Source organism: Rhineura floridana, chromosome 8 (genome assembly GCF_030035675.1).
Source record: "Rhineura floridana isolate rRhiFlo1 chromosome 8, rRhiFlo1.hap2, whole genome shotgun sequence".
NCBI lineage: Eukaryota > Metazoa > Chordata > Lepidosauria > Squamata > Rhineuridae > Rhineura > Rhineura floridana.
The window spans coordinates 80,019,199-80,091,287 of record NC_084487.1 but is presented as its reverse complement, the minus strand read 5'-3'; the positions used below and the strand labels follow the sequence as shown (position 1 = coordinate 80,091,287).

At 40.3% G+C, this 72,089-nt stretch overlaps 1 protein-coding gene across 2 annotated transcripts; it reads right to left on the bottom strand.

Moving 5' to 3' along the window:
- Positions 1-28,736: 28,736 nt before the first annotated feature.
- SLC38A4 (solute carrier family 38 member 4) lies at positions 28,737-59,848 on the bottom strand. Of its 2 annotated transcripts, none has more exons than XM_061639880.1 (16): positions 59,763-59,848; positions 51,283-51,522; positions 49,481-49,571; positions 49,273-49,388; positions 46,666-46,739; positions 46,196-46,288; positions 45,013-45,094; positions 44,827-44,909; positions 44,656-44,714; positions 42,862-43,140; positions 41,876-41,955; positions 39,976-40,076; positions 39,313-39,437; positions 35,733-35,877; positions 30,632-30,729; positions 28,737-30,540 (listed from the first exon to the last, which is right to left on the bottom strand). In XM_061639880.1, the coding sequence occupies exons 2-16, from the start codon at positions 51,399-51,401 to the stop codon at positions 30,439-30,441; spliced, it is 1,647 nt and encodes a 548-aa protein (XP_061495864.1). In that variant the 5' UTR covers positions 51,402-51,522; positions 59,763-59,848; the 3' UTR covers positions 28,737-30,438. The 2 variants fall into 2 exon arrangements, with proteins under 2 accessions (XP_061495864.1, XP_061495865.1); XM_061639881.1 differs by lacking the exon at positions 59,763-59,848 and adding an exon at positions 57,570-57,925.
- Positions 59,849-72,089: the final 12,241 nt, after the last annotated feature.

The window sequence follows — 72,089 nt, the reverse complement described above, 5'->3', positions numbered from 1 at the left end:
GGGCTCCTTCTGGGAGGAAGGGTGGGATGTAAATTTAAGCAACATCATGGTGTGAGACTTGCATGCTAACCCTTGAATTTATTCCTACTGTATTTTTAAAACCAGGAACAGGAAAAGGTGCTTATGGGATTTTCTGGCTGAGGTGTCAAAATAATTTGATCAGCCTTAAGTACTAAGCATGCTGACTGGAGTCTGCCATTTACTGCTTTGCTTCAGGAATCTCGGGGTGGCCCAGGTCAAAATTTTGGATAACCACCATATAAAATTTCCAGGGGCAGTCTGAGTAGGATCTATTAGGAATTTAGAATTCCACTGGAGGATATGTTACTCTCAGAAATGTTGTCTAAATAAGCAGTAGGGGACCTCTGCCCTATGGGCTACTGGGGCCCACCAGCCCTCTCCATGTTAACTGTGAGGTGTTTTATGGACAAGTTACCCGCTCTATATATTGACATCATACATAACGTCAGGTGTGGGGCAGGTAAAGATGTGGCTTGGCCAGCAGTGCTTGCAAAGTCCCATGAACAGTGCTTGGCAAATGCTACTCATGAGCTGACTGTCAGAGCCAGCAAAGTTTGTGTGGGCAAAAACAGTTTACCTCATGTCACCCCCAGCCACCTGTCAAACTTGGCCTGTGGGGGGCAGGGAAGTGAAGGATCCAGCCTGTTGACTGGATCCAGTTTCCCACCCCTGGTTTATATAATCCATCCCAATGTCATTTCTCCATGCTTCTGCCCTCCCAGGATCACTTTAAAAACATTCCATGTGAGCACCAAATATGATTCTTGGCTTTCAATCCTTTACACATTTTCGGCAACCAGTCTCTTGGAAGGAAGAACTGTAAAGTTTACCTTTCTTTTCTGCACTTTGTGAATCTCATAGGTTTCAGCACAACATGTAGATATTGCACTTCCTCAAGCATTTGAAGCATTATCACTACAATTCTCTTGAGCTAGAAAAGTTACACCTTGAATCCAAAACATTTTATTGTCTTACTACATGTGCTCATTGATGAAAGGGCTATATTGTAAGTGCCAGCATTTGATTTTCCCAATTTCTTGGCCTGAGAAATAAGAGGTTAATGTCTCCCCAGGGGGAACAAACAACTCCCCAGGTAGTATTAGTGATATTGAGGCCAGCTTCACAACACTTTTGTGTGTACATGCACAGAATTTTATATGTGCCTATAAAATTGTAATGTGTACACACAGAGAACTCATGTTTCCAACTGCATGTATCTCACAGCTGCGCATGCCACAGAACTGAGACTGGGAGTCAGTATTGAGGTCCTCCTGCAAAGCTTATTTTATCTTGGCCTCAGTGATGATTAGCAAACATGAAGTTCCTTCCACCAGTGGTTCAGCTGCTACCAAGCAAGTTCATGTACAACAGCACTGGGAACAAAGCGTGAAGTACAGCAGCTAAGGATACCACACATTGTTTCTGTCCTTGAGCTCATGTCTCTGATTACACCTCCATTTGTAGCCAGTATTGGTTATACAATGTGGAAATATATGCATTTAATCTTACAACATTTGCTGCTTTCATCCAAGATCTTAAATTCTCAATAGTAGCATGAAAAACAGCATGGAAGATGATGGAAGGTGGAAATAACATTACTTATAAAATCTTGTGTGGTGTGAAGAAAATGAATAAAAAAGAAGCTTATTTATTACCTCCTAAGTGATGATAGCCCAGGGTGCTAGAAGCTGGCTTAAGACAAACAGAATAAGTATTTATCCACAGCTTCCCCCACCTTCCAAATGTTTTGGATTACAGTTCTCATCAGTCCCAGCCAGCATGGGCAATGGTCATGGATGAAGGGAATAGTAGACCAAACTTCTGGAGGGCACCAGGTTGCGGAAGGCTGACATAGGGAATGCACTGCTCCAGACAATGGTAAAGTGTACCACCACAGAATGTTTCAAGGACATTGGGCTGGATGCAGGGGACAGAATCTCCTTCTGTGAACAGAAGGTCTCCTTCCATTCATGGGCTAGACTCCAATCCAGTGGAAGCTCCTGCTCCATTAACCAGAGAGGGGAGGTGATTTATGTCAATCCCCACTTCACCCTGAGCCTCACATCACCTCATGCTCTGTCCCAAAGCATCTCCCAATCCTCCAAGGCAGATTTTCCAGGGTCAAAGAGGTCTTCAGGAGGAAGGAGGAATCACTGACAAGTGCCTTCCCCCTCTTCTGCCTGTGGGAGCCTCCACTTGGCAGTGTTCTGCTGTAGCCGTCTAGCCACATACTGCCTCTCCTCTCTGTTAATGCTTAGTAATACAAAATGCCTGGCATAACATTATTACACCTTGGTGTCCTCAGTGAAGATGAATGGCAAGGAGTGAAGATGAATGGCAAGGGAGTGAAGTACTGGGTCAGGAAACTTAGGAGTGCAATGGCATCTTAGAAACCTAGGGGTACAATGGAATCTTGTCATACATTGACTAGATCCAGAACTTGGAAGATTACTTTTAAAAAGTAATAAATTACAGTTACAATTACATGGCCCCCAAAGTAGTAATTACCATTACAATTGCAATTGCTCTGAAAGTAACTGATTACTTTACTTTTTTCTCAAAAGTAATCACTACAATTACATTTCAGTTACTTTTTAAAAAATATGCTACAAGGTGCTGGCCTTGGCTGCTGCACACCTAAGTAGCCTAAAACAACATTAAAAATAAACACACACATACAGAGGTAGTAGAATAATTCTTTTTATCCATAAGATAGCAATGGTGGTCCCTCCGCTGCTAAGGGAGGTGGGGGAGAGGCAGAGGCCACTGCTCAGATCTTTGCACATCAATCCCCCCGTCAGCCAGCAAGCAATCTCACTTAACCACCTCCCAGACCCTGCCCTGCCACCAACTAAGGGACACACCCAAGCAAACATTTTCCCCTGATATGCAAAAAAGTTAAAATACTGCAAATTCAGCACAGTAGTCAGAGAAGGTGATGGAGGCCACTTTGTGTGCCAAGTGCAAACATAGTATTCACACACACACACGTTGTCATCTTTCACTTCCACAGTTCATCTCCATTCTGCTGCTTCCTCCTTCTCCTCCCTTATCCATGTTCTTGCCCTCTGGCTCCTTTTTCCCTCCACTCCATTCTTCACCATCACCATCCATTTTTTTAAACAATTTTTTTCTCCACTTCTCACTTTCTGCTTCCTCCCTTGTCGCCTCCTACCCACCCACAGAGCATGAGGGAAGAGTGACTCTGCACAGAAGCCCAGTTTGAGGCACATGATTTTCATCCACAAATCAGAGGAGCAGAAGATTTCCCCTGCTTCCTCCCCCTCCCAAGTAATGCCCAAAGGTAATGTTGGAAACATTACAATTACTCCACAAAAGTAATAAAATTACTCCTAGTTCTATTACGATCAAAATATAAAGGAATTACCCACTTGTTCCTCAAAAAAGTAATGAATTACTTCCAAGCTCTGACTACATTTTAAGGGGAGACAGGAGGAGGAGGAGATTCGGATTCTTGTTTTCAGCAGCAGCCCATATTTGCTGTAACATCTACTTCTGACCTTGTGGGGGGAAATCACATGAGGAAATGTGACTACCAGTGGCCATTAACCAAGATAGCTTGATGTCTAAATTCCATGCTGAGAGGCAGCAAAACTTTAGTCCAGTTTCTCTGGACAAACAACCGGGAAGGAATATCTATCTTGTCAACTTCCTAAAGGGCATCTAACAGGCCCTGCCAGGGACAGGGTGCTAATTTCCACAGACTATTGATTTTGACCCAGCACTGACAGTTCTTGCATTCTTATCTTAGAGACTGTCCTGCTCAGAGCAGGGCCCTGAGGGTGGTTGTGTTCTTCCAGAACTCCCATTTGATTTTTAAATTTGCAAAGCAGAAGTTCGTAGTAGATTGTGACTTCTCCCACCCCCCTCTGCCAAAGACCAATAAAAAGGCACCACTTGCTGTACTTCCTTCATGGAAGAATCTGCAAAATACTTCTATTAGTGCAGTGCTGTGGACACCAGTCCATACGGTGTATGGAATCTGTGAACACGGTGACAAGATGCAAAAGAGAAAAGGGCTTCTGACTATTAAATAGTTTTGCAGAAGAAGATATTTTAGTAGGTAGACATTTTGTACTCTTATGTGACAAGCTGTACCTGCCAAAATCCCACTTCTGGATAGTTGTAAAGGGTAGAGCATGACTGCATATAAGAATCATACCCTAAAATAATGATCTATGTCTATATAATTTTTCATCCCAGTGCTTCTTGATCAACTTTTTAGGTCACCAATCAATTGCTAAAAACAAAGTTGTGGCCATGGGGACAGGAAAGGAAAGAACGTGACTATCTCAATTTGCATTTTATCTGAATATTGCTTTCATTGTGCCAGGCATGAGAATTAAGCCCTGCGTTGTTTACTTCAGATATGATAGGAAATGAAAAGATCAGAGCAGCCTATAAATGCCATTTAACTATATTGCACCATAATTACTAATTTTCAACAGGATGAAGCCTTTTTATTGCATTTAGCCACAGGCTCAAATATAAATTTGATCATATAATAGAGGAAGCCATTGTGTGATGCAACTCTCCACAAATTATGCAGCACACTTACATCTAAGACAGCTAAATGGAAGTATTTGGATTGCATCTTTTTAAAAATTAAATGAGTGTTTTGAAGAATGCATATGAGTCTTACAGTGCAAATCATACGGACATAGGAAGCTGTTTAATACAGGGTCAGACCTTTGGTCTATCTAGCGCAGAACTGTCTACACTGACTGGCAGCAATTCTTCAGGGTTTCAGGCAGGAATCTCTCCCTGCTCTGTGTGGAAATGCCAGAGATTGGACCTGGGACCTTCTGCATGCAAAGCAGGAGCTCTGCCATGGAGCGATGACCTTCCCCCATGTCAAAACGCAGAGCTATGACCCTTCCCCAAGTCAAACCGGGATCTGAGAAAACAACAACAAAAAGTGGCACCTTAAAAAAATCTAGCATATGCTTGGAGGAGGGGAGGTTGTAAACAGTGAGATCCGAGGGAAACGAAATGCAGGATGTACAGATGATGATAGCTGCATGATTCACAGTAGCAATTTCACAAAGCAAGTTGTTGATTTGATGTTTCTAACAGTGTAAAAACAAAGTAGAGGAATGGACTGCTTCCATCCCTGATTTTTGCCTCTGAAGCCTAGCCTTGCCCCTGAACCACATTAAAGGTAAAATAAGATTGTGTGCATGTGCGTGTGGGGGGGAGGGGGGAATGGGAATTTTGAAACTAAAATAATGCCACATGCCAAGTACAATTTCATGTTATCTTTCAAATACTGTCAAATACTCGATATGATTTGTTATCAACTATCCTGTCCTTCCAGATGTTTCTAACAGTGTAAAAACAAAGTAGAGGAATGGACTGCTTCCATCCCTGATTTTTGCCAGATATCAAATGCTAGAGCATGTCAACTATCAAATATAGCCAAAATATGAAATATTATTGCATGCTAGCTCGCAGATACTATAAAAGTTTAAATGGTGTTGTGTGGCATTGCAAAAAAAAGAGAGATGTCAAATACCATTGTTGTATATCAACTGTTTCAAGAAGAGAGTATTTGGAGAATATTTTACATCAAAATGCACAGAGGAGAATTCTAAGGAAAATTTTGACTCAATTCAGATCTGTCAATAATAAGAAAAGTAGCACAGACTATGGTCTCTCAATTTCATGTGAGATCATAGTTTCCAGACCCCAGCCTTGCCTTAGCAATGTGCTATCATATATAGGTTAAGATATGTATTCTTATTGGCAAAGAGGGAGGAGAATTCTCTCAAAAGCTGAGTCCAATATAAGCCAAAGTGCCTGCCTCAGTCCCGAGGGGGGTGGAGTAGAATTATGGTCAATGTGTGAAGAGTGAAAAACTATATAGCTGCTTTTGAACAGCACTGTATTGTGCTATTCCAACAATTTCTTATCAGATAATTTGTGCATTTTATTTGATCTTTCACATGATGTAGAAGTTAGTTCTGGAAATCAAGTTTTGAATATAGTGGAAGTTTAATTCTTATATTCATGATAAATGATTCCAGAAATAATCCATTTGCGAGCTTGGGAACCAGAAGATCACGGTAGTTTTTTGCTAGCTGTAGCTGCTCACGTGACAGGCATCCCAGCATGTAATGTGTTCCCTCCCTTTAGGTGCACACTATTTGTTTTTTTGTGTGTTTTTGCCTAACCAAAATTGGACTGGTATTCCAGCATAGGCACGGGTGGTAGCATTCCCTTCCTCCTTTTCCCACACACATACCCCAGTGTCCAGACATTTATTTGGCGAGTAGTGGATTTAATTAATTAATTAATTAATTAATTAATTAGTATCCTGTCCTTCCTCCCAGAAGGAGCCCAGGGCGGCAAACAAAAACACTAAAAACACTCTAAAACATCTGTAAAACAGACTTTAAAATATAGTAAAACAAAACATCTTTGGAACATATTAAAACAAACATCTTTAAAAACTGTCTTTTTAAAAACCAAAAGTTTTAAAAACATCTTAAAAAGCAATTCCAGCACAGACACAGACTGGGATAAGGTCTCTATTTAAAAGGTTTGAAAGAAGGTCTTCAGTAGGCACTGAAAAGATAACAGAGAAGGCTCCTGTTTAATATTATAGGGAAGGGAATTCCAAAGGGTAGGTGCCACTACACTAAAGGTCCACTTCCTATGTTGTGCAAAACAGACCTCTTGATAAGATGGTGTCTGCAGGAGGCCCTCACCTGCAGAGCACAGTGATGGACTGGATATATAAGGGGCAAGATAATTTTAATTTATTATGGGGGAACCACAGTGAGGAACAAAAACCGTTTCAGCAGCATGAGAGACATTTGCGCAAAATGCCGGTATATTGGCCAAAAATGCTGTGGTTTCTTAATGCAACAGACAATGAAGTATGAAAGGAATTTTAGGAATCAGGACAGAAGCGCTACCATTTTAATATATTAAACTAACATAGTAAGCCCCATGTCTGAAAGCAGCCACCCTCAGAATATTGTGCTCTTAACACTAGAATGAGGTCTGGAGCTGGTTTTGGGACTGCAATATGTATTTGGTCTATGACAGCCTTTTTCAAGGTGGTGCCATCCAGATGTTTTTGGACTACAACTCCCATCATCCCTGATCATTGGCCATGCTGGCTGGGCTGATGGAAGTTGTAGTCCACAACATCTGGAGGACATCAGGTTGGGAAAGGCTGGTGTATGACGTCTTCCATAAGCAATCTTAGCTTTTTACTAGTGCCCATGACAGCTACTAGTGCTGTTCCAGGAAAGTTGCTGTTAGACAAATACAGTGAAACGAATAGTACAATGTTATCACACTGCACCATATGGCAGTTGGGAGTCAGGATAATGAAAATCAGTGGTAGTAGTTAATCTCTTTGTTGGCAGTTCTGGTCAGTTGTGATATCCCCACCTCCCGCAAAGTCTTACAGCTTACGACAGCAGTCGAGCTGTTGAAAAGGTAAGGTTCCATAGCTGGAACACCCACAAAAGAGCAAAATATGGTTAACATTAAAGCTTAGTTATCATTGGGGAAGTCACTTACACATGCCCAAAAGAAAAGGAAATACATGAACACGTGTGTGCATGCACACACACACACAGACAAAAGAAGACATAGATTTACATACAGTTTTGTGTATGCTAATTTTTGTTTTGATGCAAATTTAAAACTAATTATTATAATTCAGATAGATACACAGTACAACTTACTTCAGTGGGAAGGCTGTGACCAGATGACCTGTGTGCCTGCTCAGTCTTCAAGTGGGCAACTTCAAGGTCCCTGGCTCTCCCCTCTTATGGCTCTTAATTTCTAAATCAGACTTGGGCCAGACACCCACCTCATATACAGGACACATTCAGATAGATGACTGCCTCTGACAGCCCCTCAAAGAAAGGACTGTCCTCTGCAAAGCAGGACGTCTGGCCACCTTCATCATCACGGTTTGAAAAACAGATCACCATTGCATGTTATGTGTGACATAGAGTGCATCTATATTACTCGTATCTACATATGCTTGATACCCATTACACACAACAAAGTGCAAGGATTGTACAGATCAGGGAATATTACAAACAGTTGTATGCATGGACATCCCAGATTCCATTGTAGAACATCTGCTTTGCATGCAGAAGGTTCTGGGTTCACTCCCTGGCATCTATAGTTAGGGCTGGGAGAGGTCCTTGCCTGAAACCCTGAAGAGCCACTGCCAGTCAGTGTAGACAATACTGAGCTAGGTGGACCAATGGTCTGAGTGTAAGCCAGCTTCTTATGTTCCTAGCATACAATCAGTGTTACTGTGGCAGAGGTCACGAACCTTTTTAGGCCAGTGGGAACAACTGAAATTTTAAGAAAGTTCTCTGGGTGCCAGTCACAAACTGGCTGTTGTTGGGATGTGGCAGATCTAAAAGAGCAGCAGAAGAAACAAGACCCCCAAATGCAAGCCCATCAATGAGGAAAGGCACTTAAATTACTCACCACCATGCTCACTCACAGAGAGGAGTGCTTTGCACCTCTTCTATGTTCAGAACAGATGGCTGGGTGGGTGTCTAAACCTGGCATTCAGTGAAATGTAGACATGTTTAAGGGAGCATGTTCACTGTAGGAGAGGTAGAGCCAGTGCAAACAGAACTGAACAGTAAGATCAAACAGTCTAATGGATTATGGATTTTAGAGGGGATATTAAGTGAGACCTTTCACAGGTACCATAGGATATCCTGGGAAGCACACTGGTGCCCAGGGGCACCATGTTGGCAACTCCTAGCTATGGGCTGCATATAGCACATACTCATCCTGCAGCCAAATCTGAGTGCTGTTACTGGATCTCTGTCTGTATATTATTCAGATTTTTTGAGATTATAAAACTTCTGAACTGAGACCTTTTAAAATCTCATAAAAGCTCATGTTTTTACTGAAGTTTTATTACTAAATTACTACTTCCCCCCTCCAAGAAATCCTATTATCATAAGCCAACAAGTCATGCAGTCGCATTTAACAGCAATCTTGTGAAATTACTCATTCTAACTTTGCTTTGAAAAACTGGCACATTATCAAGAATGAAACTGACGAATAATGATAGATGGGGTGTTCTCTGTGTTAATCTGAGTTTTAAAATAAAAGCCAATACTTTCCCTCATAAATAAAATTATACTGTTGAAAAGTTTATTGTGGTTAAATTTGTCATTTTACAGTCTCTTTCCAGTGTAATATAAAATATTCAGCACAATCACATGGAAACTTTTCCTTTGAACATCCCATTGAAATTGATTGTGCAAGGGATCTTGTGAAGCTCCCCTTCATTTCAATGGAGCTTCCATTGTAGAACTTCTCATTGCATTGTGTCTAATGCTTTTACCTTTGAGTAATATTTTCCTCTGTCTTTCTTTCCTTTTTCCCCTTTGGCCAAAGCAGCTAGATTGATTTTAAAGCAACAACTTCAAATGTATGGACAAAGTAATTTGGGCCTAAAGCATGCAAGAATCCTTTACATATAATGCATACTGCACAACTGCTGGCACTCTCTTGGCCAAGGATAACAAGGTCTTAATAGTTAGCTTAACTGGAATGAGACTTGCTGGAGCCAAGTATTTCCTAAGAGTGAATGGCAAGTGGATAAAGCCTAAATATAGAGCTTTAAGGAATTTCAAAGTTAAACAAACATGGAATATCATTGTTGAAGATGATTGGATGAGATGAAGAGGTATGTGAGTTACTCTGCCTACAACTTCCTTAGTCACCAGAAGTTGAATATCTTAGAGAAAACATTGGTTTGGATGGATGTAGCTAATCTAAATACATATAAATAGGTAAGAATCGATGTTATTGTTGTTGTTATTTAAATTTCTATCTCACTCTTCCTCCGACAAGGAGCCCAGCATGGCAAATGAGGGGCAAAAACATCTTAAAATATCTCAAAAACAATATATCTTTAAAACATTTAAAAAGAAAATATCTTTTAAAGAACTTTAAAAAATAAAAATAAAAATAAAAAAGCAATTCCAGAACAGAAGCAGACTGGGATAAGATCTCTACTTAAAAGGCTTGTTGAAAGAGGAAGGTTTTCAGTAGGTGCTGAAAAGATAACAGAAAGAGGGGGATGTAGCATAACCTGGGGAGAATTATTATTATTATATAAATAATACATTTAAATCCCATCCTTCCTCCCAAAGGACCCCAGAATGGAATTACATAAGGTGAATATGAGGATGTGTGATGTACATTCTGTTAAGATATGCTACTGTGGCATCCTGTTTGCAAAATGGACCTCTGCTTGTTCATACAGGGCTTTCCTTTCCTCTCATCCCTTCTGAAACTCTCCCACATGCCCCCCCCATCTGCTCTGGAGACTAGGGACACCCTTTGGATTAGATTATTGGAAAGGTGGTAACTGCAAGGGGGAGGAGAGGAAGAGAAAGTAACTGTGACTCCAGGCAGGACATTGGATCTCATCCTATATGCACAACATTTTTTGTTATATTTTTGTGAGGTAGTGGCACATCAATATTCTTAATTCCTGTTTCATCTATCACTAAAGTACTTACTAGCTGTGGTAATTATTGTGGATGTAGGCCATTTGTGTCTATGAAGAAAACCCACTAGTGGTAAGATTGTTTCTATGACCAAAATGTTGCTGTTGATTACTCCGCTTACAAATTTATGTTTGTAATTTAGATCTGTAGTCACACTCTCAGTACAAACAGGAAAACAGCCACTGAAAAGACAAGCATATCACTTATACTACTTCCTTGCTATTTCAGTAATGTGTCTCTGAAAGAACATATTGGGTACATTAACCAAGGAAGGTTTGTGCACAAATTTCCCTTCTCCTTCTCTTTCTTCTTTGGTTTATTCTTTGAAGACCCCCCCCCTCTCTCTCTCTGTGAACTACATAAATGTAAGAACATCATCATGTTGCAATTTGCTTTCCCACAGACAGGTGGTGTTGCAAACTACAGCATGATGAGAAGTGATGGATGGGCAGCCTAGGCAAGCCATGGAGGGACAGCCAGGACAGACTGCAGCAGTTGCCCAACTCTGCTGGCTCTTCATCCTGCCAGGCCTTGGGCTTCTGCTTCCAGGATCCAGATTCCTAGATTAGTCTGCACTGCTACTTGTCACCATCCTCCTCTCCAGATAGCTTGGGGATCCACTGCTTCTGGTATTGCTGCCAGGCCAATTAGGATGAAGAGATGGTCTGGCAGGAGGAGCGGCATGGGAGAGCAGAAGGTGGCTAGAAGCAGTGGCTGGCCAGCCGGATAATCCACTGGAGCAGTTGCCACTGATCCTCAGGTCCTTTCAAAAACATTCATATAAAGGACATGAAATCCAACAGAAGAGCCAGACAAAGATAGCTGTCTCCTCTGTCACCATCATGGATCTCACCTGGTGATGGAGCACCAAGAAGAGGCCCCCAATGATCTTAAGCCACAGGCATCAGGCTGATACAAGAGATGTTCCTTCAAGGATTTAGGTCCCAAGTTGTATCTGGCTTTATAAGTCATCACTAGAGTTCGCTAGGGCAGATGGGAGCTTTGGTTCAAAACATCTGGAGGGCACCAAGTGGGCAAAGGCTGATCTAGGAGATAAAATCCTCTACTAAGGCAGGAGGAAATTAAGGTAGCAGGAGGTGCAAGCAAAGAATATTTCATTACTTGGGAAAGCTCAACGCCTCAAATTGGATATCTTCTAAAACATTCCAGCTTTATGTTTTCGTGGCTTGCTCTGCCTCTCTCTTGATGTAATTTTAAACATTCATGAGATGAAACATCAAATGAAATATCCATTGGATATACCAAAAGGAAAGCAATGTCTTCATATATCTGGACTATAAACATTAATTTAAAAGATGTTTCAACAAAACTCTGTTGTTTTAAACTGGGCTGGCATATAGCAAGCATGTCGATTTCTGTAATCCAAAGTAAAGAAGCCTAAGAGGCTCTGAGAAAAATGATATTAAAGCTTTGCTAACTGTTTTTTCCATTCAAGCCAAATGGTTTTTTTTTTACAGCATGCTTCTCTTGTGGTAATGACTAGCAGAACTTGTAATAGCACTGTTTCAAAAAAGTCTTTAATAATCATACTCCTTAAGGAAACAATGCAGACACATGGGGAGAGGTGAAGCCTCAAGGTTATGAAACTGAAAGGAGTGAGACTTTACAATACTTTCACATGTCATGAAACTAGCGCTGGTTCAGTCCATTTGCCAGATGACAGAGCCTGACCATGCTGTTTGGATTTATGCCAGTTTTACCATCAAAGGAAGCTTCAGTGATAGCAGTAAGTAGGTGGGATATCTTGGTATGTGAAAGCATCTCCAGATTTATACACTAGACAGGGCTGCATCAATAACCCTCTTTGATGTCAAGTAAAATGAGCATTTATCTTTTATGAAAACCTTCAGCCTTGGTCTAATGAAATGGATACATTCCTTTGCTGGCTCTTCTAAGGGAAGCATTCCCTGTGCAGTTCAAGTGCCTTTCGGTTTGGAAGTAAAATGAGGCCACAAAAAATAAGGCAACAGTTTTGACATACTTGAGAGACTCCTTAGTATATAAGTTGTTAACTAAAAAAACCAATATGGGTTGTATTCAGCTAAGTGCTCATCTACATGGTGGTTTACTGTGTGTTTGGTGCAGAGCTTGGAAAAGTTACTTTTTTGAACTACAACTCCCATCAGCCCAATCCAGTGGCCATGCTGGCTGGGGCTGATGGGAGTTGTAGTTCAAAAAAGTAACTTTTCCAAGCTCTGGTTTGGTGCTATTCACATCTGCTTTTAATTCACATGGTTCACATGATGTTAACGGCAAACAGAAGCTATCATGCAGTTTCCTCCTTATAAACCCAGACTAACCAAATCCACTGATAATACAAAAGGGAAGAAAAAAAGTCACCCTAGTACTTGTAGACACTTTGCTCCTATGCTTGTAGGTGGGTGTGTCAGTTGCTCCCCTCTCCACACCCACTATCTCCTCCTTCCTTCTTTCATTTCATTTCCTGTGGGCTAACAAGCAACTTCTGGCTGCTCTCCCCCATTCTGCTAGCCTTTTAAATTTTGCTGCAAATGGTGCCATCATTTTTATTTCCCCCCTAACTTGTATGCAAAAGTGTAATGCTGCTCAAACAAAGATTTGTATTTCACCTGTGTTGTACCAGTGAAAACACAAATAATCACACTTCTGGGTTTTTAAAATGGAACCTACTGCAGCTGGTAGAACAAACTGAGCATGCTCAATTGCCAAACAACCAGAGGGAGTGGAAATGTTAAATTAGATGGCATGTAATTAGGAAACTGCATGATTGATCCTTCCCTTCAGTGTGAATAGAAAACACCGTGTTTGCAGCTGGCATTGAGCCCTTCCTGTAGATGGTGTAAATAGAAAATGTAGATAAAAATAATGTCTTTAATATGAAGTAATGCTCCTGTGTGGATAATTCCAAAGTCCTACTCAGAGTAGACCCGCTGAAATTAATGAACTTAAGTTAGTAATGTCCATTAATTTCAGTGGGACTATTCTGCGTAGGGCTAGTGTTGAATATCACCCTATATTTTTTAGAAATCCAAAACAGCTTGACTGGGACTTGTAAGCTTCCAGACTTATGGAATGTTGGTGGCAATTGAGTTGTGAGACAGATAGACAGACAGATGAGGAAAAAGTATTTAAGGTAGGGTTAGCCAACATGGTGCCTTTCAAATGTTGTGGAATGCAACTCTCATCATCCCTAAACGTTGGTCATACTGGTTGGGACTGATGGGAGTTGAAGTCCAACATCATCTGAAGGGCATCATGTTGTGTTTTTCTCATCTAAAGGAACCAGAAGTCAACTATATATAGACAAGTTCAGGCATTCACTTGAACATGTGAGGGCATGCATGCAGGCTCCACTTCCAATGTATTTGCACTGTTGTGCCTCTTCTTCAGTCCCTGCTCTTCCATGTGTTGTGTGGGGAACAGAGCTTGGAAAAGTTACTTTTTTTAAACTACAACTCCCATCAGTCCCAGCCAGCATGGTCACTGCATTGGGCTGATGGGAGTTGTAGTTCAAAAAAGTAACTTTTCCAAGCTCTGGTGGGGAAAGTCTGCAGGGAGATTCTACTTGGATTTGCTTGAATGTAAGTAGAGCTCTCTCTGTGTTTGGGGATATTGATAAGCAGGCTTCCTGGTCATGTGATCAAGCAAATGTGAGTAGAAGCCTACTGCAATGAGGTGTGTATGTGGGGGTATTCACTCTGTACCCAGGTAGAATCCCCCTGTACCTGGGTACAGCTGCTCTTGAGAAAGTCTACATGTGGTGATTTGAAAAATAACCATGTGTACTGGTACCCTGAAAAAAGACGTCTTTTGTTCACATGTTGATTCTCCCTGCATGCTGTCCACATGGAGCTGATTGTGAGCAGTTAGTTTTTCTCCCCAGGGACAGCCTGAGCCTTCGTTCTAGCAGCAGCAGTAGCTGCAGCTGCCAGTCAGAAATGAACTTAAGGAAACGTCAGTTGCTGGAGCCATGGAGCGGGAAAGAGGAATAAAGCTAAAATGGAGGCAAGGGCAAGAAAGAGGGAAGGGAGACCAGCCTGAAGCAATGAATGAGCTTGAGGGAAGGAAAGAGGCAAAAATGGGGGGGGGGAGAGCTTTGAAGGACTCACTGCAATTTTTAAAAAGTCTACTTGGAAGTAAGTCCCATTGAGTTCAGTGCTTCTATGTGCTGGCAGTGATTGAGTCTGAGGGAAGGAAGGAGAAAAAAATGGGGGAGAGAAGAAAGCTTTGAAGTCACATTTGAATTTTGAAAATGTCTACTCAGAAGTAAATCCCACTGAGTTCAGTGGGGCTTACTCCCAGGTAAGTGGAGCGTAGCTTCTGTATGCTAGCAATGAGCCTGAGGGAAGGAAGGAGGAAAAATGGCTACTCAGAAGTAAATCCCACTGAGTTCAGTGGGGCTTACTCCAAGATAAATGGAGTGACTACAAATGTGAGAGAGACTTGTCAGGAAGCTAGAGCTATGTTTAAAAATAAGTTTGTTTTACAAACTTAAATGGAGTTTAAGCCTTTTGTGGGCTCAGACAAGTGAAAACCTATCTTGAGAGAAGGGCAGAAGGAAGCAGTAATCAGAAAGGTAGTGAAGAGAGAGAAGGGGCAGAGATTCTGAGGGCTCGCAATGTAATTCTAAAAATGTCTACTCAGAAGTAAGTCTCTTAGTACAATGGAGCTTACTCACAGGTAAGTGGAGTTAGGATTGCCTAAAAAAAGCAAGTGTTCTGTCAGAGAAGCTAGAGCTAGGCAAGGACTGTTTAAATTGTTAATTTTTACAAAATTAAATTTGATTACATTCCTAGTACAATCCTAACCCCATGCCTACTCTGAAGTAAATTCCATAGTTTGGTGGGACTTACTCCCAGGTAAGAAGGATTAGGATTCCAGCCCCTTAAAAGAAACAGTTGGGGGGGCAGAGAAAGGGAGGAGAGTTTGCCTATGTGTCTGCTCACAGTACCATCCAGTCCTAGCCATGTTTACTCAGAAGTGAGTCCCACCGAGCTCAGTGGAACTTACTCCTAGGTAAGTGGGGTTGGGATAGGATTGCAGCATCACTTTGAGGGGAACGTAGGAAGAGGTGAAAGAACAACTGAGAGGTAATGAAGAGAGAAAAGCCGGGGGGGGGGGCTAAGACTCTGAAGCAGAACTTGTGTGATCCCTGTGGGCTCAGACAAGTGAAAATTGCTATCTTTAAAAATATTGGGAGGATGTACCAGTAATCTAGTAAAGGGGATGGGGAGAAAGACTTAGGAATCTGAAGTTACAGTGCAGTCCCAGCCATGTTTATTCAGAAGTAAGTTCCACTGAGTTTAATGGGGCTTACTCCTGAAGTGAAAGTGAATATAGAATTACAGCCTTTAACTTCTAAATTCAATCCTTTCCTTTAAATACTAGGTGATTTATCAATAAATATTATAAAATTTATAATGTCTGTTAAATGTTCAATGTGTCATCATGTGACTCTTATTGTTGCTTGTTACGAGTAGTACACCTACTTTTCAGGATAGTGCCACAAACAGATCATTCCAAAACTTGCTCCAACCCCCTTGTGCAGGTAATGAATAATAGCTGCTATCACAACTGCAATAATAAAATAACTTAATGGCTAGGTAACACATTGCTCAGAAATGACATATATATATATAATCGTAAAATTATTGTTAATGGCTAGGTAACACATTGCTCAGAAGTGATAGTCATCAATAAATAATAGAAATTTGGGGTAATAGTTATCTTTTGCATCTTAACAACATAATCCCAAGCAGGTTTATCAAAAGAAACTTTCACGGTTCAATGGAGGTGGTTGTTGTTCTTATGTGCCTTCAAGTCGATTACGACTTATGGCAACCCTATGAATCGGCGACCTCCAAGAGCATCTGTCATGAACCACCCTGCTCAGATCTTGTAAGTCAATGGAGCTTACTCTCAAGTAATTGTGCAAAGGATTGTAGCCTTAACCTTATTTAATGCCTTATTTCCTTTATGTCTCAACTTTCTTGCAAAGAGCTCAGTGTAGCATACGTAGTCCTGCACCTCCCAAATATATCCTCAGAATAGCCCTATGAGGTAGTTTAGGCTGAGAAGGTGACTAGCCCAAAAGTCACCCAGTGAGTTTCATGACTGAATGGGGGTTTGAATCCCAGTCTCCCAGGCCCTAGCCCAGTACTCTTATCACTACACCACACTGGCTTTTGCAGAACTTATACACTACAATATAGGGTTGCCAGGTTCCTGGCCTGAGACTGATCCTGTATCTTTAGGAGAAGAGAAAGTCAGCCAAGTGCAGGTGTTCTTGCAACCCTGTAATGGGAAAAACCATAAGGTGGAATTCTCCCTCCCCCCTCCACAACATTTAAAGATACAGAACCTCTTGGTTCCCCCTCCTCAAAAGTCTGGATATAAATTTATTAAATAACAAACCAAGAATATCTGAAGAAAGCCATACAAGTGTAAAGGAGAGTTCACCTTCTGCCCACCCATTTGCAATAACTGCAGTGAAGAGGAAAATACCAAGCCCAAACCTTAAACACACACACAATCAGCCCTTTTCTTTTCATTTTTTCTTTTAAATCTGTTTATTTTCAAAAACATAAAATATGAACATCAGCAGTGATAAACTTAAATACGATAGGAAGTAAGATGCAAAGCCAAATATGATTGTACTGCTTACATTAGCACGTCATCATCCAATTACACTCTTGTTAACAACAATCAATTTCATTTTATTTTCCAGCTCTCTTGTCATTTAAAAAAAGTTTAACCCAGCACATAGGTCCATAAAAGATCATGTGTGTTCAGGGTTTTCCAGTCATGTTCCTTGCAGGCTAGATGTTCATGGAAGCAGTTAAGAGGCTGTTATGGGAAATCTGGCAAAATAGAATATTGTGTTGCCTTGCTCATGTTCCTTCCATGACTTCCATTCATGTAGAGTGCAATTTAAGTTATTTTTAAATTGTGTTTTTAAAATTTTTTGTGTGTTTTAAAATTTGTATATTTGTTTTTAATTGCTGTAAACCGCCCAGAGAGCTTCAGCTATGGGGCGGTACATAAATGTAATAAATAAATAAATAAATAAAATGTATTTATTATTACATTTATACCCAGACCTTCCTTCCAAATGATCCCATGGTGGCAAACAACAAGCTAGCATTCTTCTTAGGGGTGGGGATACACTGCAACATTGTGTTGCATTCCTTCCAATTTTATATTTCTATTCTAGTGTGCAACTCTCTTAGAGGGAATCTCTTATTTTACACAGACCTCAGGAATAGCATGCCTTTCCTTTTCATGAATTTATCAGCAATGTGTTGTTGCGCCGCGCCAGCAGACCAGAGCTACCAATAGTCCAGTAGCTTGTTAACTTGTCTTGTTTTTGTCAGCTGCTAAATGAAATAAACAGACCGACAGCCCAGGCTTCTGGAAGAGGAAACTTTACTGTTCCAATAAAGTAGATTATTACACCGTGCTCCGTCTCTCTCCAACAACACCATATTCTAATTACCCCCCACACCCTTGTGTGCTTACCCAAGCTTGTTATAGCTGAGCCTCTGATCTGCTGCAGCTGCACACTGACCTTGGGCGTTCCCTTCAATTAAACACTTTAACTCTTGCACTGTCTGTTCTGGAACTGGCTGTGTTGTTTACCGAAGCCTGACAGCCCCCACCTTCCAGTCAGACATGCAATTCACATGTTTTTACATTTTTGCTTTTGCTTTTACAGTTGTTCTTATACAGTTCGTTCAGTTCAGTTACATGACTTATACATTTTTGTTACATTCCTGATACATTCCAAGTATTCTAAGTCTTTGCACAGTCAAGGAATATGGTATCGCATTCGTTTATCTCTGTCCACTGTTTGTCTTTCCTTTTTATATCCTCATCCCTTATCGTTGTCACTTGGAAACGTTCTGGCGGTTGTCCAATATTGGACCGTTTGGACCTTCTCAAAGTTACTGTTTCTTGTTCTGTATCTGTGTCAGACTCTCTACTACTGTAATCTGATCCACTATCCTTTACCTCAAGTTGTGTTTCTTGCACGCCCTGATCTACACTTTCCTGTTTGATTTGTTTCTTAGGCTCTTTTGCTACTGTGCCATTGGTGTCAATGCAATCTAGGTTTACATAGGTTTTCTCATTTTCCCATTCCTGTTCTTGGGTTCTTACACTTCTGCTAAGTGTTACTGTTCCATCTTGTGGAACCCATACACGGTAACTAGCATGTTGAAAACCTAACACATACCCCTTTTTCGCTCTGGGAGCTAATTTCCCACATCTCTTTCCTTTTGGAATATGCACCCAGCATGGGGAACCAAATCTCAGTATGTGTTTTAACCTGGGCTTTCTCATGTACAACATTTCATATGGTGTTTTTCCTATTGCACTGTGCATTACTCTGTTCTGTATGTAAGTGGCATACATTATGCATTCACTCCAGAATGTTTGTGCAAGTCCTGAATCTTTTAACATTGCCCTCACAGCGTCCTGCAATGTTTTATTTTTTCTTTCAGCTGTTCCGTTCTGGAACGGTGAAAATGGGGCTGTTACAGCATGAGTAACACCTTTCTTTTCCAAATATTGTTCAAGGGATTTCCCAGTGAATTCCCACCCTGATCCGATCTGATTTGCTGCACCTGTGTGTCATGCTGTACTTCTATTCTGGTCAAGAAATGTTTTATTTTCTCTGCAGCCTCATCCTTTGCTTTTAATAAATACACATGACTATATCTTGAATAATCATCAACAATCACAAGATAATATTTTGCACCACCTTGTGTTCTAGGAAATGGACCTGCTAGGTCAACATGTATTGTTTGATAAGGCTTCTCAGTATGCCTTTCGGCTTCTCTGTTAATAGGAGCTACAGTAGCCTTTGTCTGCTGACACACTTCACATTGAACATATTGCTTGCAGTCATGCAGCTTTACATCTGCACTAAATTGAGGTGTCTTTTTCACAGTTTCATAATTTACATGCCCCAATCTCCTGTGTCACTCATGTATACATTTGTCATGGGTTTTCTTATGTGCTACCATCGCAGCCTGTGAAGACGAATTAATGTTTACACAGAACATGGAATCCTTACAATATCCCCTCAGGCACTCCTTCCCTTCTTTCATCACTTCACATCTCTTGTAACTGAAAATTACACTATAACCCATTTCATTTAATTTAGAAACTGACAGTATATTACTTGTCAAAGTTGGCACGTATAGAACATTTGTCATGATAGTATTTAAGGCACATATCTGTACAGTACCTTTCCCCAATACCCTTTGTTTTGTTCCATCCGCTAATATGACGTCTTCATTAGCTGGCAACATTGTTCTAAACAAGTCTTTATCCATTACTAGTGAGTGGGTTGAACCTGAATCCAAGACCCACATACTGTTGTCTCTATTTGCAATGTCTTTCTCTTTCTTTGCCTTTGCACTCACCAACTGCACATGTGAGGGTTGTCTCCCATCCTTCCTTCTTCTCAATAAATCACAGTTCCGCCTTAAATGATGCAATGAACCGCAGTTGTAACATGTTTTAGCTCCAAAAGCTTTTATCTCAGTTCTTTCTTTTCTGTCGTTTCTGTCGTTTCTTCCCTCTTGCTTCTGTTCAGTCTCCTTTCTTCTCTCCCACTCTTGTTTAAGTTTGTTTGTGATATACCGGACCGTCAATCCAGAATCCGGCATCGCTTCCAGCGCACTCACCACTGGATCCCAAGAGGCGTTTAAAGTTGAAAGAATTATGTAGACCTGCTGCATCTCCGTATGTTCCACTCCTCTTTCCTGCAACTCCGCAAATATCCTTGCAATGTTCATTAAATGAGCTGACATAGTTTCTGAGTCTGTCAGCTTCATCTGATAAAGTTTTCTAGCTAGGCTTATTTTACTGCTAGCAGTCGTTTGTAAATAAATATCATGTAAAGCAGTCCACATTTCTTTAGCAGTGTTTTTACCTCGTAAATACAACAGTTGAGAGTCCTCGACAGCCAATATTATTAATGACTTTGCTCTTTCATCCCAGCGAAGCCATTCCGCAGGTGGTGGAACGGAGGGGGTTTGCAGTTCAATTACTTTCCATAAATCTTCTCTATTTAGGTATGCTTGCATTCGCAGCCTCCAGCTTGAATAATTTTGTTCTGAGAGACGCTCAAGAGGTATGCCAGCCAAAGTTGTTCCAGCCATTCTTTCAGACTTTCCTTATCACCTTGGTTTCCTGGCAACACTGTGTTCTGCTGCTTTGCCGCTCACCAGCTACGCAGACCGATACACTTCCTTCTCTGGATTCCTCCGGTCTTTGGCGTAGCAATCAGGGACCTGGAAGATTTAAATGTGCTCAGCTGGACTATGAATCTTTATAGCCAAGGAAATTTACCATGTTTGGGTTGGGCCCAATCTTGTCTTTGGATGTTCACACATAGCTCCCTGCAAAGGATGAGAAGCTTCTTGTAAGTGGTTTCCCTCTGTCCAATGTGAGAAGTTTGTTGCAGCCCCCCAAATAATTCTGTTCCACATCAAAAGAGGTATTTACAAGTTAATGAAGTACTAGTGTCAAATAAGTTTTTAAGTTCACGAACTGTATTTTCTTTGGCAGCTCTGGTCACACTTTTCATAAATGGTGCATGCAGTATTTAGAGGGTATGACTGAAACTCTACCTATACTTCCCAACAGCTTTGTGACAAATTGGTCAGTTTACTAAAGTGGTATTTTGAGGTCTTACATTTTTAATAAGAGACACTCTTATTAATTTCCTGGCAATGTTATGCCTTGACTAATATGTGACTCAATTATTTCGTCTCTAACTACGCTCCTGAGGTGGAAAAGGATTCATTGGTCAAAGGGTAGCGTGTGTGAAATGTAAAATTTAGAGGCAGATGAGCTTTCAGAGAGTTTTGGGGAAATATACTGCAATGACCCAGTTATTTGAAGAAACTTTAGACTTGAGATTATTACCTATGCTAGATCTAAAAGCAAGGATATAACCTGCTATTATGAGTTCAGAGGAAGTCCCATCCGGTCAAAGATGCAAAACCCAGAATTGAGTGCAGGATGTAAAGATGATTATTTAGGCTTGAACACCTAATTACCTTCATGATTATGCAGAAAATGTGAATTCTTATTCAAATCTCTTCCATTGTGAATCGCATCACAGTTCTTTCCCTGTTTCTAATCCAACTTCTTCTTGTTTCGTCTGCTTCTCAGATTCTTGTTGGAAAGCCCCACTTACTTTTCAGCAGTGACTGACCTACTGGGCAGTAAGGCTCATGAACATTCTAAATGACCAGCAGAAAATGTCAACAAATGAATCCTCACAAATGGTACAGGTTTTGTGAGTGAGGGGAAAGGTCAGTTTCTCTAAAAGACAGCGCATATAGGACCTAGGAATAGGAGGAGCTATGTGCTCTTTTCAAGGAGGCAATGAACTGGCTAGATAATTATATGGGATGAAAGGACTGGGAAACTACGGAGATATTGTGGGGTAGGACTGAATTCACATATTGATTTCACCTTATTAGTTAAATCTTTGACTGTAGGTTTCTTTTCTAATTAGAATAACACTGAAGGGTTTTCTCTAGCTTTGACCTAATATATTCTATTGGACTCAAATTTTGTTGTGATTAGAAGATTCAAAAGTCCATACAAGAGAAGTACCAATTGAATCAAATGATGTAACAGAGCATTATCTTGAATAATTTAAAGTGATCAACTTTCTGATGTCCTCCTTCCTTTGCTATTGAGGTACTAAATCTTTCCCCTTACAATGAGTAAGGACATAGGCATCATTCTAATCATACTGCATTATCAAACCTTCTTTTGCCATTTCAGTATGCAGTCAGCCAGCTCAGAGGACATGAAACCATTCCAGAAATCAGATATTTCAGATTAATGGGAAGGCTGATTAAATAGATTCACACTGATGCAAACAGATACACTATGGATCTGAAAAGTAAGGCGTATAGATAACTGAAAATTATGTTTTCAATGGAATTCATTTTTATTGTCCTTCATAAAAATATCAATCAATCAATCAATGATTTTAAACATCTATCAGCTGTTCTCCAGCTCATATTGGAGTTGCTTCATCAGAAGAATCACGTGCTTCCAATAGGTTGACTATCACAGATAGATTTAAGTTTATTCCTGACAAAAGTCATTGTTGCCTGAATTTGTTAAGAGCTTGTAGAATGAAACATTAAAGATAAAAGGAGTGATTGTTTAAGTAGATATTATGTTTTTATTAACAGTTATTAGGATCAGCTAATATGCTTAATAAAATAATAACAAAGTTTAGAGCAGCATATATCAATCAGTGAATGGCAGGGAATACAAATGTTTTTAGACATTTTTCCACAAAAGTCAATGACTTCCAGCAGAGGGCAGCATTGTTACAGCTAAACCGACCAACTATAGCTTTCATCAGGTTACAGGAAGGGACTGCTGAATGTGATAGAATTTCCATTAGGGATCAAAGGATTAGTCAATTTTCGTTCTTTCATTTTTTCAGTCTTAAATTTGGTTCTGCATATTTCAGCAACAGATTGCATTATTATTATTTTTAAAATTCTAATGAAAAAGTGTGCATTTCTCCCAATAAACACATTTTTGTATGCTGTCTTATGCACACTTTCTCCTAATATATGCATTTTTAAAAAGCATTGTTTTGCTGGAGAACCACATTGCAAAATTCGGACAACTGCAAATTTCAAAGGATGGCTGTGTTTCGGTTCTCACATTGTTTGGAAAGTGCAAATTTGATAGATTCAGCTTTAAATGTGAACTGAATCTAATTTCTCTCCCATTCTTAATTTCCCTTCATGGAAAGCACTTCATAATGCCCTCTCAGCTGTGTGCAGATGATCATCTGCAACATGCAGACTTGAATATTTAACTGTCCTCAATTGCGGCTTTCCAGAACTTCTACACTATATTGTTTGTGCAGTGAAATATACACATATGTGATTGTCGCATATGAACTAGACTTGGAGTTAGAAACACACTGTTTCCTTCACGGTGAGAAGAAAACGTACCAAGTGTACATTTTTTATGGTACCCCAGGGCATTTTTTTTTTTTGCTGCAGACTAATTTCAGTCGTGTTTTATCAGCTATTATATTTGTCAGTACAATCTGTTTGCAGAAAGGCTGCTGCCCAAATAGTCAATATAATGAAGCAGATAGATTTGATTTATTTACTCAGTTAGTTCATTAGTTAGTTAACAAAATATATATACTGTTTGAATGTAAAAACCTCTTAAGCAGTTTACAAAAAATATTAAAAATTATCAATAAAACTGTTAAAAACCAAGTAATTGAAAACATATTTAAAACAATTAAAACAGCTTTTATGGCACGATTCTTTACATGTCTACTCAGAAGTAAATCTTACTGAGTTAAGAAGATAAAAAAATCACTTGCTTCCAAAGGACTGTCTAGTCCAGCATCCCATTTGCCACAGCAGCCAACCAGATGCCTGGGACGTCCGCAGGTGGGGCAGGAGAGCAATAGCCTTTTCCCACTCATGTCCTCCAGCAACTGGTATTTCAGAGGCATCCTGGACACTGTATATGGGCACCATGCTGATGATGTGTGACACCTCTGCTAAAACATCTGCACTGGTTTCCAGTCAGCTACAGTGTCAGGTTCAAGTGTCTCGTGTCAATATGCAAAGCCCAGAACAACTTGGGTCCAGGATACTCTTATATCCTGAGTCCTTATATCCCAACTCAATCACTGAAATTGTCTGGAGGAGCTCTATTAATTTATTTATTTATAAGATTTATATCCTGCCCTTCCTCCCAGTAGGAGCCCAGGGCAGCAGTTGTTCCCCAAGTTTCAGAAGCCTGACTGGCCTCAGCTAGACATCAAACACTTAGTGTCAGACATTTAGTCTCATGCTGTGGGACACTCTTCCAGCAGAGGTTTGGCAGGTATCCTTGCTTTTGACTTTCAGCCATCTCTTGGAGACCTTTTAATGGTGACCTTTGCAGCTGCTGAAAACGTTTGTGGTTGTTTTTTTATTAGGCAGTCATTTTAATGATTATTTTGTACTGCTTTGAATGGTATTTGAACATTTTGTTGTTCATCACACTGATATTTTATGAGATGACAGTATATATAAATACTTTCATAAATGAGTAAGTAAAATAGAATAACGACTAGCTGCCACTGAAAGCCTTACCCTGCCTCTTCAATGGGCCTTACCCCCAGGTTAATGTGTATAGGGTTGTAGCCTTACTCACTTCTGTAAGCTTCTATTTATTTATTTACTTGTTACATTTATACCCCACCTTTCTGTTCATGATAGAAACCCAAGGCGGCTTACATATGGTTCCCAGGCGGTCTCCCATCCAGGCACTAACCAGACCTGATCCTGCTTAGCTTCAGCAGGGAGCTGGCCTTATGTGCCTTCAGACCATAGCCTGAAATATGTTTCTAAGGTTGGAGTTAAGTACAGTGAAATTCCACACTCAGTCCCAAGATCAGTCCCAGCCACGTGTCCCAAATAAAAGTATTTTTAAAGGTTCAAAGTCAGGGTTAAATGGGATAGAGGGGATCAGTGTATGTCAGAGTATAAAACCCCTCTTCTACATACCTATACTATCAGTGCTTGTCTGGTATGATCAAGTGAGAGAATGAATGGACAGAATGGTTTTAAAAGGCAAATGTCTGCATACATTTCAAAACTTGTATCTATAGCATGTTTCACAAGTTTCCACAATATTTCATCACCCTGTAATTATTGCCTCACTGAACTGGTTTTTAGTATGGTGTGTAGGACCCTGGTGTGTGTATGTGTGTGTTTGTATGTTCATATTGGACTACAATCCCTTTCAGTGAATTGCCAACTGATAATGATTCCATAACTCACAGCAGGAAGTTGTAATACAGTGAGGCTTATGTCTGACTCCAAGAAATATGCCTTATAGTTGTGAAAAAGAATGGAAATCACAGGGATAAAGGAACAGGGCATGAGAACATACTGGAAACATGTGCACTCTTAGATTCAAAAGTTAAAGGCAGAGGAACGCATACTGGGAACAGTCCCTGTGACTCAAGGGCAATTTACAGTCTTGACAGTCTTGAACCAGGAGTAGCCAATGTGGTGCTCTCCAGATGTTGGACTCCAGCTCCCAGCAGCCCTAGCCAGCAAATAGCCAATGAGCAGGGATAAAGGGAGTTTCTGATGATGGGAGTCTATTGGGATACCAGGAGGAGTCATACGTTCTAGATGCCACAGCAGCCACTTAAATATTGACCACCTTCAAGGACAGAGAAAACAAGGGGAAGTGGTGGGGCCAGTAAGACTGAAGGGGTGGGACATAGCTAATGGGTCTTCATAGAAATCACTCCCCCTAGTGGAGAAATAGATCTCCTTGCTGTTTCGCAGACAGAGCGCCTGTGAGAGCTAAATAGTTGGATGAAGGCTACATAAGACTAGCTTGCCCAAATTGGGGCTATGGTGGCTGGAATCTTCCTGGGAAGTGATTATAGATTTTTCTCTCCTAGCCAGGTTGAATACCGCACCCAACCTCTTTGGGCCCTCGATTGCCAGGGTGCTCTTCCTCCCTGTCTTCCAGTGTCTTTCTCTTCAAGCTCACCCATCTCTGGGGCTCCTCTTTCCTCCTTTTCCCCAACTTCCACCCCCTTGTGAATCGTCCAGTGCTCTTCAGCCTCTGCTCCAGAGACACAGCAAGTTGCATTTGGTGCTTCTCTTGCTTGTTTGGCCTCTCTGGCAGGCCTTTACATGCTCATGTAATGATGGGCCTTTAAACATGAAAGCAGCCCTGTGGAATGAACCCGTGGGGGAAAATGCTTCTGCATGTTACTGTAACATTAAAAGTACACCACATACAACTTTGAATCTGTGGCTGCCATCTCTCCACACCCACACACCCCGGTCAGGGCTCCTGAACCTTTAACCGCTGCATAAACAGCTAAAGCTGCCTCCATGCTGATAAAAGCTTCTCCTAATGCATTTCCATCATGTAGTTACAAGGGCAAATATCCCTTCCTGTACAACAGCGGTGAGTCGCCAGTTGGTGTCCATATATATTTTTTTATATACAGCTCGTTTTTTTACATGCTGGCTGGAGATGATGGTATCGTCTGGAAAGCCACAGGTTTTCTAGCATGGCTATGCAAGACATACTTCTACTAGAAAGATCAGGACGGCTTCCCTTATTGTGCTCTACTTAGAAACACATGCAAGTTGAGCAGCACCTAGAGACTGTAACAATATAAAAACATGCATTAAAACATAAATTAGAATTTTTATTAAGGCTGCAATCCTAAACATACTAACTTGGATGTACATCTTCCTGAAATCAGTCTTACTTCTGAGTAAATATACTACAGCATTAAGGGGAAACAGAGAGAGGCGTCTGTCATATTATTATTTACTATATTTACATGTAGCCACCCAATAACATTGTTCTCAGGAGGTTTACAGCATAAAATGATAAAATTAAGAGCACGATATCCTAAAATCACAACTTGAAAATTCAGCATAAAAAATTCCAGCATTCTTTTCTGTTGTAAGCAACAACTGAATGGTTTCAACCTTATACACTATTGCACTTTTTCTATGTGTACACCCCACTATGTCCCATTTAAACTAGTGGCTTTGACATAGCTGCTGTCAGGGATGGATGAATCGGTACCTGCCTGACTCCCAATGTGCCATCTCGATCACTGGGACATTCTGATAGGGCACTCTTAGCGGTTCCTCACGTCCCTGAGATTCGGTTGGCCTCTACCAGGGACCGAGCCTTTAGTGTGGCAGGCCCTGCCCTGTGGAACTCCCTACCAATAGAGGTTTGGCAGGAACCATCCCTTCTTTCAAGTGTCTCCTGAAAGCTGAACTTTTTAAAGGCCTTTTAATATGAATGTTCTTTTCCAACCAATGAAGTACTTATGGATGCTTTGTGCTTAGCAATGTTTTTACTGGTTTTTAATTCTATTATGTTTTTGTATGGTGTAATGCTGCCTTGATATACTTTCATGAAAAGTGTGGCAAATAAATAAATAAATAAATAAATAAATGTCAGTTTTTCTCATTTTTCCAATCTTCCATTCACCATATTTCTACATCAGTTCTTTTAAAGTCTTCAGAAAAATTCATCAGGGGTGTGTGTGTGTGTGTATATATATATATATATATATGTATGCATCCACCCATATATATTCCCTAATATAATTCATTTTGTATGTTATTTTCATTAATATATGCATTTTGAAGAACACTTTCACTTAATATATGCATATTTGTACACAGAACTGTGAATTTTGAAAGACACATTGTTTTGGAAAGTGAGAATTAGGTGTCATTCAAATGCTTGCCAACCTCCCTCCGCATCCATGGAGAGGAAAGTTTGTGGCATCCTATGTCTCCTCAGCCATCCTCTCAGGGAACATAGGACTGATCCATTAATCATTTTTGTTGTTTTTTAAAATTAGGGCATTATAGTGCTTTACTGCTATAATGATTAAAAAATAAAACAAAAGTGTTTCCAGTCACTGTCCCTAATTTCCTTGCTAAAATGGTTGTGGCCAGAAAGAAATTTGTCCCTATTAAAAAATAGTAATACTAGCATTATAGTTTTGTAGCACCATACACCATTTCATTTAAGTGGCGCTTCATGACTGGAATTTTAAATATATATATAACCAAAACAGTATTTTATTGCTAATTAAAAGATCAATTAAAAAGCAATAAACAGGGTGATAAAATGGGGTCCACTGTGGCAGTTTTAGTAATTGTGGGCCAAGTTGGGATAGGTTCACCTGTCCCATAAGTCACTGACTCACATGAAAAGTCCTGTTATTGTAAAGAGACAGAAAGATAGCCCTAAGAATATCTACACCTGTGAAGATTGTGCTTTTGTTCTGGGGAAGAAAAGTCAGACTTTCTGCAATCTGAGAAAAAGTGTAGGAGCTATAGGGAAACACACTGGATAACAATGGTGTCATGTGGTTGCTCTATAAAAAGTGAGAGAGCAAAGCATGGGTATTCATACCAAACACCAGCTGGGTTGTATCCAACCCTGTCCGTGCGTGAGTGGAATAGACTTCTGCTCATGCAATGGGACTTCACCTTCTGCTCTTCCCCACCCCCACCCCTCAATACTTTTGAGCAGATATACCAAAAGCCTCTAACAGTTTAGTCTAAAAATGAAATTTTGAACAACAGGTTGACAAAAGCAGGTAGTAATCCTGAATTCTTGAAGTTTATTGTAATCCATTTAGTAACATTTGACTGTCTTATTCTCCTTGGGCTTTCAAAGACAAAGTGAAAATCTTACAGTCCACCAGAAGAACCTTTCCCTTTTTCAAAATGGTATAAAGTTCGTGACTATGAAAACAACTACACAAATAGATATATAAAAATCAAAACATCGTATCATACAGCAACATTTGATGACAAATAAGGTTATATACATAAATATTTATATAGTACATACAATGATCACAGTTTCCTGCACTGACCATTTATCACATAAAAATGCATTTAACAATACTGGTAAGTGTGCTTTCACATTCCTTGTGATCTCCTTACATCCATCTGAGTTATAGTGGAAGACATAAGAACTTAAGAGGAGTCCTACTAGATCAGACTAAAGGCCCCAAACAGTATTCTGGTAACACAGTGGCCAACCAGATGCCAACGGGAAGCCAAAAGCAGAACATGAGTGCAACAGCCCTCTCCTGCTTGTGTTTCCCAGACAAAGTACTAACAGAGATCCAGCTTGTTCAATGTCTTAGATCAAAACACAGTTATTTGTGCAGGATCAGGCTTCAGGCTGGTGTATATATAACGTTTTGTTCACCATGCGGATCCCACCAAAACCAGCCTTCCTAGTAAATGCATTCTGGTTACACTGATGTGCTTGTTATGGGATTGTCATAATCATGTTAAGGATTCCACTCTTCACACAGTGGTCATCAGGCACATCTGACAGGAGCATAGAGACTCTCAGCATAATGATTATAACCATAGCATCACTGCCAACTGGAAAATTTTTGAAGGCTACCTAAGGCAAGAAACAATTTTATTGGCATGGCTAGAGGTTTTTTCTAGACAGACAGTAACTGCAAGAGAGATGGGACAGTTAAATTGCCCAGAAACCAGTGGCAGCCAATTTTTGTAACAGGCAAAGATTGTTAAAAGTTATGACCAAGAATTTATCATGCCTGTGCACCTTTAATGGGGAGCACTTCTGTGGTCATCCTTTAATATAATTTATTGCTTAGTAAGAAAAATACTTACAAAGAGTTGGTGTTTACAACTGGACTTGTAAATTTTATGGACAACCGTTTAAAACAATTGTTTCCTTTATTTTCTCTTCTGTATCTATGTACGTACACTATACATACATACATATATATATACACACACACACAAAGTTTTGGCAGCTGTACTAGATGTTGATGATCTTAGCTTTTGAACAACTTATAAATATTCCAACCTCTCTCTTGAAATAGGGTACAATATATTATATAATAAACTATACCCACAGACAATTTTAAAAGGCACAAGGTAACCATAAACTACTACATGGTCTCCATATTCCAGAAACTGTAGTTATCAGAACAACAATAACAGTAACAGTCTGTTTTGAGGACTATATACACATTATTTTCCTAACCTGGTCCCGAAAAGTTTGGCACAGGCTTTGATGCATAAATAACTATCCCTTATTAAAGGGTGTTTTAATATTCCATCGGTTTCTCCTAGCGGCAATACTAGTAAAAAGTCTTTGGAATCTTGCAGTTATTGACTAGAAGTAATGTCCCCTTCTATGTGGCAAAAGTCTTTTTTTTTTTTATGATGATGATAGCATTCCACCATTTCCAATACAAAAGAAAAACACACATTTTCTGTTTTCTTCCAGATTAATGCTTTTTGGAACCTGAAGAGTTGTAAATCCAGTCCAGGAGAATAAGCGTCATGCTCCCAATCATAAAGATGATGCCAATAATGAGGAAAATCAGGGCCTGTGATTGAGAAGGCAAAAGAAGAAATCCCAAATTAGAAGTGAAGAGAGCTTGTGATTTTGCAATAGTGAACTGCTTCCAATCTGCTTACCCCAATCTTCTGAGGTGACCTGAAAGGCTCTTTCTTGACAATCCGGAGATAAAAGGCAGCGGGAAGAATAAAGATGAGCATCGTTGCGGCAGAAGCACCTGAAGCAGGAAGCCCAAATGGTTACTCTTTTGTAAGAGAGGTCAGGTTTAGGGGGGGAAAGAAGCGGCTTTTTATAGTTGTGTTACTCCCTTCTCCCATTGCGCAAGGCAGCTTCACAGCACAATCCAAACCGTGTCTACTCAGAGTCCCATGGTATTAAATGGGGCTTTCTGACAGGATTGCAATGCTAGTCATGTTTAGAGTAGACCCACTGAAATCAATAGAACAAGCAAATCTTTATTTACAGTCAGCTGACCACAAATACAGAACATAATATTAGATGTTATGAAATAAAAGACTACATAGTAACACAAACTACAAGACGTCAGATTCTATTTAATTGAATGGTACTTATTCCCATGTGAGTGGAGTTAGGAATGCAGCCTTAGACCTTCAGTAAATTACATCATCCCAAACAAGGCACATTACAAAGTTGACAGAAATCTTCTATAATACTGTCCCCCCAACTGTAAGTCTTTCTGGGGAAGTATGGACACATCTACTAATTGTGCAGCAGGGAAAATGCCAGAAATGTGACCGTGCAATAAAACCTTCTGCAGTTTACAGAGCAATCCAACCCTGTGGCCAGCAAGCAGTGGGGCTTAACAGAGAGGCATGGTTACCACTGCATCTACAGTACAGTCCTGCCACATGTGCTAACCAGGGTAGAAGGCAGGAAAGGGCAGGCTGAAACCACATTTTTGTCACACCAGCTCCCACATTGGTCCAACAAAAGTCTAGATCCGGCCTGTTGCTGTCACGTGATAGCAGCAGGGCCAGTTCAAGAACCAAAGGCATTCTTGCTGGCCAAGCTCTGTGCCCCTCCCCCTAAAGTTTTTGGGGATTCTGCTGGTTACTTCCAGTAAGGATACCTCCAGCAGTAACTTCTGCTCGACTATCATCTGGGCAGGCACATGGACACCTATCGGGAGCAGAGCTCCCCTGATGGTCAAGGCTGGTGGGGCCAGGCAGGACTAGGCTGAGGGACACCTCTGCCTCATCCAAATCCCCTCCAGCCTGGCAGATCAGGGGCTTGGATTGTAATCTTAATTTGGGGGGGGGGCAAACGTATAGGCCATTCTTCAACCAATGTTCTCAAAGAGAGTTATAATTAACGAAACAATAAGGAAATGTACCCATAAAATTCCCTCTCTAGAATGCACACCTTAACGTGGTGAGGGGATTTGAGAGTGTTGAAGAAGCTGAGAGCAATGCCATCAGGAGTCTAGACCAAGAGGGTAGACTCCTAGCAGGGGCACCCAAGGAGGAATGGTCAAAGCTGAGACACCAGACTAAGATGCATTCAAACTCAAAGGAAGGAAATGGTAAACCACCTCTGAATACCTCTTACCACGAAAACCCTATGAACAGAGCATCCAAAATGCAACATGAGATAGTGCTGGAAGATGAGACCCCCAGGTCAGAAGGCACTCACCGGGCTACTGGGGAAGAACAAAGGACAAGTATGAGTAGCGCTGTGACTAATGACGCAGCTGGGTCAAAGCCGAAAGGAAGCCCAGAGGCTGATGTGCATAGATGCGAAAGGAGAGTCTGGAGTTGTATGACGCACACAATAGGAACATGGAATGTGAGAATCATGAACCAGGGAAAGTTAGAAAATGTCAAGAAAGAAATGGAATGTATCAACATTACAATACTTGGCATGAGTGAATTAAAGTGGATGGGAATGGGACACTTTCAGGCAACTACAAAATATTTTATGCAGGAAATGAGAAATTAAGAAGAAACGGAGTTGCTTTAATAGTGAGAAGTGATGTAGCAAAAGCAATTAGGAGCAATGACGCAAGGTCTGAGCGAGTGGTATCAATGAGATTTAATGGGAAACCTATTAATATAACCATCATCCAAGTCTATGCTCCAACAACAAACCCAGAAGAGGAATTGGTGAGATTTTATGCAGAAATGCAGGAAGAAATTGATCATACACTAAAACAAGATGTGCTGATAATCATGAGAGACTGGAATGCAAAAGTAGGAAACAGAGAAGAACTAGGAATTATGGGAAAATGGGGCTTAGGAGATAGAAAGGAAACAGGAGAAAGACTTATTGAATTCTGTGAAGCCAATAATTTGTTTCTTACAAAAACATTTTTTGAGCAACCAAAAAGACGACTGTATCCATGGACATCACCAAATGGTCAATATAGGAATCAAATTGATTGTATAATTGGTAGCAGAAGATGGAGAAGTTCCATACTCTCTGCGAAAACAAGACAAGGAGCAGACTGCTGTACAGATCATGAACTGGTAATATCGAAAATAGGAGTACAGCTAAAGAAGAGCAACAAAGGAATCATAATGCCAAAATACAATTTAAATAACATCCCAGAAGAATATAAAGATCAAATAAGGAATAGATATGAGGCTTTAAACTTAGTTGACAGAGAACCAGAAGAACTATGCTGCCCTGGGCTCCTGCTGGGAGGAAGGGCGGGATATAAATAAATATATAAATAAATAAGAACTATGGATTGAAGTCAGAGACATTATCAGGAAAGAATGCAAAAAGACAATACCTCTCGTTAAAAAGAGAGAAAGACCTCAACGGATGACTGAAGAAACTCTTAAAATGGTTAAAGAGAAGGAAAGCAAAAGGAGATAGAAACACGGTTAGAACCCTAAATGCAACAATACAGCGACTAGTACCTAGGGACAAAGAGAACTATTACAATAGTTATTGTATAGAAATAGGACAACAAAAAGAGTAGAACAAGAGCCCTATTCCAAAAAATTAGAGAAATTAAAGGGAAATGTAAACCAAGAGTAGGGATGTTGAATAATCAACAGGAGAACACACTGACTGACCGAGATGAAAGAAAAGATGGAAGCAATACACTGAAGAACTATATAAAAGGGATGCAAGGATGACAGATTCATTCATGGAGGAACCGTATGATGAAGAACCAGAAATCTTAGAATATGAGGTGAAAGTTGTTCTTAAAACACTTGGAAGAAACAAATCAGCAGGAATAGATGGCATACCAATAGAGTTGCTACAAGCTACTGAGACTGAATCTGTCCAAATTTTGACAAGAATTTATCAACAAATATGGAAAACTAAACAATGGCCCAGACTGGAAGGGTTCCATATACATCCTAATTCCAAAGAAAAGGGATCCCAGGAAATGCAGTAATTATTGAACTATTGCCTTAATATCCCATGCAAGTGAAGTAATGCTCAAGATTCTACAACAAAGGCTCTTACCATACATGGAATGAGAAATGCCAGATGTCCAAGCTGGATTTAGAAATGGAAGAGGCATCAGAGATCATATCTCAAACATACGTTGGATAATGGAATGGAGCAAGGAATTTCAGAAGAAAATCACCGTGCTTTATAGATTACAGCAAAGCCTTTGATTGTGCAGATCATGATAAACTATGGAATGCTTTAAATTTTAAAGTTTAAAAGAAATGGGGGCGCCACATCATCTGATTGTCCTGATGTGCAACCTATACTCTGAACAAGAGGCTACTGTAAGGACAGAATATGGAGAAACTGATTGGTTTCTAATCGGAAAGGGTGTGAGACAGAGGTGTATTTTATCACCCTATTTGTTTAATCTATATGCAGAACATATCATACGGAAAGCGGGATTGGACCAAGATCAAGGAGGTGTGAAAATTGGAAGGAGAAATATCAGTAGTATGGTATCGTCTTCATATCTTAAATTATTGATATTTCTCCCTCCAGTTTTCACAATTAGCAGAAACCAGTAATGATTTGAAACGAATGCTGATGAAAGTTAAAGAGGAAAGCGCAAAGCAGGACTACAGCTGAACATCAAGAGGACTCAAATGCAAAGATGTATCACTGAACACTAAAGTCAGGATCATTCAGACCATGGTATTCCCGATCTCTATGTATGGATGTGAAAGTTGGAAGGTGAAAAAAGTGGATAAGAGAAAAACGAACTCCTTTGAAATGTGGTGTTGGAGGAGAGTTTTGCGCATACCATGGACTGCAAAAAAGACAAATAATTGGGTGTTAGAAGCAATTAAACCAGCACTAGCAGCTAAAACAATGAAACCGAGGTTATCATACTTTGGACACATAATGAGAAGCCATGATTCACTAGAAAAGACAATAATGCTGGGAAAAACAGAAGGGAGTAGAAATAGAGGAAGGCTAAACAAGAGAGGGATTGATTCCATAAAGGAAGCCACAGACATGAACTTACAAAATCTGAACAGAGTGGTTCATGACAGATGCTACTGGAGATCGCTGATTCATACGGTTGCCATAAGTCATAATTGACTTGAAGGCATATAACAACAACAATAACCCATAAAATTGCAGCAAAAAACCAAAACATTATAAGTGTGTCAAGTTAAAAATGGAAAGCTGGCACTTATAGTGCAATCCTATATCTGTCTAATCAGAAGTAAGCCTCATTGAGTTCAATGGGACTTACTTACTAGTAAGCAGGTATATGACTATAGCCTTAAACAATATCTAGTAGTGCAATCCTATACCTGTCTACTAAGATGTAAGCTCTAGAACTTCAGTGCAATTTACTCCCAGGTCAGTGTGCATAGAATTGCAAGCCTTAATTATAAAAGGCATGTCTGAAGATCAGTGTCTTGACAGCCCTTTTAAAAAGCCAATCTTTTAAAAAGCCAAAGTCACATTAGACTTGGTAACTGATTGTAGAGCTTAGTGTCCAACCCCCAAAAGGACTATTTCATTGGTGGCCAAAATCCTAATAGAGGGTAGGGCTCGTTTTGGAAGTGTAGAGCAGGCCACATGGCACAAAAGCTGTGTCCTCCAACAGAGGAGAACAGTCTGGGCATTGCCACCACTGTCCCACACGCATCTCAGCATCTATTGCTTGAGGCAGCTGTCTCACTCTTCCTCACGGTAGGACTGTCTTCTGTTTCTGCTATATTGAATTCTACAGGACAGGTGTTTCAAATAAACGTTTCTGTTTTCCTTAGAGACATAGTAAGATGAGTAAAGATTTCCCCCCAAAAAACATACCTATGAATCCAAAGATGTCTCTAATGGTAGGGACAAAAATGACTAAGATGTTATTAAAGGCAAGGATTACTGCAGCAATCAGGACATGTCTTATCCAGCTGAAAGGCCTTCTGGGGAACAAAAGTGTAGTAACAGAGGTACGAATCTGTTAAAAAGAAAAAAAAGGTAAATCAGTATATTTTACTTTGTTACATGTTTTAAATTTAAGATGTACTCTGGGTAAGCTTACAGCAAGAAATCTCTCCCTCTCTCTCTCTGTTCATCTTTATAAGCATTTCCTATTAAAAACCAGTTTTATGAAGAGCACATGTACTTTGCAACAGAATACCAAATATTAATAACAGTGCAGATGAAAAAGTATGTAAATCGGAAATAAATATTTTTCTTCCTAGAAGAAAATAACTTCCTTTTCTTTTTAGTAAAATGAAATATGACATGGAAAAGTATTTTGAACCTTAGCTTTTCAGAATTCTTGTAGGTTATTAAAAAGTAGTTGCATTTGCTTTCAGTGTAAAAAATAATAATACAGTGCAATACACTCAATATTCCATCTGCAAATGACATCAGGAAAAAATGTAGAGATTTATCAGTCTTGTTTGCCCTGATCTTTAAACTTCCCAAACCTGTACAGCCTTTCTGTAGCTTTTTGTACTTATAGAGATAATAACTAGGTAAAAGGTCAATAGCAGCTCCTCTTGGCAGCTGCAGATAGTATTACACTGAAGTTCTCTGAGTAGCAAATAAAAAAAAAACTATAGCTAAAGAAGTGCAACGGAAGTGGAACTGCAAAAATGGGGCTTTAGCTAGCATATCTGGGTCAATTCAGAGCCCTTATTTCTCATAATCAGTCTCTCTTTTAGCAATGTTTAGGAGTCAGTGCTGACCCTTTTACAGCCAAAAAGGCACCACCCACGCACAAGAGGTTGGTAACATTTTGCTCAGGGGAACTCCCAAGGTTTGTAGGAGTATAAAAAATATTTAGGGGAAAAACTCTAAAAGGTAAAAAACCCCACAACCCCTATCCTCCACCCCCCCACCCCCCCCTGCAAAGCAGCCCAGTGAGAACCAGAATGCTGCGTCTTTGAGGATGGGAGACATCAAGGAAGAGAATGGGATGGTGTCCTGGAAGAGGGCATGAATGAGTGGCTGTAATGCTGAACTCCACAATGCAACATTTTGTTGCTGCTCCCACTTGTTTGTACTGACCGGCAGCTTTTTCAGAGTAAATCTGGCATTTCAGGATGAATTTCAGAATGTATGGCTTATATAGGGATTATGCCATTCAGATCTATAGGGATACAGTATATTATTACTTTCTGCATTTTATGTGAGAGGGTGGATTACATAGCATGTCTGGATCTATGAGCATGAGACAAAATGCTGTCCTCAGTCATTGCACTGGAATAGTCCTTTAAGGGCATTGTGTGACTGTAATTTGAGAACCTCGGGGCTGCTGATAGCTGTTGTAGTGCACAAGCTGAAAGAATCTGACACACATTGCTGGGGATCTGTCAACAACCCTTAATCTCTTCTCTGAAGAAAGTGTGCGTACTTACTACTTTGGGAACAGGAATAACAACAAATACAGAGTCTACTGCAAGGGTGTCACCTCTGCCAGTTTCCCTTAAACACCAAATAAACAGTAGGAACTGTTTCCACCAGGCAGTTGAGGACGCTGACAGTCCAATTCCTACAATTTCCTGGGAAGAGGGATTGATTGTGAAACCACAGCGGGAGTTGTAGCTCTCTGGGGGGAATAGGGGTCTCCTAATAACTCTCAGAGAACCAGTGTGGTGTAGAGGTTAAGGTGCTGGACTACGAGCTGGGAGACCAGGGTTCGAATCCCCACACAGCCATGAAGCTCACTGGGTGACCTTGGGCCAATCACTGCCTCTCAGCCTCAGAGGAAGGCAATGGTAAACCACCTCTGAATGCCACTTACCATGAAAACCGTATTCATAGGGTCGCCATAAGTCGGGATCGACTTGAAGGCTTTCCATATCATATATATATAATAACTCTCAGCACCCTTAACAAACTACAGTTCCCAGGATTCTTTGGGGGAAGCCATGGCTGTTTAAAGTTGTATGATAGTGCTTTCAATGTATAGTGAAGATGGGGCAAAAGGAAAATACAACAAAGCACCCATATGTATTGCTTAGTGATGCAATTTTTGTATGAATTATTATTAATTGATTTTAGTGGCTTTGAAAGATTGATATTTGTTTCAGAAATGTTATTGGGGAAGTAAATGTGACTGCTAATGGGAATGGCTATTGAATTCGTTCTTATGGATTTAACAGAATGGCCCTGCAAACCTACGGCACCAGGGAAGGCATCTTGGGGGCCATAGGAAGCATCAGATCTCCCTCTCTGTGGATGGAGACCTCAGACAGGGAGATCCAAGGTCAGATTCCCCTTCCCTGCCACTGCAGCAACTTCTGCAGCCTTTAGTCTATTAACGTTAGAGCTCAGCAGGCGTGCTGGGACAGGCTGAGGTGGTGCTGGGAGTGGACCAGGGGAAGAAAACATTTTATGCATATTCTTCACTTTTCCATTGAAGTCAATGAGATTTAAAAGTGCTTAACTTGGCTTAAATTCTACTCTATACAGTATATGTTCAGTCAAAATATTGTGTAAGTTGAGGATGCAACTAGGGAAACCATAACAATGCCATAAGCCATAAGATTATCACAGCAGCCAATGACATAACATCAGTGTTACAGCCAGGTACACTGTCACCAATATATAAGATCCAGTTGGAAGTGTCCCCACTATCTATGGCTGAAATCCTATGCACACACATAACCAGGAGTAAGCCTCACTGAATTCTGTTGAGGCTAAAGTTGAGTAGACATGCATAGGGTTGCTTCATTAGCTTGACAGCTCAAGATCAACAGTACAATTCCTGAGCATCATTTTGTTCATTTGAAATACATTCAGGAGCAGCTGGAACTACCCCAAGAAAACTGTAGCATGTTTTTTGTCTCGGAATATTTAATACTCTAAATTATCTATTTTTATTTATTTATTTTATTTATTATTTGATTTATATCCTGCCCTTCCTCCCAGCAGGAGCCCAGGGCGGCAAACAAAAGCACTAAAACACCTTAAAACATCATAAAAACAGACTTTAACAGGAACATGTGTGGATTACAGCTCCCTTCATCTCTGAATGGCTGGGATTATGGGAGGTGGCTTCCATACTGTATCCATGATCTAACTACATCCCACCAGCTGAAGCTAGATTAAAATGAAAAAAATAAAAATAAAGACAGGATTTGCTTTACTTCATTGCTAAAATGTAGCAGAATGACTGCATCGCTCAAAATGAATTACCATGAACCCAAAGAATAAGAAATAATCAGTTGCTTGCCTCCAGAGAGGGAGAGCAAAGGTGAGATGAAGGGGAGGTGGTGCAAATACACTAGTAGGAACACTTCCCTCTCCCCCCCCCGAAGCAACAGCGACCCATTTGCCAAGAAGCTAGCACAGTGGCTTCGTCCCACCTGCGGAGTCGCCTCTGGTTCTCAGGTATGGGTTACTCAAATATGATCTAATTCAGAGTCTTTTGACTTACAGGGAACAAGACTATTGGCACAGTTAGGGTCACAGCCACAAGCACTGCAAAGCGAACCATCAGAAGCAAGGCATCAAAAGTGTACACTTTGGTGTAGGTATGAAGCAGCTCATCTTCAACTTCGTCTGCAAAAAAGAAATGAATCAAGTAAGCTTTCTCAGGCGATGCCAAATAGACTCACTCTCATAGACATATACAGCTTCCTGCAACTTGAGCCCGTTATTCCATGTTTTGCACTCTGGGATGATCGAGAAGAGATCCTGGCCCTCCTCTGTGTGACAGCCTTTCAGGTACTTGAAGAGTGCTATCACATCTCCCCTCAGTCATCTCTTGTCAAGGCTAAGGGGAGATATGATAGCACTCTTCAAGTACTTGAAAGGTTGTCATAAGGCACCAAAAATAGTAAGGCACCAAAAAAATAATAAGGCACAATAATAACAATAACAACAATAAGGCACCAAAACAGTGAGACATTTTCCATGTTGACCTTGCCCACTATTAGAATTTCCAAACTGAAACCTGAAAGTTTAAGAATGAAGTGTATTTGAATGGGAATTGTGTGAAGATGTGTCTCAGGGCAGACAGAGGAATGAAAGCAATTAGTACAAGATTGGACTCTATTGCAATCACTGAGAGAATATTGCAGCTGCAACTTAGACTCACCATAGAAGGTAAGGTAGCCAAACAAAGCAGCCAGGAGGTACATGACAAGCATCCCAGTGATGGAGACATTGGAAACGCTTTGCATCCGTTTTCGTGACCGACTGAGCAGGAAAATGCAAAGGAAAAAGTACATTTCATTATTACGTATCATGAATGAAGAAGCAATTATGTTACTGAAAAGACTACATTGCTCAAGTAAGTTTGTAAACTGCAAAGCTCTTTATAGAGGTTTTATTTGTGACTCATTTCTCTTATTGCAGGGGTGGGGACGCTGTGGCCCTCCAGATGTTGCTGGATTCCAACTTCCATGAGCCCCACCCAGCATGGCCAAAGGTCAGAGATGATGGGAGTTGTAGACCTTACCCCCACATCTTAGCCTATTTTGTTTCACTGGTTAATTTCAGGTCAGTGGCACCTCTGGGGCCACATCTGTATCAAAAGCCTATACCAGTTCTAAACTGATGTAACTACCATGTCCTTCCACAGGAGCTCTGGAAATTGTAGCTCTGTGAAGTAGAACAGAGTTCTTAGTTCCTCTCAAAACTACCATTCATTGCCTCTTCTTGAGCCTGTTACATATACTGTCCTGGGCTCCGTTTTCAAGGAAGGGCAGGATCTAAATCTAAAATAATAACCACGTTATTCACTTTATTTAAAAGCATACATTTGGAGACTGTGCTTCTCCTTTACTGAAGCATACATCCACGAAAGAGTCAGGGGGAAATAAGGGCACGGTTAACCCAGTGGCAGCTGGTGGGTCCATGTCAGTGGAGCATTGGAATCTGCTCCAGGTTGAAGTCTGAACTTTCAAGGAGTTGCCCAAGGTGCAAAGCTCCTTGAAAATTCAGATTAAAACCCAGAGCAGACTCTGTGGCTCCACTGACATGGGCCCATTAGCAGCCACTGGATTAACCTTCCCAACAATGTTGTCTCCACCCCGTCCCCCTGCACCAGCCGTACATCACATCGTTGTCTCTGGAAAGATCCATATTAAGCAAAGGATAAAATGTAGTTGGCACATGTTTTAATCTTGTGGAAAGGTAGGCAGCACAAAATATAAAACAGACACATATAAAGCAGAGGTGGAGACCTGGGTCCAGATCTGACCCACCCTTCTCAGGCCATTTTTGACATCCAGACAGGGCTGCCCACCTGTCAATCACCCAATATCATATGACATCAGGCGATTTAACTTCAAATGGAGAATCAATCGGTGCCAATAACAACAACAACAACAAATGCTGTGCCAGCTTCAAGTCCCACTTTCTGCAGTGTGGTTTACAAAGTTAAAAGGCATCAAATGGAAGCCCCACTTGCCAAAACAATCCTAAGTCCAGTTTTTAAGCTCCCAATTATTCCTTTGCAGCTTGACATTTACCTGCCCCACATGTGAGGCAGGTAGATGTAGCTGGGGGGAAATGGACTCATGGACCAAATTAGGACCCCTGGTGGGGTGAATTTGGCCCATGGTCTAATGATCTAAAGAATATAAAAATATAAAGATAATAGCAAATGCAATAAATATATCAGTAAGATTAATTTAACAGAAATAATTGGTGGAGACTGGTGGCTCCGATGTCAGTGGGATAGTGAATCCACTCTGGGTTTTAGTCCAAGCTTTCAAGCAACTGTCCAAGGTGCTGAGCCTAAATTTTTTTGGGAATAGGTTTCAGCATCCTGGACAACTCCTTGAAAGTTCAGGCTAAAACCCAGAGTGGATTCACTGCCCCACTGACATCAGAGCTACCAGTGTCCACTGGAAATAATGATTTACTAGTAGGAAATTTATTACTGCAAGCTGAACCAAAGCCATAAAATGGTGGGGAGGGGGAAGCCTCAATAATGAGCCTGGGTTAAGTAAAGAGGTATACATGAATAAATCTATGAGAAGCAATCTTACTTTTTAAGTTCACTGTATATGGGTAGCACTTCAGGGTGGCACACGAATGCAAAGGCCAGGATGGGTATTGTATAGGCAGTCTAAAACAAAAACAAGGATTCCAGCTCTGGTTAGTATTTCTGTATCTGAATCATCTGAATTCAGTTTATTTAGCAAAGTGAATGGATTTACATTGCAAATGTTCCAGGTAAAGTTCTGGTCAAGACAGAAGCCAGCCGGGGTTGCTTTCTCTTTTGGTAGCAGGGGGTCTAATGGAGGAATCAATAGTGGATGGCATGGTGAGGTGGTGCTGCTCACACCTGGTCGGTTGTGTGGTTGCTGCTTACCAGGAGAAAGAGAGGGAGGGGCGAGATGGCAGCAAGGTGTGCCCAGTGGAAATGCACCAGCCAGAGCATCGGGTGGGTCTGCTGGTGAGTTTGCACTGCACTGATGTTGCCACTGCCTTGTTCATCCTCCTCTACCTCCCAGTAAGCAGCAGCATTGCTGCTGCCCCACCATGCTGTCCACTACGGGAAGAAATGCTAGGCAGGGAGTTATCAGAAAAGTATTAGGTGTATACATTCGGAGAGCTATAAAGGAACATAGGTGGCATAGCCAATGGCTATTGCCAATCTCTCTATGCTGCTAACCCAGGGATAGCAAACATGGTGCCCTCCAGATGTTGTTGACTCCATCAGCACTGGACAGCATGGCAAATAGTCAGGGATGATGGGAGCTGTTGTCCAGAAACATCTGGAAGCTACCATGTTGATTACCTCATCCAATCAGTAAGCAGGAAAAAAAAGAGAGAAGCCATCCCACTAAGGATTGACTCCCAAGTGGATCTTTAGTCTTACAGAGGACCCTGGAAATGTTCCAGGCTGGTGTAGTGCCTGGGAGAAACTGCCCACGGCTGTAACTCTAGAATGGCTGCTTGCAATAAAACTCCACGCCTCCTGTCAGCAGGCAGGCAGTTCTCTGTGATGCAAATAATAGTAGAGCCTTACTCGAGAGTTAAACACAAAATACTTCGGGGAGCACTTGTCATCTTTCTCTCCATGAGCTTCATATTCTACTCCACTTTGATGCAGCTTGTCTCGGGTTTCTTCAAAACCGGAATACTGCTTGTAGGTGCTGTCCAACATGAAGTTGACTCCTACATTGGCAGAATCATTTGGTAGCATCACTACATGCAATGGAGATGTGGTGCTGTTGGAGGACAAGTTGCCAGCATCATTGCCCAAAACCAGGAGAGGGCATGGTATTTGGGATTTCTTGTAGATCACCTAAAGTGAGATGATAAACAGTCTGAATGTGGGAAATTAGCAGATGAAACTTGGAATCTCTTTACAAGGCATTGCTACTATTGCTCTCAGAAAGCTACGTCTGATGAGGTTATGTTTCTATTGTCCTGTTGTGCTGCCTGTCACTGAGTGAAGTGATCACTGTGATTGATTCCTGATAGTCACTAAAGTGGTGATTGATTTCGGGCACACAGAACTGTCAGGAAGTGATCTGGAAGAGAAACCAAAGAGCCCAGGTCCCAGAGCAGCATTCCAAAAGGCCACTCTGCACACAAAAAAACAGAGCATACCCAAGGCCACTCTAGTCCCTGCACTCTGTGCCTAGCCCAATGGACATCCCCCCATTTTTCTTCTTCAGTGGTGTTCTCCAATGGCACCAACAGAAAATTATGGGGGGCTTGAGGGACCGCACCAATGCAGGTGGGAGGCTGCAGGTTGACAGCTTCTATTCTACAGCAATGCTTATTCATCTCATTCCCATGCGTTTTGCATACTGTATATTACAGTGCCCTAATGTCACTCTGGTTAGCAGATGGCTATAATTTTCATCCTGCTTCCTCCACAGTAACTGTACTGAAATTGAGATGAAAACATGTTGAAGCATGCAACTGTCAAATATTTGCAAAGGATTTTTCATTTTCTAAAGGCATATGTGTTACCTGAAAGAAGGCAGCTAAATGGAGGAGGAATCGCGTTGGATTTGAATTGTCCCTATGCTTATTTGGTCTACTGCCCCTAAAGATACAGCAGTACCTGAGATGTTCTAACGGGTCTGCTTTGCAACCCCAAAACATGGCTGAACTCAGCAGCAGCTTGCCTTGTGGGGCGGAGCTGCAGCAATAGCATCCTCGCTGCAGTCTCACTACCACTTACAAGGATAGTGAGGGCTAAGGTGGCGGTGAGCTCAGGTCGGCATGACAGGGTAGCAGAACCAATCCAGTGCTCCCACCATTGCACCATGTAGCCTTGACCTGACTTCACACCCTCACTGCCTTGGTAAGCGGCAGTGATATTGCAGCAGGATATTGCTGCAGCTTCGCCCCCTGGGACAGCCACTCCTGGTTACGCTACCATGCTCTACTTCTTTAGTAATCTCATACATGGTACTGCTAGGGCATGCAGCAGTCTTTTGCAGCTGTGCTAAAAATGGATTGGCTCATTCTTAACCCTATGAGTTACACAGCACACTTCCTAATCCATAGGCTCCTGTTTCTGCTGCAATGATGGTGCTGTAGACTCTTGTCTATAGGGCTTCCTCTTCCCCTTTCTTTGAAACTATTTTTTTAAACTATGCTTAATAGGCTGCTGGGCAAGCTGCAAAGCCATCCATCTTAATATGCTCAGAGTCCTAAATTTATACATATAAATCAGCATATACAAATTTGCATCAACAGCCACTGTCCACACCCATTAACTGCTCCATTGCCAGTTTAACACATGGATTAGTAATGTAAAGGTTTCATACAGGTTAATACAACAGGTCCTATAATTACCTACCACGCTTAGAAAGAATACCATGCAGGTAAGTGAAAATCCACTTGTATAACCAAGATACCCTAAAAAACCAACAAAAATGCACAGTTAAACTACAGGTGAAACCAGCTGATCAACTCAAATAAGAGACAAGCAATTATAGATGTATTTAAATAGGGCAATTCATTGTTTTACCTAAATTCTTTAGAAGTGAAAGTGGAAGAATCACTCCAATGCTGACAAATATCACGAGGTAGTTACCGTTGAGATACCATTCCCTGGAATGAGAAGATAGAATAACTATGTATGTATCAATTCTGTTCAGGTGATAAGCAGATGGATTATTTTTATTGAATTAAAGAAATGTAAACAGAATCATACCCAGAATTCTCTTCAAGCCCTAGAAATGCTCTGATTACTTCTGGAAGTTCATACTTAATAATAAAGAGGTAGCTTGACATTGCTGAAATGACAAATATGTTAACTTAAGATGAGTAGAGTATGATGGCAATGCCTAAAAAAGGGCATCCAAAACATTCAGTTAAATAGACATGCTATTCATAACAGTTTACATGGGAATATCAGTCAGTCAGAAAGTTAGGAGTTTTAAACTGGAATACTAAGAACAAGGTTGTTTTCACACCTGACCCTATGGCCTGGTTCAGACATAACAATCATGGTTGGATGTTACGCGAACAAGCCTTCGTGAGCATTGGGCTATCACACTCGCCTCTATCATTCTTGTGCAAAAGGAGGAGGCTAAAAGGTTTGAGTAAACTGAACTTTCCCATTGCAACCCCAACTCAGGAAACTGTGGTCTATTCTAACTGGGGTCAGGATGAAACCATGGTGCCTTGTTTTTCAGTATGAAGGCATCTACAACTAGTCTGAATTCAGCTCTTCCAAATGATACCATCAGTCGGTTTCGATTCCCTAATAAAACTGAGCCTGACAGAACTGCCTTTTGAACTGTCACAAAGATATACACAGCACATCAAGATTTCCCTTTTTTATGTTTGCTCCTTCTAATTTAATTTTATTGCTCTGCTTAAGTATTCTGTGGGATTCATGGGGTTGGATCCAGACCAAGACCACACCCACTATTCTGACCACTTTTGCCATTGCGCCCCCCCCCCCAACTAGCATGTGGTCCCCGGAAACATTACCCATGAAAAAATGCAGCCCTTGGTCTGAAAAAGGTTCTCCACCCCAATGCAAACTATGAAGTATCAAAACCAGGTAGCATCATCCACCCACGGCTTCGAAGTATAACATAGGAACATTTCCTAAATTGTATATTGTATTTAGGCTTTTAGACACTCTATGAATGCCATGCTTGGGTCTCTCTTTATAGGGTATAAAAAAACTCTAAAATTAGCTTTCAATATCAGAATGCCATTTTGTGCAGTATCTATTGTACTATGCAATCTAATTAAGAGTTTATTTCTATTGTGCAGCATTCAGGATTACTGTGGCACCAACAGCAGACATTTCCCCTGTTCGTTATTGTGAGACAATTACTCTCCTTTTAAACCCTTTCATTAAAAAGTCATTTTCCACTTACCTCCAATGTTCTGCATTGTAAGAGAAACAAAAGCACCCATTTTCCCAGGCCATCCAAATGCCTTTTCACCTAATTTTTCATATATTAGTGAGCCTAGGAGCAACAGGAAATGAAATATTTTACTACAAGTATCTTTTCATTGATCAGATTTTGCATGAAGCATATTCAGAGGCTTGCCCTGCACAATAGTGGGGTTAGGATGCAGCCAAACAAAAGCACTTTTAATGTCTATTGATTCCAATATGAAAATTAAGTATGTGCTTAAATCAATGGGAATGCTTCTTTGGCTTGATTGTGTCCGTAATATGGACTTGAGGACAACGACTATTATTGAGATCTGGGCAATGGGCCTCTGTTGTATCTGTAGTTACAGGGCTAAACTGTGCAATTTAATCTTAACTTCTTGTCTGCCTGGTTGGGATGTGGTCACACAAAATGAGCCCACCCCTCCAAGTTACAAAATGGCATACCTCCTTCTTTGGACGTCTTCAGTAACAGGTGAACCGAATAGAGAGACATTATGGCTATGCTGAACAGTAAGATTCTGCAAAGAATAACAGTAGTTAGAAATCTCTGTGAGAGGATAAATATGAACTGCACAGATGGGTTATCCATTCCTTTCTAGAGCTTTCAATTTAGGAATGCCATTTTAAGTACAGTAAAGGGGGAAAAGCTTTCAATAGAGAGGACATTAACAATAAGGTTCAAAGGCCTGCAAGCATAACAACCCCAGCGTATTTTAAGAGTATTTTGTCATGATTGCTTTTATATCTTATAGTCTAAATCTAACACAGAGTTAGGCATGCTTAAGCCCATTAATGTAACATGCGTTTAATGCAATGTGCAATTAACGTAACATTGCAGTTTGGCCCACAGATTGTCGATCACAGTAAGAAGATTTAAAAGCAGTATCTTTTTCCCAATGCAACAATATTCTCTGTCCAGCTCTCTACTTTAAATGGGGGTCTTTGAAGAATATCAAGAATGTATTTTCTTCTTTTCAAAAACAATGCAAAACAATAATATAAACTTTCCCAGAATTCGACAGTTCTTAAAACTGAAGGTGTCAGGAACTAACATCATTTGTTGAACAGAACAGTTTTTTAAAAAACGTCTCCAGGACTGATAGGTCTAGCTATATTATAAAAGTTGCTCACAAGCATTTGTCGTTGCCTGTCAAAGCATATGCTGTATGGATAGTGTATGTCAGCTACATGTCATGACAGTCGGTAGTGTTAGAACATTTGGCATGGTCAGATGTTAGAGGGGCAGCAAGTGTATAGTCATACTTCTATTCACAGAGTTTCAGATTTAGTGTCATATGGACAGGGAGCATTCTTTTCCAGTCCCCACAGTAGGGGTAGTAACACTCTGATTACACAGATACATAATTAGGTGAGTTATTTATTCCTTTGGCAGATTTGTCCCAGTTGGAGTTGCAATGTTGCTGTTGATGTTACATGATGGAAGATGGAGAGATGCACCATTTTTATTTGTATTTTTTGCCTATGTAAATATAAATATTTACATCCAAGATACAGGCAGGGTAATTGATCTACAGAAAAATGCATTAGACAGACTTTGGTATTAAATATTTAAGGCACATAGTGAATTCACATAGATCTCAAAGTGTGATATGGGATTGCTGACAGCATTGGGAGCTATTACTAGAGGAGACACAATCCTGCTGCCCTGGGCTCCTGCTCGGAGGAAGGGTGGGACATAAATTAAATAATAAATAAATAAATACATACATCTTGCATGTGACCACAACCTTGAAATCATGATTGAATTGTCTTATGCTGAGGGCCCTTCCAGACTGGCCTTTTTTTTTTGCAGATGTATTCCACAACATGTCATTGACACACTAATGATGCATTAGTGGTGGATTTATACTGGACCACCCACACATGACTCTGCTTTATTAGTTGTTCTGTGATGCTTCCCCAATGTTACTGCATTATTAGCTTCTGGGAGGGGGGCGCTCTTGCATTATAGCGCAACAAAAGTGGGTCACAAACTGGAACATTTGTGGTATGAAAAGTTGCAGGATTTCAGCAGGAGGCTATGGGAGATACACCAACTGGAAAGGAAACAATATGTCCACTGTGGAATTTTTGCAGGTATGAACAGTACTGAAAGCAGGATTGCTTATAACCACCCCGATTACCATCATGAGTGCAAATAAACATGAATGCCCTATAAAAAGGATGTCTGCAGGGGCCCTCAATAGAACAGCTTGACTTTTCCACCACTACCACCACCCATATTATAAAAATGTAACACAGACAATTAATTCTGCACTTCTATGCATTGATTTGGCAATGAGTGCCAAGTGACTTCTCCCAAGCATCCTTCCATCCCAAAATTCCTGGGCGGACTCAGCCTTGTTTACATTTGGAAGATATTGACTCATTGTTTCTTAGTCTGGGAATGCTAACGATGACAGTCTGAGAATCCCTACCATCTTTCCAAAGGTTACGTTAAGGCTTTATTTGGCTGCTTCTCATACTACTTTGGTATTTGGGGACACATTCTCAGGTACAAAATACACACATATCACACCAATTATGAATGATGCATGGATGTATTCTCTGCTTTTCCTTTCCAGGTTCTCAAAAGTGAGGTTCTAATCCTTTCCCTGTCTCCTATGTGATTTCTTTCACATCTTTTGGAAAACAGTGTACAATACACACATGCGTGATGCATTTTCAGTACAAACTATGGGCATCAGATTGCTTAAGAAATTGACCATACATGCTGGGTTTGATCCAGAGTAACAGGGAAATCCTAACCATGTCTACTCAGAAGTAAATTCTATTGAATTAAATGGGGCTTACTCTTAGGTAAATGGGGTTAGGATTGCAGAGTTAGTCATGATTAGAACAGAGCCACTGACATCAATAGGACTTCTTAGATGATTAAGTCCCATTCATTTCAGTAGAACTACTCTAAGCATGGCTACGTTTAGACCCAACCCATTATACACAGAAATAAGAAACATTTCTTATTTCAGGATATTATAGCTCCAAATGAGACTCATCCCATTTTTTCTAAACCACATCCTGGATACCTACATAAAAAGTATGATTCCAGTGTTGGCCATGGCATAGGACAACCCTAAGATTCCACTGCCCATGATGGCATTGCTCAGATTAAATGCTGACATTCCAAACGAAATATTTCCTGGATTCTGTTGGAACAGAACAATGAAAGTGTGATATTAGTTATGCTGTGCCATCTGTGATGACAGCACTATATCTCAACCATTACTAGCAAACTTACATATTCTTCCGTGTAATTTTCCATTTTCTTTTTGCCCAGAAAGCCATTGGTAAGGAACTTCTGACTTTCTGCATCATCACCAACAAAGTGACTGAAGACAAACAAAATAAAAAAAAATAAAAAGCAAGGAAAGAAAAGAAGAAATGTATTTGCTCTCTAAAATTCAGTGTCAGCCTTTACACAGGTATTTATTTAATAACAGTATACCCCACTTTTGGAGAAAACTTCTCCACAGCAGTTTACAACAATAGGAATCACAACAATTATATAATAAGATACTGTTTTATGTAAACTGCTTACAGGTTTTAGATGACTAAGAAGTATGTAAATCCTGTTAAATAAATAAGTAAGTATGAAAGATTCCATGACTAATCTAAAATAAAACCAACTGGCCATGTAGATTGCCCTGTGTTGCTTGGAGGAAGGGTGGGGGATATAAATGAATGAATGAATGAATGGTCATAAACTGTGCATGGATCAATGTAGGCAAATCTATATCTATATATAGCATTGCTGTTACCCATTCAGTATGTTACTGTTGTTGTTGGAATAAGGTGGCCACTTACATATTACATATAACAAAAAAGAGGACAAAAAAGGATACAGACGTGCATAAAAATAATTATTATAAACAGAAATACAGTGCCTCTTATTGAAGTTGGAAAGACTGTGACCAGAGGTGCTGTCTAGGTGTTAACGGTTGCAGTGCTGTGCCAAAACCTATCCTCCATGAAAGAGGCTACTGCCTTTCTGCCCCATTTGTAGTGCTCTTTAGAATTTCTTCATATTTTGGTGTGTGGTTCAGCTTATATTGTCACTGCGATTTAACTGAAAATGGTGTGCATGTGTATTATTTCCGTAAACATTTCTCCAGCGCTCTGCAAGCTCCTCAGCCACCCATGCTTCCTCATCTGAAAAAAGCCCCTTGGGAGGAGTTACCCTTTGACATCACCTCCTGGCCTTTAACTGGAGTGCAGGCAGCCGGGGAGGCTGGCTACCGAGCATCTGAAATCAGTGTGCTTGCTGATTTTAAGGGAAGTATTTTTACCACTTAAAAATAATCTTTCAGTTCTGATTTCTTTAAAAGGAAAAAGATATCAAAAATATCAGTGAAGAGCTGTCAAGAACATGGTAGACAGCCAGTCCACCCCAAACTGGCCAGCTTCTTGCACTTGCAAGAAAGCCCAGCCAAGGAAGTCATGGGGTTTTTAGGAAGTGTGTGCATCTGAGTAGGCTGCAGAATGCAGACAAGAAGAGAGATTATCTGTGAAATTAAAGGACGCTCACAAAAATCCCTTGGCCACCTTGACAGTAAGGTAAGCACAACAGAATCCCTGCATTCTACCCATGAGAATTTCACAAAACGTTTTGCTACCCCTTGATAATTTTTGAACACAATTAGTGGAGAACAGTAAAAAAAAAATTGGCACAGTGCTAAACTGTTGATGGGCACCTTTTAGGGCCCCAGTCTCCCGTATAGTTATTTAGCTTTAAAATGGAGAGTTCTTCAGACAGAGGCCTGCCCTCTACTAGCCCTTCAAGGAGAGAACTGTTCTCTATAAAGTAGGGCACATGGTCACATTAATGAATTCAAAAACAAAACCAAAAAACTTGCAGGTCCAATTCTTGCAAAAATGTAGACACTGCGCTTAACTTATTAAACACCATTATATTCAACAGAACAAAATATTTTATCATTTCATTTTGTACCGTGCCCCCCTGTTAGAACTCTGGGCTCCTGAAGCAACAATTTAGTGGGATTACTTGCATTTTAATCTGGTGATTCCTGCAATTAATTGTACCTGCTAATAGTAGCCTTTTCTGGATCTCCCATATCGGTGTAGGTGTCTTCAGTGCTGTCACCACTGTTGCTCTCCTCATCAAGTTCTATGTTGACTTTTTTCAGTTCCATGCGATCCATTTGAGCTGTCAGCAATTTCCGGGACGCAACCCCCCTGAGGCGTCTTCAGTGTCAACAGAACTGTACTTTCTGCTCTAAAGGTTCTGCCTTCACAATATGTTGACTCTCAGAACACTCTGTTCTATAAACAGGAAACCAAATACTTCATTTAAATTTCCTCAAATCAGATAAAAGGCGTGTGAGCATCATTCATTTTATGTTTTTTAAAATTTAAAAAACTATATTTTCATCTGAGAAAATTCAGAATAAATCCAACTTTTGACTAGTTTCTTCTCAAAATGATATAAGGAAGAATGATTTCTAATGCGCAATAATCAAGATGCTTTTCTTTAGCATTAATTTAGCATATTTACGCATTTATTTGCACCCAGCCTTTCCTTCCAAAATTGGGTCAAGGAAGTTCACAAAAATTAAAAACTGATGCAAGGGGGAAAAAAAGAAAAGAATATAAGTCAGCACAAAGAGATATTTTAAAATGTAGCCAACATTAAAAAGATTCAAACTATTTTTAAAAAACCCTAAACATCTGGCTAAAGAGGAAAAATGGCTACTAATATTATAGGTATGTTATTACAATATTGTATGCAAGTGCAAACTACCAGGTGCAAACAACCAGGTGTTATTACAATATGGTATGCAAACAACTAGCACTGCAATTATGAAAGTATTCCATTTTAACTGATAGACTAGCAATTCTGATTTGTAGACTGGACAATAGAATTAATGAGACTTCTGAGCTCACCTGAAATATGGAATTAAACAGAGTCAGAATGGTGTGGCCAAAATATTGTTTTCCTATCATAATGTCCATATTTTAATATTTCTTCTGAAGGAAGTCTTATTCTTTAAAAATATGTCTTAATTTAGATGTATAATTTATGTACACTTGATACAATATGGTATATGCATTAACACTGGACCATTCTGCCTTCTGTTTCAGATTGACCATGATCACAAGTAATGCATTCCAGATGAAAAGGTGCTTTTAGTGTCACTTCTGAAATGTTCAAAACATGTATGCATGATACTGACCACTTACAAATTACATGACTAATTGGGGGTGTAAATTGGGATCAACTGGGATGCATATATCTAATCTGCATATTACAGTTACTGGGACACAGCAGCCTGTATTTGAGACAATATCTATCTTCCAGTATTTGGTCAGCTAGATACTTCAGCATCCTTCCCAGGATGAGGAATACCCAGTGACAATGAGCTGCGCAACACCGCATCACAAAGTGCAATTGCTGAGATAGGTGCAGTTCCAAAAGATTGAAGTCAATGAGTATAAAGTGCAAGGTCAAAAACAACCAGCACAATATACAGTACAAACCCTAATATCACATTTAATTATTTGTTCCCTCTTCTCCCATATACTTGTGCCTGAATTCAGACTTAGGGAGGAAGCCTCTCAGATGTCCAAGCCCCTCTTTTCATCTTCATATGGACTTTGGTCCCCTCCAGACCGGAGTTTTGTTTTTGCAGATGTATTCTGCAACATTAACGCAATAATAGTGCAATAGTTGTGGATTTATACTGGACCATCCACACATCATTCTGCTTTATTAATTGTTCTGTGATGATTCCCCAGTGTTACTGCATATTGCTATCTGAAGGGTCACTCTGGTGCTATAGTGCAACCAAAAATGGCACAATCTCCCCCCCCCGCCCCCCGGCCAACAGAATGGTATGAAAACATTACAGGATTTCAGCAGGAAGCTACAGGACAGGACTGATAGGCAATGATGCAGTATGTTGTTGTTATGTGCCTTCAAGTCGATTACAACTTATGGCAACTCTATGTATCAGTGACCTCCAAGAGCATCTGTCATGAAGCACCCTGCTCAGATCATGCAAGTTCAGGTCTGTGGCTTCCGTTATGGAATCAGTCCATCTCTTGTTTGGCCTACCTCTTTTTCTACTTTCTTCTGTTTTTCCCAGCATTATGGTCTTTTCTAGTGAATCATGTCTTCTCATTATGTGTCCAAAGTATGATAACCTCAATTTCATCATTTTAGCTTCTAATGACAGTTCTGGTTTAATTTGTTCTAACACCCAGTTATTTGTCTTTTTTGCAGTCCATGGTATGCACAAAGCTCTCCTCCAACACCACATTTCAAATAAATTGATTTTTCTCTTTTCCGCTAATGATGCAGTATATCCATCCTGAAACCTTTGCAGGCACAAACAGTATTGAAAGCAGGATTGTATATAATGAGCCTGATACCATAAAAGGCATCTGGAGTGGCCTCCTGTGCCCCTATATTATTAATCTTTGTGGTCCCATCAAGATGCCACACACTCTGAATCCCAAGATAAGCAGGCTTTCTGGCAGCTGCAAGAGTTGCTTCACCCACAGTTCTGGTTTCCCCAGTTATGTGACAAGTTCAATGATCCTTTTGTTTTGTTGTTTTTTCCAAATTTTATTGGAGGGGTTTTTTTTGTACAGCAAGGAATAGAGCCAAAAGTCATACACAGAGCTTGGAAGATTACTTTTAAAAAGTAATAAATTACAGTTACAATTACATGGCCCCCAAAGTAGTAATTACTATTACAATTGCTCTGAAAGTAACTGCTAGCTTTACTTTTTCTCAAAAGTAATCACTACAATTACTTTTCAATTACTTTAAAAAAAAGCCTACAAGGTGCTGGCCTTAGCTGCTGCACATCTAAGTAGCCTAAAACAACATTAAAAATAAACACACACATACAGAGGTAGTAGAATAATTCTTTTTATCCATAAGTTAGCAATGGTGGTCTCTCTGCTGGTAAGGGAGGGAGGCAGAGGCCACTACTCAGATCTTTGCATGTCAAACCAAGTGCAACCCTCCCCCCCAGCCAGCAAGCATAATCTCTCTCACTTAACCACCTACCGGACTCTGCCCTGCCACCAACTAAGGGACACTCACCCAAGCAAACATTTTCCCCTGAGATGCAAAAAAGTTAAAATACTGCACCTGCAGCACAGTTTGTGTGCAAAGTACAAACACAGTATTCGCGTGCACACACACACACAGTCATCTTTCACCTCCACAGTTCTTTATCTCCATTCTGCTGCTGTCTCCTTCTCTTTTATCCATGTTCTTGCCCTCTGGCTCCTTTTCCCCTCCACTCCATTCTTCACCACCACCATCCATTTTTTAAAGCAATTTTCTCCATTCCACCCCATCTCACTCTCCATCTCCTCCCTCATTGCTCCCTACCCACCCACGGAGCATGAGGGAAGAGCGATGCTGCACAGAAGTCCAGTTTGAGGCACATGATTTTCATCCACAAATCAGAGGAGCAGAAGACTTCCCCTGCTGCCCCTCTAAGTAATGCCCAAAAGTAATGCTGGAAACATTACAATTACTCCTCAAAAGTAATAAAATTACTCCTAGTTCTATTACAATCAAAATGTAAAGGAATTACCCACTGTTCCTCAAAAAAGTAATGAATTACAAGTAGTTTGTTACTTGTAACTAATTACTTCCAAGCTCTGGTCATACAGTGTTGACAGAAACAGCAGTTGCCTTCTCTGCTAAGAATGTCTCCAGATACTACATCTGATTTCCCATCTCGTCTCAAGGACTTGCTTTTCATCCAGGAAAATTATGCTATCTCCTAATCTATCACCTCTCTGTATTGCCATTCAGACACACAGGCCTGATTCCTACGTAACACTAAGTGTAACCATGGCTTAGAATGAACGAGAAAACATATGGGCTCACAGAGAGAAGATCACAGCTACTATGCCCTTCCTCCAGCTTCTGGTGCACTGCTGTGAGCTAAGCCATAGTTTGACTTAGTGTGGTTTATTTCCCCTAGACAAACCATGAGTGGTATGCCATATAATACACCTAGGGCACAGCTCTTAGTATATCTAAAGAGAGTTATACCACGAGTTCGTGTTCAGACAGACATAACACTAAGCCAAACCATGGCTCAGTTTAGAGCAGCGTGGCAGCAGCAGGATTGGAAAAGAATAAAGTAGCTGCAATCTTCTCTCTGGGAACCTGAATGTTTACTTGTTCATACTAAGCCATGGTTTCGCTTAGCATTATGTGTGAACTGGGTCACAGTGTGTGTACAGGAAGAGCAGAGGGTTAGGAACCTTAGAAGGTTGCCCTTCTCTTTCATTGACCCCTGCCCTGACCTCTTACCTATGGATGACACAGCTGCTGTAGTTTAGTGGCTAAGAAACTGGGCACTCTCTAGTGGTCTCAGGCAAGCCACTCTCCCTCAGCCTCAGTCACCTATCTGCAATATGGGAATAATAATAGTGTCTTGCCTTACTGAGTTGTTATTAGGATTACGGCTAGATCACATATGCGAAGCACTTTGGACAATTGAAAAGAGTATGCAAATGTATTTATTATGTATGGGTGATACTGCTAGACTGGGGGATCCATCTGAAAGAGGTACAATAAACTGCACTAATGCACTGACTGCTTCTGGTCAGACAAGACCCTCTCTCTATATATACTCCAGATCCACTCTTCACTAATAGGAGTGGGGGACCCACGTGTCCAGAAGCTCTGTGTATATTTCAGAAACTATGTGAAGTTCTGAATTAGGGTGACTAAATTATTGTACAGCTTGAGCGAAGAACACATATGAGTATTAGGACCATGTGGTCACTACAGTCTCCACTTAGCAGTAATAACGTGCTACATCTGTAGAGAGGGAAGGTGAAAGTAATGCTAAACAATAACAGAAATCTCTTTCGTTATCAAGCAGTCACAATTTCATACATGCCAATATCCCTTACTAATGCATATTACATTCCTCAGTGCAACTGGATTCAGTAGGTCAGGTCCAGAATTTGTCATAACGTTTAGTCCTCAAGAGAGACTCTGAGTATGCTCCCAAAGATCATCTTATGTCCACTAAGACCAGTGCCTTTAGTGTGGTGCCCTTGAAATGTGAACATCAGGCAGGCACCTATATATTGACATTTAGGAAACTGATTAAAACTCATCTGTTCAATCAGGCTCTTCCTGAGGAGTGATCCAGCTATCTTGATGGATTAAGCTTACCTACTGATTTATGATGTATTTGTACTTGTTTCATGAATGTAATTTTATTGTTGATTTTATGCCGTTTACTGCCATATCTTAATCTTGGTGGTATAGAGTTTTTTGCAAATATAAATAAATAAACCAATGCTTAGAGTAGACTTATTCAAACCAATGGGAACAGATTAGTCATAACTTAAGTCCCATTGAATTCCATTAATCTACTCTAAACAACATTTAGTCTTGATCCACCCTGGCAGGTATAAACTTTCTTATTATATCAAGGGTGAATTGTAGATAATTTATACTAGCATGTAATTCATATGACATAAATGGGATTCCAAAGTGCATATAGAGTGGGAATTGCCTTCACAGAATTATTACAAACTTGTGAACTCAAGATGCCTGAACAAAACTCTTCATTTTCTTTTTGATGAAATAATATATAGATAATAAAAATACATATATTATTTCTCTGTATCTGTATCGCATAAATACTACACACATGGCCATTTTTTCAGTATTTTTAATTCATTTACATTAATAGCAGTTTACATTCCTGATTCAAATGCACAGATAGAAGCTTAACTCGAATTCTTGTAGAATATAGATTGTCTAAATGAATTTTCATTGCTTAAGAAATATTTGATTACTTACAACCATGATTATTGCTAAGAATAACCAGTTTTCACAGGCAAGGACACTGAATCACACAGTTGTTAGCCAAGAAATTATCAATATGACACTTCAATCCTCTCTCTCTTCAAAATGGGTGTTTAAAATATTGCAGAATTGAATGCTAAAATCTCAGCAGCATAAACAGTTTTAATTTCTTCTTCTATCTTGAGCCCCAAGTTTTATTTAATTAGAATTTTCTAATTTTTCAGCATGGAAATTAGTTAGTTCTTAGATAACTAGAAAACTATCACCATTCTGCAGAGTGTAAACATACTGTTCCCAACAAACATTCAGTCACGTATTTATTTATAGCATGAAAGCACTGAAGTTAATGTGCACAGATCATTAACATATTTTTCAGTAGCAGCCCAATGGCTAGAAAGCAGACTTCGGATTGAAAATAAGACAACAACCTATCTGCACTCTCAAATATTTTTTTCTTTTTTGGAAAAAGCAAAAGAACACCAAGATGTTTGATATAGTTTCCTACCAGAGGCAGATGGACTGCATATGGCTTTCAGTGTGATCACTTCAGTCTCTGTGTGAGAGTGATCACCTAATCTGGCATTAGGTCAGAAGAAGCTAGTCAGGCTAACTTTCCAGGGGAGGCAATTCCCGAGATATAAGGAACTCCGATTAAAGCAATACAAAATTATGTTTTCTCTGTCATGCTAGTGGCATAACACCAGCTATTTTGTCCTCTGGCAAGCAGAATGACAATGTGTTATGCCTCAATACATGTTCAAAATCTGTATCTTAACTAAAAGGAGCAGTAAGCATTATTGAAAGTTACATGCAACCTGGAATAAAGTTAGAAGCTTATCAGGAAAAACTACCTAAAAAGAAAAACAAAAAATAAGCAACAGGTAACAACAAAAATGGTTCAAATTATTAGTCATATTCCTCTTCCAGAGGAAAAATGTTTAATTTTATTCTTTCTTTTTTTGTGTTTAAAGTTATTCAAGATAAAGCTTTAGGTTAATACATGATTGTCTAAGCCTGTCAGTGTTTATTTTACTATAGCTTTGAGTTACAAAATGCATTCGGACAAAAATAATCACTATAATTTGCTTATACAATCAAACTAAAAGGTGAGTTCGGAGAAAGGAAATTTTTTTTTTTAACATGGCCACTTGCCTATTCTTCACAGGGTAGGTGAACCTGACAATGAAACCAAAGGCCAATACCTTGGCTATGTAAGGCATTAGACAGACTCAAAACTCAAAGCAGGCACATGGTTACCTGAGATTGAACCAGGATGGTGAGTACAGGATGTGACTAGGGCTGCAATCCTATACTCGCTCACCTGGAAGTAAGTTTTCTTAAGGTTTATATGATTTCCTTCTGAATAGAAAATAGTGCTATAAAGCTACAACCATAAAAATACTTATTTAGAAGTCAGTGCTATTGAAATAAATTGCTACTTATATTTGAGTAAAAATGAATAGGATGGACTGTAACGTTGTCTGGGATACCCTAGCTGTGTAAATAGATCCAAGGCGAGCCTGAGTAAACCTTAACAACTTTGCTATCTGTGATGATGGATGCAAACTCTGAATGTGTCCAAATGGAGTATTACATTATCTACGTTTGCATGCCATCGGCACTCTTATCACAGCAAGATATACATCCCACCCAGTGCTGCAGGTAAGTGTTATAGGGTCATTTCTACTAATGGCATATAAAGCCATCAGCATTGAGCAATGATACAGGAAAAGAGAGTTTGGCTATGGAATCTTCCTTTGTGCATGTCCCATCTGGTTTCAAAGGAGGTAGAAGGGTTGTGTGGGCAAATCCTGTGCTTGCATAATCTAGGAGAGGTCTGGAGCCATGGTTTCGGCAGGTTGTCAGTGGGATCTACATCTGCAGGTTGTCAGTGGATCCATATCGAGAAATGTTACATTCCTTAAAAAAAAGTCTGAAGAGTTGGGCCCCATGCTCTGCAGAGTGTACAAAATTTTCAGACCACAAAATTGATAATGTCCTTGTTTGCAGGTTGCAAATCTTGCATGTTCTTACAGGCATGGACTTCCATTGAACTAAATTCCATTGGCTTGGGGTATAGCTGGAAGGCACATGATATAGCAATTTTGTTGAAACTAAGCTGGTCTTGGTCTGATCAAACCTGAATGGGAGGCCACCCAGGAAACTCCTGTATACTGCCTTGTGTTCCATGAAGAAAACACAAGACACTAAGGAAACAAGGAAGTAAATATATTGGATTAAAGCCTCTAGATCAACTGGAATTTTACTTTGTATTACTTGCATTAATTTGGCAGTTGCACTGCAGATAAAATTTCAAAAACAGCTGCAAAGTCAATCACTTTTGGGAAACAATGTGTTACCTTTTCGAAGATGGAAAGCTCCATGACTTCTATGATAAGATGAGCAAAATTAAAACATCCACATTTCTTCAATCAATTATGAATGTAATAATTAGCTACATAAATCTGATATAGACAAAAGCAGCTAAATTATCTCTGAATCTATCTTTGATTCTAAAACTGTATTAAATTTCCACAAAAAAATCAATCCAGCTGCTGAAGCAAATTTGGCAGCGAAAACAACTAGATAAAACCTGCCACTAAATATTTTTTATCCCTTTTGCATTTAAATGTGAATTTCATATTCATTTTTTGATCCCCTTACTTAAAAGCATAAAGAACCTTGCAAAAAAAATTACCTTTCTTTTTCTTTCTTTCTTTCGTTCACTCTAAGATATAACTTATTAATTTAAAAATGGCACCTGTGTTTCAGAGTTTCCTCATATAAGACCTTCTACAGCTAGATAATGATTTAAAGGCAAATGGGAGTGTATCAGATAAACCAATCAACAATGAAGATAATCCAACACCTCCCTTTGTCATACTTGCGTCAGCTCTTTTTAAAAAAGAGTAAAGAAAAAGACAAAAAATTCTGATGCACATTCAGGGAAGCTAACACTCTTACCGGAGCTATTTGCTTTTTGAACTTGGCAGTTATACAAAATGCACATCTGTAGAAGGTCTTCAGTAGACTATTGCCATGCTGTCAGGCCACTGTAGACAGCCTAGTTTACTATCAGTACTTTCAAAGAAGTTAATTTTTACTAAATGTTATAATTTCTGCGAAGTAAACCAAGAGTACCAGATGGGCTTAGAGAGCCAGCAGCCACTTCATTTTTATCTTACTCCCCCCTCCCCCACTACAAAGGTAGGCCCTGGTGCTCCACTGAGGTGTCCAAATCATTTCCATTTTCAAGAGACTGTGAAATAAAACAAACAGAAGGAGGTACTTTTTCACACAACACAGAATTAATGATGGGATTCCTTTCCACAGGAAGCCACTAATAAAAATGTCACTGGAAAAAAATAATTTAAGGATAAGTATACCAAGATGAAAAGGGAACTTCCATGATCAATGGCAGTATGCCTGATTACCATATGCTGGGTACTGGCATCTGGTACTGATGTTGCTTTCATATTTCACATGTGAACCTCCCTGTGGCTGCTCAAACTCCCAAGAGAGAATGCTGCATTAGACTGATTGTTTTATCTACCCCAGCAAAGCAATCCTTATTGTCTTAATTTCAAACTGCACAAGGGATGCGATTATTTGAAGTCTGGGTTTTTTTACAGTAAACAACAACAACAATCCTCTGGAGCACCTTGGACAGCTCCTTGTAAGTTCGGACTAAAACCGAGGGTGGATTCCACTGCCCCACTGACATGGAGCCACCAGCCACCACTGGTCCCAGGAAGACTGTACCATGTGATCCCCCCCCCCGAAAATATATTTGATTGAAATAAGAATAAGATGTGGATTAGGCGGCTCTGCATTAAAGCTTCTCATGTATAAAGCTGGCTGCGTTAAAGCTGGTTTAGCCTTTAAAATCTATTCCTGTAAGGATCTGTATCTGTGTATGAGCAGCGAATAAACAACAGTTGTCAAGCTGTGAAAAAAGTGTCCACTGAGAAATGCTTGCTTTAAGAGAAAGCGAGGGGCTATGCACAAGCCATACAAGTTTGCATTTAAAGGCAAACTTACTTAATTAGTCCTTCCTGAAACAATATGCAAACTTAAATACAGCTAAAATTCAAAATTTGTACATCTCTGAGTTTTGTAACGCGGTTCTCCAATCAACTAATATGTACAAAACTGCATTTACTAGGGTAAAGTGTATACAAAAATGCAAGTATTTCTGCTTTATTTTAGTAGAAATGTCTTTCAAAGAAAGAACAAAATTGCATTAAAATATATGTATTATGAATAATGCACACTAAAATGCTGATGAATTTTCACGAGGACTCTCTATATATCACAGCGTGGAGAACTGAAATTAAGACTGGAGAAATTAGAAACTGAGACAAATAGAAATTCACTCATCCCTATGTTGGCCTTTCTTATTACCCATTAGCCCTAGAGTGATTTGGTGGACAAAAGCAAAACAAAGTAACTTTTCTCGGGAATGTTGCAGAACAGCAAGAAGCCCAGAATTATTACTTTTTAAAAAAATCTTCTCATTTTCCCAGGTTCTCCTTTGACTTTAATGAAAAGCAAACTTCACAAACTACTGACAAAAATAAATGTCTAAGGATAAATGTAGTGCAAAAGTGATGACACAGGACTTTGAAGCAGAAGTCCAGGACCCTACTCAGTAGAATGAGCAAGAGGGCCTCCAAAAGTATCAATGCTGGCTCACTATATTGAAGTAGCACACATTGTCGTATTTATAAAAGCCCCTGTAAGACCATAAAGTCCAGAGTCTAAAACTATCTAAATCATCACTAGTGAAAGAATATATTTGCAGTCAACAAACTTCGTTACATGAATCTTCCTCATTTTAAAAAACCAGCCATTATTCATATAAGTTAAGTGTAATATTGGTTTATGATTTTATCTCATTGTATCCAATATGATGGCCTCTTCTGCAGCTATTTGTTATATTTATACATTTATTTTGAATATCTCTAATTAAAACTCATCCAAATTTAAAAAATTACCATAAGAAATCCACTTAATAACAAAAGCAGATATGACAAATATAACTAAAACTGAAATACTTCAAATACAGAGTGGGCACCAGTGATAACTTATTAAAACTAGTCTCCTGCAAATACTTGGGCAAACAAATGTTCACTTGGCACTGAAATGAGAAAAGATTCCCTTTATGGGGATGTTGCACAACCTGGCTGCCATCACTGAAAAGGGCCTTTCTCACATCAGCTCAGTGTACAGTGCTCAACAGTGGGATAACCACCACTTTGGCTGGCTGCATTTGACTAGGACTTAGGCAAGCTCCATCGGGTTCAATGAGTCTTACTCCCAGGCAAGTGTATATTAGATTGCAGTCTTACTCTCAGAAACTATTTTCAGTGCCACAGCTCAATAACAAAGAAAAGCATGGTTTTGAGCATGCATAAAATGCCTTTCCTTCACCCAGGGTCAGCGTCAAAGGTAGGCACTGTTGGGCACCTGTCAAGGCCCACAACCTAGAAGGAGGCTCAATGCAAGAAGTTCTTCCTCCGCACATTGTCTGTTCACTTGCTCTGTCTGAGCAAGTGATTAGGGACAAAAGGGGGAAGGGGAATCATTCCTCTATTTACCTTTACCTTTCCATTTGCCATCTGTGAGACTTGAGAGAGGGCAAGCAAGTCGGTAGTTGTGACAGTAGCAAGGAGGAGGTGGGGCTACTCAGGAAGGGAGCCCACTGAGGGCATCTTGTCCAAAGTATCCCCCCAAAGCTGAAGCCAAAACAACTCTCACCACTCAGTAGGTCCAAGCAGATGGGACATTTGTGGGATGAGTAGACACTACTCTTAAAGCAGAAAGTGTGGCCTTTAAGCAGGTTTGATCTCCAGCAACTATTATTCCATGGTATACATTCCCCCCAACACCCCTTCAAAACAACCCCACTACTGGAAGATGTACGAGCAGAGCCCTGTTGCTAGATTCTTTAGCGTGACCTGGCATTTTGAATGACTATGAAATCCTATTAGAGAAAAAGTTAATGCTTAATTAATGTGCTGACTAATGTGATCCAGTCAGTAAAAAATATCTAGTCTATTTTACCTGTTGCCAAGAGAACATGCTGATAACAAGTCTGTGGCTTGCCCATCCAAAGAGTTCATGGCTGAGCAGCCAAGATTTAAAGTCATGTTCCTCTAGGCTGTGTCCAGCACTTGGTCAATACGTAGAAGACAAAAATTACCCTCTCCACAATAAGCCAGACAAAGAAAAACAGAGAACTCTGGGGGCATCCTTTGGGGCAGACGTGCAATCCAGAGGTGTATAACAATCAATAAAGCACCACAGGCTTTGCTTTCAGTCATCAGGAGAGAAAGGTGAAAGTGGTCAGTTCAAAAGTGATTTAGGCTCTATGATGCAACACCACGCTTGCGTTATGTAATACACTGCAGATCAGAAAAGAGAAGCCTGCATTTGGCGAGGCTGAATCCTTCCTAGGCAAGAGCCTTAATGACGGTCTGCCTGCAATATACTAAGAAACCTTTTGGCTAAACGAATTCTGTTGGTTACACTCAGGGGAATCTGCCAGGCATATTGACACTTAGGCTGTGAACACTAGTTACCAGAGCAGAGTTTCCATTTCCGCCCCGGGCTCCTACTGGGAGGAAGGGCGAGATATAAATCTAATAAATAAATAAATAAAATTAGCAACACCTGCAGGGGGAATGGGCTGATCAGTTGCAAAATCTATTTGAAGCTGATTTTTTAAAAAATGCACTCAAGCGGCTTCTATCAGGTTTTACAGTAAAGAGGAGCAGGGTTTGATTAGCGCTATGTGTGCCCATTGTCAGATGAGCTGGAGCTGCACTGGAACCGGCAGAACAGTGAATGTACTTCTACCCTTATTCAATAACCAGTTAAAATTTTACAAAGGAGGTAGGATTTTTTTTAAAAAGGGAGGGAGGAGAGTGACAACCCTTTCCCACCTACTACTGTTCTCAGGAACATAGGAAGCCACCTTATACTGAGTCAGACCCAGATGGGTCCATCTTGCACAGTATTGTCTACCCTACTGTTCTTCAACCTTAAGTACTCAGATGTAGCCCAAACTCCCATCATCCTCAGCCAGCTTAGGCACTGGTCAAGGGTTCATGGGAGTTGTAGTCTAACAACATCTGGGGACCCAAAGTGGAAGAACACTGGTCTACTCTACTGGGCAGCAGCTCTCTGGATTTCAGTCAGGAGTCTTTCTGAACCCTACCTGGGGATGCCTGGGACCTTCTGCATGTAAGGCAGATGCTCTGCCACTGAGCTATGGCCCTTCCCATTCCATTACTTCCACCACACAATTTTTACCTTCCCTCCACCCACCATTAAAACTTGCTGAACTTGAGTGGTGGGAGGGGAGAGGTTGGAGGCAGACAGACACAGACCTGCCTTCTGTAGCAACTGCCTCAGTAATGGGAGGGACAGGAGAGCCACTGCCTATGCCAGGAATGAGGAGCCTGTGACTTTCTTTACATTGTTGGACTCCAACTCTAATCATCCCAGCCAGCATGACCAATGGTCAAGGATGATGAGAGTTGCAGTCCAACAACATTTGGAAGGCCACAGATTCTCTGTCTGTGGACTAGGTCATTGCTACAGGCCAAATAATCCGCTCCAGGCTCCCCTGCCACCTGAAACCAGTTTCAAGCTAGGCTTCGTTATGTGCCTTCAAGTCTATTACAACACTAGGCAGGTGGGGTGAAAACGTTGGAAATGTATCCCTCCCCTCCTCAGAGGTAGGTCCAACAGCTCAGAAAGTAGCAAGGAGACACAATGGCAGGAACTTCCTAACTCTGCACAAAACTTAAACAATGGACCAAACTTGATGCAATGGGACATTATTCACATGCCCACCCCATTCACCTGGAAAGTTACAGTAAAAGAAGTACTCAGGAAGTTGGTGCTATGCTTTCCCCTCCCCCTCACCAAACCTCTCCTCAGTCCATTGTTTCAAGTGCTTTGCTCCATTTGTGGCTCACCTCTGTGATCAAAGCCAAGAAGGGACACAAGTGTTTGCTGTGATGGATTGAGAGAAGGACAAGGTATAAGAGTGTGGGGGGGAGAGGAAGTACAGCACTTATTTTATTGTTAAACTGGGGCCATATCTGCACCATACATTCAAAGCAGCAACATCCCACTATAAACAGGCATGGATTCCCTCAAAGAATCCTGGGAACCGTAGTTTGTTAAGGGTGCTAAGAGTTGTAAGGGGCCTACTAATACCCTTACAGGGCTACAGTTCCCTGGGAAGAGGGATTAACTGTTAAACCACTCTGGGAACTGTAGGTTTGTCAGGGGAACAGGGTCTCCTAACAACTCTCAGCACCCTTCGCAAACTACACTTCCCGGGATTCACTGGGGGAAACCATGACTGTTTAAAGTGGCATAACACTGCTTTATATGTAAAGTGCAGATGTGGCCTAAGATATGCATGTCATATGCAAACTGGGCAGCCACATAAAAGGGAATACTTGTCTGCCATTATCACATCTAATTTTGTTTTCAGTAATTTGGAAACTCACTCATATGAAATAATTGCATAGAACAGTGGTACCATCGATAAGCCTCCTGTGTGAAGAAGAGGTTATATTTTAACATATATGCTTTCCTGTGTTACCAAAGAGTTAGGCAAAATTTTCTGGCTTTGTAGAAAACTGGGAAGTGGTTTCCCAGCTATGTCACAAATGGAAGTGGTTGTGATATTGCACATGTGGTTACAACAGTAGGTTGAAATAGTGCAACTCAGTAGTTTAAAAGACAACAGATGCAAATGAAATAAATGACTGGTGCATATATAATATAATAATTTTTCTTCAGTAGGAAGAAAAGATGATGGGTGAAAGTTAAACAGCATTCTCTAAGCTGAGGTATTCCTGGGAAATGCAGAAAAATTGAGGGCCTGTTTTAGGGAACCTCAGGTTGTAAACACACTAGTCAACAGATCAAAGCATTTCCATTAGCCATACCTGGAAAGGGAACAAGTTGATCTGCTGATCAGTTGTGAAATCTCTTTGGGAAAAAGGGCGAACCCAAAATAACATAAAATAAAATGCTGAACAACCAAAAGGAAAGGAGAACCTTCAGACTGGTGCTCAGAAATGCACATTTATTATGGCATATGATGCACCCAATGCATTCTAAAAACAGCCTGTTTCAGGGACTGTCAAGTCTTGAATAGAACATTTTCCCTATGACTTGTTATATTTCTTGCTATTAAAGTAAGACAGAGCAATACTCTTTTGGCCCCGAAGATTTTTGAAATGTGTCAGGCCTATTATTTGTCATAATAAATGGCTTGGAACCAGGTTACTGGAAAGATCTCTTTCCACATACACCTATCGAAACCTTAGATCCTCCTCAGAGGTATTGCTCCACTCCAGGTGCTCTTGCCAAGTGAAGTGAGATGGGTCACCCCCCAGGGAGACACCTTTTTGGTAGTGGCACCCCAGATATAGAATAGCCTCCCCATAGAGACTCACCTGGCTCCTTCTCTGTGGCCTTTCGGCACCTTTTTATTCACAGAGGCTTTTGTGTCTTAAAACTAGCATTTTGCTGTTGCAGCCTAGAGTAGTTGACTCCAGGCTCTAAACTGTTTATGCTGTTTCTATTGCAAGGAAAGGGTTTTTTTTCTTTTGTCTTTTATTGTTATCATTGTACACTGCATTTTTAATGTTGTCTTCTTTGTAAGCAGCACAAGCAGTGCCGGATTTAGGCATAAGCTCAACAAGCTACAGCTTAGGGCCTAACAATCCACAGGGGCCTCAAAAAATTTCAGAAGTTTTTGGGGGGGCTTTTAAAATTTTATGTGTACATATATATATATGGTGTATTTTTTTTAACAAAGGGCCTCCAAGCTTTATATAGCTTAGGGCCTCACCAAGTCTAAATCTGGTACTGAGCACAAGAATATTTATTGATGGACTATATACATTAATAAATGATAATCATTTAAAATTTTGATTTCTGAGCTCCCATCTTACAGCTCTGCCTCTGCTTTTAGCGTTTTAACTCCAAAACACACACATCACTATAGCTCCATATTGCAAGAATGACTAGATATGATGGGGAAACTATTATGGGGTAGAAACACACTCATTGTTCTGCCAGTTCCAGTGTGTCACCAACTCTCTCTTCTGAAAACGGGGACACACAATGCTAGTCAAACCCCACCCCTTTTTACTGTAAAACCTGGTGGGAGCAGCTTGAGCACATTTTTTTTAAAAAAAAAATCAGCTTCAAAGAGATTTCACAACTGATTGGCAGATCAACTTGTTCCCTCTCCAGGTGCGGCCAATGGAAACGCTTTGCTCTGGTGACTAGTGTGTTCAGTCTCAGAGAGGCTTCCAACTGTTACTGATCTTTCTGTTGAAGAACATCCTATTCCAAGGAATGTCAGGGTTTCTTAGAAGGATATCTGAAAGCATTACATCAGAAAAAAAAGTTGAGGAGGCACTCTGAATCATTAAACTGTCTTTTCAGTTATGTCTTGCAAATATAATTTGCATGTCTGGAGCTTTACAAGTAGGTTTCCATGGCTGGCATTTTCATGCAATAAAATGTGCAATAATTAGCCATACATCTGTAGTGAGCATCTTCAAGAAAGGTCTTTTGTTGTTGAGAGATCACATTTTCCCATCACTCAAGCCACAAAATGTTTGTAATTATCATGTGGGAGAAATGACCATGAACATACACTCTACAACTATTATTAAACAAGCCTTCTATGTTTTGATAGGACAGTAATTTTTTCAGTGAAAAATTATGATAAAAATAGGTTAACACAATTTTATTTCCTGAAGTCATGTAGCATTTAGAGTATCATGAAACTCTATGCAAAGATCCTTCAGCAGCAAATGCATTTTCCCTTTTCAGAAAGCACTTGCACTGTTTATGACAAGATTGTGTAATTTTGTGATAACGCTGATTAGCAATTTCGTAAATCTCAAAAACACAATTTGCAAGGTTGTGTCCGTGACCCCTTGAAAAAAATCTAAGAAAACAACCCCATTATGAGACTTTGCAACAGATGTTTGCTTAGCTTGAACTCCACCAGTACGGCTGCCCCATGCTATGGTACATATTTGTTCTTGAATCCTTTCTCAAAGGCACTATTTAAATATGTTGATGCACTAGGTAAGTATACTTTTAATGTATCTAGCATGACTAACAAAAAAACCCTTCACAGATGAATTTTCTTTATCAATAGCAAGAAGAACTCTACGGTGAGTTACATTTCACATTAAAACTAGCATGGTAAATTGCCCAATTATTAATTTTTTTCAGGTGACCATATTATTCCCTAGGACTCCTACTTTAAATTATTTCTGATAAGCTTGTGACAGAGGAACCATTGACGTGAGGAAAGGAAAAGATTGCTATACGTAGAGACTGTTGCTGTGTGCCATATGCCTAACTTGAAATGTAACAGGAATATCACACATGGAACATGCTTCTGGTTCCAAGTGGCATGGGTTAAGGATGCAAGGAAGTGGCAAGACCAAGGAAGACTTTGCGAACCAGGCAGTTCTTTTCATATAGCTGTCATCATAAGGCAAAAGAAATGGCATTCAGTGTGTTAAAGTGGAGATGAGACTCACTTTAAGCTGGAACAGTTACATTTCTTGGTCTTGATTATATCGAGTTCTCTTGCCTATGTATAAAATGGGAGTCCTTTCAAATTCTGTTCTCTTAACTGAGAGCCAGTGTGGTGTAGTGGTTAAGGTGTTGAACTACAGTTCGAATCCCCACACAGCCATGAAGCTCACTGGGTGACTTTGGGCCAATCACTGCCTCTCAGCCTCAGAGGAAGGCAATGGTCAGCCACCTCTGAATACAGCTTACCATGAAAACCCTATTCATAGGGTCACCATAAGCTGGAATCGACTTGAAGGCAGTCCATTTCATTTTCAACTTTGCAGACAATTTTATTTTGGCTGCAGGCTCAGTGCAGCCTTTTGGCAATGGGCAAGTTGGCAATATGATTGAGAGCCTTCCTATTCCTGTTCTCCATCAGAACAGAGACTGCTAAAAAGAAAAAGATGGCCAGGAGATGAGATGCTTTCTTCTGGATTCAAGACACTTAGCACTAGCAATATATAGTGTTTTGCCATCAGAGGGCATGGACTTATATGCATGATGACAGTTCCAGCTTATTGAAAACACACATCATTGTTGTGCTTATAATACATTTTTGAAAAGATTATTCCACAATACTCCAGATTGCTAACAACACATTGTAGAATGGTTCAACTCATGTATTGTAATTCAGATTATTTTCATACTTGTACGTTATTTAGAAGGTGCATATTATTAAGAATGTCTTTACACTTACATGAGAAAGTAAAATCTGGGCTGCAGACCTATATACACTTACATGGGAGTAACTCCCATTAAAGTCAATGGGACTTACTTCTGAGTTGACATGTATAGGATTCCACTGTCAGTGGAACAAACGTCTGACTGATGCCAGAGTCTTCATGTAGCACATTATTTGGTTATATTCTGGAGTTCTCTGTGATGGACTCATGATTCTTCTTTCTTCTTCCATGGATGTCATGATGAAATTCCCAGAAGGGAACATGCATTTATTTTATGAACCAACCAAGTTCATCATTAAAGGGTATATGTCAACCATTCACTCTAGTCAATGTTTTTTGAAGATAAGTATCGAGAAAGTTACCTGTTGTGAGGTTTGCTTGCTAACCTTTTTTTTTAAGTTGAGAAAACATTAAAGTTCAATAAGAAAATGGAAAAAAATTAGGAACTGCAATTTTTAAGAATGCATATTACTACTTTTATAACTTGTTTTTCAAAAATCCTATCCTAATATGAAATTTATTTTTCCCTGTGCCTGTATAAATATGTTGTGTTTCCTTAGTGATAATAGAACCCACACAAGAGCACTGGCTGATATATGGACACAGCCTGAAATTAGATGTTCGTAAAGCAGTGTTTGTATGTGTGTGCGTCATGTGTGTGCAAACAGCAAGTATAATATTACCTAGAATACTGGCAAATTCCTACCTAGGTGAATTAGATTATATAACAGACATTGGATTTCAGCATGTTTCTGATTGCAGAGAACTGCCAAAAAGACCTGTTTAGCCTTCTGTCATAGCAGCAATATAAGGTGTGGTATAAATCAGTATGTTAAATTTCCAAAAACATGGTGCCTTATAACCTATTGTATATTGGGCAGCTTCATATGACACAGCTCCATCCTGCAATGACTGCATAAGAGACTCTACTATTCCATGATTCTATATTTGGATTCCTGCATTGAGCAGGGGATTGGACTTGATGGCCTTATAGGCCCCTTCCAACTCTACTATTCTAAAACCTGGATTACCTGAATCATCTTCTCTCTCTCTTACACACACACACACACTTTTCTGCTTGTCATTACCTGGCTGAGAAAGAATGACTTGCTCAGCAGTTCTCAACAGCTCCCCATTTAGTCAATCACAACGGCAACATGTTCCATCCATTCTAATTGCGCAGAACAAAAGTGGAATAGGTGTAGTTCTATCTGCATATCCTATTTCCATGTTGGCCCATTTGTATATCCAGTGTTTGTTGGTAATACATTAAAGAACACTTTATTAGGACTTAAGTAACTGGGTAACAATGCATTTATTCTTACTGTTCACCAGGGAAAAAAGAGATTCTCAGAAGAATAATTTTCTTGGCTCAAAGTGTTCCATCCCTCACAAATCTAAAATGAAAATAAAATATATATTCTAGGAAACAGCTCTCTTTCTAAGAATGTTAATGTTCTTTATCTATGATTGTCCTCCAGAGCCTAAATAGTCATTGAAATACAGTATCATTGCAAAGGGAACATTTCTACATGCATGTACTAAACAGCCACTCAGCTAGAGCAGGGGCTGGAGCTCCCCCTGCTCCAGCCGATCTCACCAGAGGAGGAGAAGATCAGCTGTAGCGTAGTGCGCTACAGCAGATCTTCTCCTCAGGGGCAATCAGACCCCGCGCTACAGCTGATCCCACTGGAGGAGGAGGAGATCAGATCCCCGCACTACAGCTGATCTTTTCCTCGGGGGTGATCAGACCACTGAGCTACAGCTGATCTCCTCCTCCTCTGGTGCGATCAGCAGGTTAGGTTCCAGACCCCTGCACTACAGCTGATCCGCTTTTTGGTGGTTTTTGCTTTTCAGCCAGCGTCTGGAACCTAACCTGCTGTATGAGTGGGGCCCTACTGTATGTTCTTCCTCCTTCCTTACCAGTTGCTGGCAATCACAGGTGGGGAGAGAGCTGTTGCGCTAATACCTTTCCTGCTTTCAGACTTTTCACGGCCATATGGTTGGGCACTGTGAGAACATGATGCTGGACTGGATGGTCCACTGACCTGATCCACTAGGCTTTTCATATATTTTTTATGTTCCTCCCATGATTACCCTTGTGAGGAAGGTAGGGTTCAGTCTGCATTCACCCAGAGGTAAAGTGATTTTTACTCATGACCCTGAACTTCGCCTTCTTTTATAAGAGGTCTGTTGAGGAAGGGGAAATTTGGATATCCTGAACCCCTTCATCTTTGGTCTCTTTAGGGCAACGACTGAACCTTTGGCCCTTCAGACGATGGACTCCAATACCCATCAGACCCAGCCAACGTGACCAATGGTCGGGAATGATGGGAGTCGAAGTTCAGCAATACCTGGAGGGCCACAGGTCTCCCATTCTTGCTTTAGAGAGGAAGGGAATACCTAGCCCCTCAGGTAACCAAAGGATGGTAACCAACATGTGCAGTTCCTTGTGTAGGCTGAAGTACTGATTAATGGGCTGAATATCTGGGGATATTCTCTGACAGCAGTGGAAAGTGTTCATGTACCACACAGTAGAGCGGAGTGAGAGGCAACCTGGCTCCCTTACATTTTCTGATGACTTCCTTAGCTATTGTTTTTGGAAAGTGGAGGGCTCATGATTTGACTTAAATTGGGAGAGGAAAGGAGGGAAGGTGGAGGCTTGTGACTTTAACTACACCTGCTCTCTACATTCTCCC

Coding starts and splice junctions, on each gene's coding strand:
- SLC38A4 (XM_061639880.1), bottom strand. CDS start 51,401: ATGGATCGCATGGAACTGAAAAAAGTCAACATAGAACTTGATGAGGAG. Junction 30,730..35,732: donor AGACATCTTTGGATTCATAG/GTATGTTTTTTG, acceptor TTCCTGCTTCAG/GTGCTTCTGCCGCAACGATG. Junction 30,541..30,631: donor GGTCACCTCAGAAGATTGGG/GTAAGCAGATTG, acceptor TCTCAATCACAG/GCCCTGATTTTCCTCATTAT.